The sequence below is a fragment of the Perognathus longimembris genome, chromosome 1 (assembly GCF_023159225.1).
Source record: "Perognathus longimembris pacificus isolate PPM17 chromosome 1, ASM2315922v1, whole genome shotgun sequence".
Classification (NCBI taxonomy): domain Eukaryota; kingdom Metazoa; phylum Chordata; class Mammalia; order Rodentia; family Heteromyidae; genus Perognathus; species Perognathus longimembris.
Genome location: NC_063161.1, coordinates 128924325 through 128995706, shown reverse-complemented (window position 1 = coordinate 128995706; position 71382 = coordinate 128924325). Strand labels below are relative to the sequence as shown.

Below are 71382 nucleotides of genomic sequence, written 5' to 3'. Positions count from 1 at the left end.
CCCAGCAGAGAGCCATGTGCCCCTCCACCACCGCTGGGAGGAGGGAGAAATGATTAGAGCAGGGTAAGCGCCTGAGAACAATCACTGGCTTATATGTTGTTAGAATATGAAATTAAAGCTGACAGAACGAAATTCTCTTTAGGGCCAGACTGTAACCTTAAGAGATGAAGCAGCTCCAGGGCTGGATGAGAATAGGTGCTTCTTGGCACAGCAGGTCCCAATACAATTGGGAAGGCTGAAAGCAATTTCCAAGCAGTATTTCCCCAATATCAAGATAGGCAGGTTATTGCATTTCAGATAAGATACTAGAAGTTGGATAACTTGCCATCAGTCACCCAATTATTGAATGGAAAGCCTCAGAAGCTGGGTTCTTTCTTTATTTATTTTTTGGCCAGTCCTGGGCCTTGAACTCAGGGCCTGAGCACTGTCCCTGGCTTCTTTTTGCTCAAGGCTAGCACTCTGCCACTTGAGCCACAGCGCCACTTCTGGCCGTTTTCTGTATATGTGGTGCTGAGGAATTGAACCCAGGGCCTCATGTATACAAGGCAAGCACTCTTGCCACTAGGCCATATCCCCAGCCCCAGAAGCTGGGTTCTTAATCAGTCTCTACTGTGTCTGTGTTGGCTAGAGACTTCTGGAGAGAGATGATGGCTTCAGGTATCAGCTTAAAAAAATAACAAGTAATTGGGCTGGGAATATGGCCTAGTGGCAAGAGTGCTTGCCTCGTATACATGAAGCCCTAGGTTCGATTCCCCAGCACCACATATATAGAAAATGGCCAGAAGTGGCGCTGTGGCTCAAGTGGTAGAGTGGTAGCCTTGAGCAAAAAAGAAGGTAGGGACGGTGCTCAGGCCCTGAGTCCAAGGCCCAGGACTGGCAAAAAAAATAAAAATAACAAGTAAAATGGGAAGTCTCCCTTTCTCTCTCTTTAGTATCAGCCTTGGGGTTTGAACTCGGTGCCTGGGCGCTGTCCCTGAGCTGCTTTTGTTCAAGGCTAGCACTCTACCAGCTGAACTTCCAGCTTTAATTGAAGGTAAGAGTCTCCCAGACTTTCCTGCCTGGGCTGGTTTCAAACTGTGATTCTCAGATCTCAGCCTCCTGAATGGTTAGGAGCACAGCAGAAGGAGAATTCTTAAAAGAGTGAGGTTTGGAATTTTGATGTCTTTAGGGTACAGTACTCAGACAGGCTTCCATTAAGGATTTAGGATGGGTAATCCTCCCAGCTTTCCAAGGTCGGGAAGGGTTCTTGGGATGTGGGACTTTCAGCTTTGTAAGTGGGATGGTCCTGGGCAAACCAACAAGTTGGTTACCTATCTACCTGTAGCATGAAGGATTAGGTGTGGAGAATTGCTTAAGACTTTAGCACTTACCTCAGTTGACCAAGGTTCACACTCCCAGTCTGGGAATTCAGAGGTTGGTGTCCTGTTTCAGAAGATGTGCTTAGCAAACCATCAGCTGAGAACAGCTATTCCCAGGTACTTAGGAAGCTAGACTATAAGAAACCTCGCTTGGCAGTAAAGTGGGGATCCTGAGGCACCCCAGGGCTTGATGAGAAGAAGATGCTTTTTGAAATGGCTGGTTCTAACCCAATCAAAAAGGCTGAAGGGAATTTCCAGGTGGGATTAAGGGTCAGCATGAACCTGATAACTTCAAAGGAGGCCCAGAGCAGAGTCCTCTCTGCCTATAGGCAGTTTCTTTTATGATGTCTGAAACTTCATTCATATCAGGAATGATCTACCTACTTGCTCACCTTAGGAGATGCATACTGACCTGTGTTCTTAGGCCTTTATTGTCTTTCTTAGACAATATTGTCTTTATTATCTTCTGTCTTGGAACTTTTAATAGATTTGTGTGTATGTGGTACTGAGGAATCGAACCCAGGGCATCATGCATGCTAGGAAAACACCCTACCACTAAGCCACATTCCCAGCCCCCAAGGTGACATTTCTTATCCTATGTCCTAAACCCCAATTAACCACCAAAAAGCTTAAAGTGGCACTGTGGCTCAGGTGGCAAAGAACTAGCCATGAGCAAAAGTCTCAAGGACTAGGCCTAGGCTATGATTTCAAGCCCTAGGACTGGCACACACACACAAAAGTCTCATGGACTTTTCTGCCTGGTCTGGCTTCAAATCTTGATTCTCAAATCTCAACCTCCTAAGCAGTGAGAAATTTTTTAAAAAATCTAGACTCCAAATATTTCCCCTCTTTTGGCTTATTTCACATACAATGATTTTTTTCTGCAATGACATTTTATTCTTTATTATTATTAATAAAACCCCATTGTGTGTACAGTATATATTTTTCTTTAGCCATTCATCATTGTTGCATTTTTAGGACTTTCTAGGGGCCTGGTGCTGATGATTCATGCCTGTAATCCTAGCTACTCAGGAGGCTGAGATCTGAAGATTGTAGTTTAAAGCTATCAGGGAACTCCATGAGACTCTTGTTTCCAAATAACCACCAGAAAACCTGAAGCTCAAAGTGGTGGAACATTAGCCTTGAGCAAAATAAACTCAGGGACAGCACCTAGGCTCTAAGTTCAAGCCCCACAACCAAACAAAAAGAACAAAACCCAAAACTTCCTAGGGGAGTCACATTAAAGTTTGGTAAGTGTTTAGAGTGGAAGTATTTCTTATTTATCTCACCAACATCACAGAAAATTCCGAGGGCAGTAACTTTAATCAGCAATTTTCTGTTGTACACTTTCTATGCTTTGTCTTTCCTGAAAGACACAGAACTTATCAAATGCAGTTATGAGAGGATTTCAAGCCTAGAATGGCTGAAGAGGAAGTCAGTTCTTATCCAAACATCTCCTAACTTCTTGTTTTGTTTTGTTTTTTGCCAGTCCTGGGGCTTGAACTCAGGGCCTGAGCACTGACCCTGGCTTCTTTTTGCTCAAGGCTAGCACTCTACCAGCTGAGCCACAGCACCACTTCAGGCTTTTTCTATATATATGGTGCTGAGGAATCGAACCCAGGGCTTCATGCATATGAGGCAAGCACTTTACCACTAGGCCATATTCCCAGCCCCATCTCCTACTTCTAATTCATCACTTTGCTATCTTCCTATTTGTTGCAATTCTTAGCTATACCTGCAGCAGCATCTTAATCTTAAACGTTGCACCTAAAGACCTGAGCAATGTCCCATCCACCTAAAAACTGCATTTGGCTCTTCACTGACTCTTCATTTAGATCTGCAAATGTTCTACCTCCATCTTGCACCAGTCTCCTTTGCTATGAGCTATTGTCGTCTGTCATCACTTTGAATGCCAGGAATGACAGGGCTGATGACATCATGTGACAAATATCAAATCTACTCCCAGGCACCAGTGACTTTCTTATGGTGACAATACCCTGCCTGACCAGTCCTGAAAAAATTACTGACATTGGCCACACTTTTTCTTAATTGTGCATACTTCTTAGCTTTTCACTTTTCCCTCTTAAAGCTCATGTTAGTAACCAGAGCTGTTCTAAAATGCTTGATCTCCCATTTATCCTGGTACCCCTTGTACGTTAATACATTTTCTTTTTTGTGACATTTAAAAGACCTAGCGGGGGCTAGGAATATGACCTATTGGTAGTGTGCTTGCCTCGGAAACATGAAGTCCTGGGTTCGATTCCTCAGCACCACATATATAGAAAAAGCCAGAAGAGGCACTGTGGCTCAAGTGACAGAGTGCTAGCCTTGAGCAAAAGGAAACCAGGGACAGTGCTCAGGCACTGAGTCCAAGCCCCAGGACTGTCAAAAAATAAAACAAAAAACATAATGGTTGGAGGGTAAACTAATTACATGGTATTAAAGCTTTGCTTTCAAATAATCCTGTAGGTGACTAGGTTTAGTGGTAAGAGCACTTGCCTTGTAAGCACAAGGCCCTGAGTTCAAACTCCAGTATAACCACCAAAACAAAAAAATGTTGTGAAAACCAGAAAAGTTTTAAGATTGTGTTAATAATTAAAAAATAATAATAGGCTTGTAGGACATGGATGGAAGTTGGGAATATAGATAAGACAAACTTGGCTTGATATGTTTTAAATGAGTTGATTCAAGCATGGAGAATTCTCTCTACTTTGCATATTCTTCAAATTTTCTATAATAAAAATTTAAGTAAAGGAATAGTGGAATAATAGCAGAGTGCTTACCTAGCAAGCATGAGGCCGTCTTCAAAACTCTAGCACCATAGAAAAAAAAAGAAAATAATGGCTAAAGACATTGTGAGAGATCCATCATTCAACTGCTCAAAATAAAATTATTTCCTAGCCAAATGAAGTAAATCTAAGGCACTGAGAAACCTTCCAAATGAAATTGCTTCAATCCCTGTTAAAGAATTTGGAGGATAAGTACACAATAGAGAGAAAATTGGAATGCTGGTCAGGTGCAAATGATTTCCCTCCTTTTTCAAAATGAGGATTGGTAATCAGTTTATTCCTGTGCATCAAATCCACTTAAGGAAAATAAAAGGGAGGATTCACTGACAGTTCTAACACTCATTACTGACCAATCAAGGGGAGTCAGATACAGCATAACAGGGAACATCCCTCTTTCTTCCTTGTGTTGGCTTCATTCTCAGGCAAGATCTTTCTACATGATGGATGTAGGGTTGGATAGCATATCTTCAAAACTCATGTCTACTCCAGACCTCAGATTTGAACTCATTTGGGAATACAGTCTTTGCAGATGCAATTCATTAGGCCAATATGAGGTCATAGACAGGTGTGGTGGTACACAACTATAATATCAGTCCTTGGGAGGCCAAGGAAAGGAATAGGAGTACAAATTTGAGGCCAACCTGTGCTACAGCAACCTACCCATGAAGACCAGGTGAAGACAGAAGTAGAGGTAGAGATTAGAGATTGAGTGCAGTACAGATGCAAATCAAGGAATGTCAAGGTTGGCTAAGAGCCACCAGAAACTAAAAGAGGCAGGAGGAATATTTTTCTTAGACATTGCAGAAGGCAACAGCTCTATGGACACCTTTATTTCTAACTAAAAGTCTGAAATAATCTTAAGACTCCCCAGAACTATGAAACAAAAAATCTGTTGGTTTAAACCAAATCAGCGCCATTTTGTGCCAGGAATCCTAGAAACCTGAACAATAATCACTCCAGGCTGGTGACTGCAATGGAAATAAAAAAAAGCCATTTTCTTGGGGTTGGAGACATGGCTCAGGTGGTAGGGCACCTGCCAAAGACTTCCAGTTCAAATCTTGTCTTGGACCAAAGAGAAAAAAAACTTGTTTTTCAACACTTGCAGAAGTTATCAGAAGAGAGTAACATTGCTCATTATCCCTTCTTGGGCCATGGATCGATCACCATAGCTAGACCTAAATAGTGCTCTGATACTCTGATGATGCCCTAATGATTCTCTCTCTCTCTCTCTCTCTCTCTCTCTCTCTCTCTCTCTCACACACACACACACACACACACCATGGTTAGCATATCCAAATGTATGGGGAATATTGTGAATCCAGCTGGACTTGGTGGTGTATGCTAGTCCAAGCATTTGTGAGGCAGAGACAAGAGGATGCCAAGTTTGATGCCAGCCTGAGCTACACAGCTTGGGCTTATATAATTGTCTCAACAAAACAAACAAAAAACAAAACCCCCAAACAGAGTAACTACAACAAAAAGACTAGACGTCTTCTCCTACAAGGAGTAATGAACTCAAGGCTGACAAAATCAATATATGTCCACCACAGAGAGCATGTAAGCCAGCTCTCCATCACTATAATAAATACCAGATATAATCAATATAAAGAAAAAAGGGTTCATCTCAATCCACAGATTTGGAGGCTTCAGTCCATGAATGGTTGAGTTCATGCCTTTGGGCCTGTGGCAAGGCAGCAAATCATAGCAGAAGTGTATGGGACAGGAGATGTGGGGCAGAAACCATTTACCTCCTAGCCAAGAATGAAAAAGAATAAATGGAGACCAGGGTCCTATAATCCGTTTGAAGGACGTCATGTCCCTAGTGACCTCTTCCTAAGGCCCTGCCTCCTAAAGGTTTTGCATACTTCCCGGTAACACCAAGTGAGGAGCCAAATCTTTATCACCTGGGCCTTTGAGTGGCACTCAACAAACTATAGTAGGAGAAAAAGTTGGTTGCGCAAGCTCGATTCTTATTGGAAAATAGGTTTTTGAAAGCTATAAAGGAAGCTGATTTCTCAGAACAAGCTAAGCAAGGATGCTCAAATTTTCTTTCCTGACAGGTCCCTATACTGACAGATCACAGAGCTGCATTTTGATAGTCTGTTGGCAAACTGGGCCTTCAGCAAAGCCTTTAACAACCTCTGATATATTCTTATGGATAAAATGAGAAATATAGGTTGGGCAATACTACAATTGGGAGGAAAAACAACCTGTTAAATGATTAAACCTTTGTTATTTTGCCTACTCAGCATGCATCCCCATCTAATTTTGAAAGATTTTTTTCGCCCAATGTATAGAGTATTGCGGGGCTGTAATGCTCTCACTTCTACCATGGAAGCAGAATGGGGAGGATTTCTTTTTGCTCAAGCATATGAATTGAGAGCCTTTAAAACTCCCAATTCCTAGGCTGGGAATATGGCTTAGAGGTAGAGTGATTGCCTTGTATGCATGAAGCCCTGGGTTCGATTCCTCCGCAGGACATAAACAGAAAAAGCTGGAAGTGGCACTGTGGCTCAAGAGGTAGAGTTCTAGCCTTGAGCAAAAAGAAGCCAGGGACAGTGCTCAGGACCAGGACTGGCAAAACAAAACAAAACCCAATTCCTGTATAGGAAGTAGGACATTTTTATCTTTTCCATTTCTGTAGTTTAACCTTGTGTACTAAAATGAATTAGTGCTAAAACGTACTCTTTTTTGGGGGGGGCAGGGCAAAGTAGTAGGGCTTGAATTCAGGGCCTGGGCACTGTCCATTAGCTTTTTCAATCAAGGCTGGCCATTCCATCACTTGAGCCACAGTTCTGTTTTTTTGTTTTTTTGTTTTTTGTTTTTGGTTGTTTTTGTTGTTGTTTGTGGTTCATTGGAGATAAGGGCTGGCTTCAAACTGCAACCCTCAGACCTCAGCCTCCTGAGTACCTAGATGTGACCACAAATTCCTAGTCCTTTGCTAAAACTTTAAAACAATAACACAAAGTGTGAATTGGGCTCAACCACACCCCTGAAGATTTTGAATTCGTTTTTTTCCCCACCCCACTCTGTAGCTCAGGTTGGCTTCAAACTGCCTCAGCCTTCTAAATTCTGAGATTATAAGTACATCACAACATCCAGTACTAGAGATTCCATTTCATTTCCTGGAATAAGTACAGTTGGGCATGCAGAATAAGGTATGGACAAATGGAGATAGCATCTCCCTCCATCCTGCTGGGATTGAATTCAGGGCCTTGCACTTGCTAACATGTGTTCTCCTACTTCAACAACATCCCCAGTCGTGTTGCTTTTAATTTCTATTTCAGATATGGTCTAACCCTGACTTTGCCTACGCTTACTCCTTCTATTTCTGCATCCTGAGTACAGTAGCCAGGACTATGGAACTGCTCTACAATGCCCAGTGAGGGGATAGTATTGTGACAGGCAGTTTGTATTGTGACAGATTACAGGTATTCACAAATTCTTAGCTAAATCTCATCAACTTGTGGTGTCTATGTTCTCTCCTCTTGAATCTGGACTGATCCTGTGATTTATGAGGGCCAACAGAATGTGATAGATGTATTACTCATAATTTCCAACACTTGGCCTTGAGTTATTTCCATCCTCACTATGCATTTAGAATGCTCCTTCTTAGTACTCAGTTGAGAAGGACCCAAGTAAATATGTGGAGGCCCACATGGTGAAGAACTGACACCTGTCAGCTGGACTCTTAGCTGACCACCAGTACCACTTTCCAGCTATCTGAATAAGGTGATTTGTACCTTACAGAAATTCCATTATGCCAGCCACTACTATGTAAAGCATAGAACTGTAAGAAATAATACAGTGTTATGTTTTAAATTTTTCCTTTTTTTTTTTTTGGAAGGCATAGTATATGGTAAATGGACTAAGCTAGGCTTTTCTTATCCTAGCGTCTGGAGGGCTTTGAGCCTGCACTTGCCAAGGACTGTGGTTCAGCTGATTTAGCATATTCATGGGACCTTGAGTCATGTGGGCATATGATACCTTAGGTAACCCTGCCTCTAGCCTTGAGACAATACATGGTGGTACATGCCTGTAATCCCAGGAAAGCTAAGGCAGGAGGAGCAAGAGTTTAAGACGAGTATGGGACACTCTTTCTCTCATGAAAAAATGACTTTTGGATATGATCCCCCTTCTCCTATAGCAATAAATCAGGGGTTAACATTTTTTTTTCTATAAAAGATCAACTAGTAAATGTTTTAGACTTTGCAGTCATATGGCCTCTACTACAACAAAACCAGCCTGGGCTACACAGCGAGACCTTGTCTAAAAACAAAACAAAACAAAACAAAAAGAAAAACTCACAAACATACCTCAGAAAGATTCAAGTTGTACCTCCCATCCTCATCTAGACAAAAGTGCTTCTAAGGATCTTAGGAAGAATGGCTCAGAGAAACAATTCTACCCTCTGAGCCCCATTCTCTTAGCCGAGTTCAGAGGGTAGAGAAAAGAGCCATAGAGAATCACACTTCCTGCTCTTGGAGCTGGGGCCTGGGGAATAGTCCACAGTATGTGATTGCTTTTCAGATTTACTAATGGTTGTACTATGCCTCTTAATAACCTCCTTTCTAAATGGGAGTGTCTACTGTGGTTTTCCTTTCTCTTATTTCCCATTATATATTGGATGTCAGAGAAACAGAACTTACAGAGAAGCTACAGTGTAGAACAAATAATTTTTTAAATAATTTTTGACTACTTGGGAGTAAGTTTGACGTGATCCCATATTACCCTCAGATCTCTCTTTTTTAGGTTAATCACTAGGTATTTTATTCTTTTTTTAGCTATGGCAAACCTCAGGTCTCTTAGTGACTATTTCTAATATAACTACAATACAACCATCAAAACCAGGAAATAAACATCCACAGATGATATCATCCTACCCTCAGTCCCAGTTCCTGTTCAACAATATGATCCCAACAATATTCCCAAGAAATTTATGTTGCACTTAGTTGTCATTTCTCTTTATTCTTTAGTTGGAATGGGAACAGGTTGCCAGTTTTTCCTTGACTACTATAATGCTAACATCTGGCAATTTGTATTTCTCTGATGTTTCCTATTGAAACATTAGTAAAACAGTATTTCATAAAGTGGTATAAAATTACTTATAATCCTGTACTCATTAAACTTCAATTATTTATGTCACTATGGACTCAAGATTTCCTTGTTTCAATGGATCATAAGCTTTTCCTATCTGTATTTTTCTCTTTTCTTCTTTCTTCTCTGCCTGTTCTTTCTTTCTTTCTTTTTCCTTTCTCTTCCTTCTTTCCTTCCTTCCCTCCCTCTTTCCTTCCTTCCTCCTTCCTTCCTTTTTTCCTTCATTGTCTGCTTTTCTTTTTTCTTTTTTTTTTTTTTTTTGGCCAGTCCTGGGGCTTGGACTCAGGGCCTGAGCACTGTCCCTGGCTTCTTCCCGCTCAAGGCTAGCACTCTGCCACTTGAGCCACAGCGCCGCTTCTGGCCGTTTTCTGTATATGTGGTGCTGGGGAATCGAACCTAGGGCCTCGTGTATCCGAGGCAGGCACTCTTGCCACTAGGCTATATCCCCAGCCCGTCTGCTTTTCTTTTTGTACTATGGCTTGAACTCATGACCTGGGTAGGGTCCCTGAGCTTCTTTGATCAAGGCTAGTGCTCTACCATTTGAGCCACTGCTCCAATTATGGCATTTTTGGTGCTTAATTGGAGGTAACAGTCTCATGGACTTCCTTGCCTGGGACAGCTTTGAACCTTGATCTTTAGATCTGAGCCTCCTTTATAGCTAGGTTACAGGCATGAGCCATTGGTACCCGGCCATATTTATTATCATGCTCAAATTGTTGCATATTTGACCAATAGGAGCCCTTCAAATTGGATTCTGTATCCTTTTTGTTTTTTGCCAGTCCTGGGCCTTGGACTCAGGGCCTGAGCACTGTCCCTGGCTTCTTTTTGCTCAAGGCTAGTATTCTGCCACTTGAGCCACAGCGCCACTTCTGGCTGTTTTCTATATATGTGGTGCTGGGGAATCGAACCCTGGGCTTCATGTATACGAGGCAAGCACTCTTGCCACTAGGCCATATTCCCAGCCCCATGGATTCTATATCCTTTTGACATGTCACCATCCTTTGAGCTCTACCTTACTTTCTGGTTAGTCCAGATTCATGTTGCACTACCCTAAAGTTGGGCTTTCTCCAAGAATTCTCAGATCCTTTTATTGTGAAATAGTCTTTAAAAACCAAGATTTGGGTGTTAAAGGTGCTCATTGCACTGGGAAATTTCTGCTCCCGGACATTCTCTTACATCTTTATTCATGTCACTCACTATCTATCTGTAAACTGAGCAGCTGGCTAATGTAGTTGTGTCAGAGTTCCTGACAAGCATGCATAAGTTTTTGGGTTCAATTACTAGCAATGCAAAAGTAAATAAATAAATGGGAAATAGCACTAAGTTAAAAATAAATTCAGGGCTGGGAATCTGGTCTAGTGGCAAGAGTGCTTGCCTCGTATACAGGAGGCCCTGGGTTCGATTCCTCAGCACCACATATACAGAAAATGGCCAGAAGTGGCGCTGTGGCTCTAGTGGCAAAGTGCTAGCCTTGAGCAAAAAAGCCAGGGACAGTGCTCAGGCCCTGAGTTCACGGCCCATGACTGGCCAAAAAAAAAAAAAAAATTAAAAATAAATTCAAGCTATTTCGCAAATTCAAATAAAGTACCAAATGATTCATTTTAGCTTTCTTTCTATATATATGTTTGTAACTCTGCCTGAAGTAAAGTCAGAGACATTTGGGTAATTCTCCTTATCCACATATATGTGGACATCCACACATGTAGTTCTTTATCTGTCTTGTGTTTAACAATCTCCTTATTCAACTGATTACTCCCTGGATACCCCGTGTGTGTGTGTGTGTGTGTGTGTGTGTGTGTGTGTGTGTGTGTGTTCTGATGCAGGGACTTGAACTCAGGGCCTCACACTTTAGCTTGGCATTTTTGCTCAAGGCTGGTGCTTTATCACTTGAGCCACACCTCCAATCCAGGATTTTTGCTATGTAGAGTCTTGAGACTTTTCTGTCCTGGCTGGCTTTGAACTGGGTTCCTCAAATCTTAGCCTCCTGAGCATCTAGGACTACAGATGTAAATCATTGGTACCTAGCATAGGTCTCCTTTTGATTGTGCTTAACTATTGTCTAGGTTGGGCTGCTATCTTTCCCGTCCCATGTCCACCCTTCCTTCTCACTCGTTTCCTTTCCTTTCCATAACATTTAGAGTATCTCCCTATTCAGCCCTATCTGATTTTGTCTTCAATTGCTCAGGAATAGGGAGAAGAGAAAAAGATTTGTTTTTATAATTTATAGCCTTAACTTGAGGATCCTACTTGGAGCTGATCAGATTCTAGTGCTGAAGTCTTTTTTTTTTTTTTTTTTTTGCCAGTCCTGGGCCTTGAACTCAGGGCCTGAGCACTGTTCCTGGCTTCCTTTTGCTCAAGGCTAGCACTCTGCCACTTGAGCCACAGCACCACTTCTGGCTTTTTCTTTTCTTTCCTTTTTTTTTGCCAGTCCTGGGCTTTGGACTCAGGGCCTGAGCACTGTCCTTGGCTTCTTTTTGCTCAAGGCTAGCATTCTGCTACTTGAGCCACAGCGCCACTTCTGGCCATTTTCTATATATGTGGTGCTGGGGAATTGAACTTCATGTATACAAGGCAAGCACTAGGCTATATTCCCAGCCCCCTGCTGTCTTAATAGGCTGAATCTTCAAGGTCTTGGGAGGAGAGGTGTGTGTGTGTGTGTGTGTGTGTGTGTGTGTGTGTGTGTGTGTACCAATTCTGGGGCTTGAACTCAGGACATGGCCTCCTAAGTAGCCTAGGATTACAGGCATGAGTCACCAGCACCTGGCATGAGAATTATGTATATAACATGTGGAAAAAAATGTGACTACTGGTCAAACTACTTTGGATTAAAGACACTTTGCCCCTTCTCTCATCAATTCTTTATCCCTCTTCTCATCAAGAGATGGAGTGTATCACTTGAATCTACACTGCTCTGTAACTTGATTTAATAAAAAAAAAAATTAATGCCCACACAGGGATTCTTAAGGTTGGGTCTTAAGAAATCTGCATCCTTTTTGCCTTGTTCTTCAAATGCTTTTTTTGGAACACATCCTCACTTTGGAGAAATTCAAGCAGTCACATGAAAAGGCCTTTGGGAAGAGGCCAAGATGGAGAATGGAGACCCATGACCCACAATCCATTCTAAGCTCTAAGCTCCCAGTACCCAGCCAGAAACAATGACCCTCCATGGGAAGCCATTTTGGAACTACCAACTGTACCAGTGCTTTGGCTGATACCATGTGAGGCAGAAGTGCCCAGTTAATTACATGACTGTGAAACACTGTTTCAAGATATCAAAATTTTGAGAGGTGTATTATGTTGCAATAGCTTTGTGAACTGTTCACCAAGTACCATGCTCTATCCTTTTCTCTTTTAATCTATGCAGGTAAAACAAATGTAAACTGACAGGTGTAGAAGAGGGCTTTGTAAGAGGGCAAAGGAAAAGGCCACCAGACAGTCAAAGGCAAGTTGCGATGAAACATAGCTTATAACTCTGAGCTCAGAGGAACAGAGCTCATAATCATGGATCATGATCATGGGCCAACAGACAAGCCAGACTAGACATTTTGGCCAAGCAACATTGTAACTTCTTCAGGTATCTCTCACTTGACAGAATGACTCTTTGGACCAAGTCTAGGTGGAAAGTCTAGAACTGAAAACAGTAGAGAAAATTGCCTGGGTCTTCCCCAATAACTAGGGAAGAGCAGAAGCAGTCCCTGAAGGAGGCAGAAGACTGGCCACTAAAATGGAGATCTGGAGGACCTGGTGTTCAGAAAGACAAGAAAGTAGATTCTATATGATCATAACTGTCAACTCCAGCCTCATTTCTACCATTACATACGCTGGCATGTAGTAAACTCTTAAAATATAGGAGCCAGTGTTAGTAACATGATTCGAAGTGGGCTGCCAGAGCCCTCAGCTTTCATATACACACACATAAATAACAGTATTTCTAGGACTTTTTCTTCGTGGTGATGTCATTCAAGTATTTGGTGGATCTGAGGCCTTCAGATCAACTCTAGTCCAGGGGCTTCAATGCTTGCTTCTCCTCTATCCAACTTCCAGCTTTTACCTGCCAATTAACAAAAGTGTGTGTGTGTGTAAATACGGATTCTGAAGCCAAAAGTCATCAGTTGTGTGATCTTGGGCAAGTTTCTTAACCTCTCTGGACCTGATACTTTTTTTTTTTTGAACCAGGGTCTCATTCTGTAGCCTCAGGCTGGCTAGTACCACCTCCCACGTGCTGGGATTACAGGTGTGTGCCACTTCATCAGCCTTCCTGAATTAAAAAAAAATCTGTAAATGGGGATAATTACCACTTCATGGGAGTGTTCTGCTGTGTAGTGCCCATAGTAAAGCAAGTAAATCTCCCGGCTCAGAGCATGTACCTCCACCACGTGGAATGCAGGCTCCCTCTTTCCTGAGAACCGAGCTACATTGACTGGCTTTTGACTTCCTAGCCTGGCATACTCCACAACGGGGCGTGAGAAGTAGCCACCCATCCACTTTCCTCATCGCAGGGGATCCCGTAAACCAGGTACACAGGCAGGCCTTCACCCTGGCCGCCAGACCCAGCCAGGTTCAGAGAGGAGTTCCAAACGTCCCAGACAGAGGAAGCCCTCTGCCACAGTTCCAGCTCTAGCCGGGCGTCTGAGCCAGTTTCCGGGACAGTGGTTCTCCACTCGGGCACCTCACCCGCCAGGCCTACTAGAAGCCCACCGGCTTGCCAGGCGCCCCAACTCCTTGCAAAGTCAAACTTCTCGGCTCACCGCCCTCGTCCCAGACCTGCATCCCGTACCCAGGAAGTGGAGGGGCCGGTCGAGGGCAGTTTGCTGGAGCAAGAGGCGGCGGCTTGGCCGAGCCCTAAACCTCACGGTGAGCGCACAAGAGGAAAAGTAACACCGGAGGCAGTTGGACGTGAGCCCCGGGGTTCCACTCGGATCAGTCTCGCGCCGCGCCCCCTCCGGGCGAGCGGTTCCGGTCCCTGCAGCCCATCCTCCCGAAGAGGCGCCGTCCACGCGGTGCTGCCCCATTAGACCTCGCCCATCGACGGCGCCGCACCAATGAGGCCCCGCCCTCCCGAGGCCCCACCCTCCCGTCCCTCTAGTCCAGAAAAGGGTCTCTCGCGGCCCCGCCCCTGCCGGCGCCCCTGCAGCCCAGCCTCCGGAGGAGGCGCCGTCTGTGCGGTCCCGCCCCAGGAGGCCCCGCCCTCCGGCAGCCCCGCGCCCAATAAGGCCCCGCCCCCTCAGGAGCCCCGCCCCTCCCGCGCCCACGCCTTCGGCGCCCTTCGGGTGGCGGCGGAGCCCAAGCCGAAAGCTGATCAGCTTTCGGCCGGCTCTCCGCTCCCTCCCTCCCCCCCGTCTGCCTCGGCCCCTCCCCCGGTCGCCGTGGTCGCCTTGCGCCTGGCGGGCGGCGGGCGGGCGGGCCGTCCCTCTCGGCCCGTAGCCCACCCCCCTCTTAAAGCCGCGGCGGGAAGATGAGGTTTCGGGAGCCGCTCCTGGGCGGCAGCGCGGCGATGCCCGGCGCGACGCTGCAGCGGGCCTGCCGCCTGCTCGTGGCCGTCTGCGCGCTGCACCTCGGCGTCACCCTCGTCTACTACCTGGCCGGCCGCGATCTGAGCCGCCTGCCCCAGCTGGTCGGGGTCTCCACGTCGCTGCCGGGCGGCTCGAACGGCGCTCCCGTCGGCGCGCAGCCCTCCGGGGAGCCGGGCTCCCGGGGGCCCCGGCCGCCGCCGCCGCTGGGCGTCTCCTTAGAGCCTCGGTCGAGCCGCGACTCCAGCCCCGGTGCGGAATCAGGCCCCCGCCCCGGGAGCAACTTGACTTCGGGGTCCCCCACCGCTGTGCGATCGCTGCCTGCTTGCCCGGAGGAGTCTCCGCTGCTCAGTAAGGACTCGGGGCGGCGCCGGTTCGGGGACTCCCCCGGATTTCCCGGCCGGGATCCGCCAGACTTTCCCCCATGCTTTCTCTTCCACGACTGCCCGTTTCCCCTGAGCGCTCCCTATTCAGAGGATCCGGGCCGGATCGAGAGTGGGGCCCGCTGGGGAAGCCAGCAGGCCGTGGCTCGGCAAGTTTGCGAGTTGGAGTTAGTTCAGTAAGGGTGAGAACAGTCTGGCCAGGCAAACTCTGGGTTGGAACCTTCAGGAACTCCAAGTAAGCCCGCTCAACTTTGGGGACCTTGGAGAAGAGAGTTCACTTTTCGTTATCTAAGAGTGGATTAACTTTTTCCTTCCCTGAGACTTTCGGAAATGACTTAACTTCTTTAAGGTTTTTTTTGGTTGGTTATGTGTAGCTAACAAATGGTAGATATTTGGGGGAGAGGGAGAGTGTTTTGGAAGAGTAAATGGAATAAATGTAAATAGGATTTAATTAGTGAGGAACAAACTCTCAGTTAAGTTTTCGCCCTCCGTGTTCATTTCCACCTCTGTGTAGATCCCTGACTTGAGGTCCTCATGTTCCCCCCCCCCCCCTCCAACTTCCTCTCTCAGGGGCACAAGGCTTGTGTACTCTGGAGGCTGGAGAACTAAAACGTAACTAGTTATCAAGGGACTGACTGATTTCCCCACCCGCCCTCCCTTTCTGACACTACTTGTCCAGATGATCTGAATGAACCCTGGTCCCCAACAAGTTTCAGCCCATGTTAGATGCTCCAGTGAGTGGATTTTGCATTCTTGTCTGGTCGAGGCTAAGCCCTTTCTGGACCTGTAACCCATGTCCAAAGTAGCCACAGGTTGCTCCCAGAGTTACCAAACAGGTGGCTGTTCATTTCTAGTGGCAGGTTTTAAAGAATGTTGTTCGTTTGAGTAAGGGGCCTTGGCTGGCTGGCAGGCATCCTGCCAATAGCTCTGTCACATTCCGAGAGAGCCCTGGCAGAACAGGCCTTCCTGAATGCTGTTGCTCAATTTCTTCAATAATTACTTCAATATTTTCATATCAAGTTTGGGAGGAACTTCTTGGAATTGGTCAAAGGAAACGTGAACTGTTGTTGTGAGGACGACTTTTTATAAAGCAGAAAGTTGAATTCCTTAGGATAGGGTGGTTAATCTGGAAAGCAGAGTAATCCTATACAACAATGAAGTTGAGTTTCTGTCCTGCTTAATGTCTGGTTTCAGTAATGTTATATAGTTTCTTCCACATGTAAAATGGGCTTGTTGATGATTACCTTTTAGAATTACTTTTAGAATTAAGTGAGATTGTGTATTTTAGATACAAGGCTCATAGTGGGTACCCGATATACAATCTGTATGATAGTAATACAATTTATTTGAGACCTTGAAGTTTGATTTTCTCAGAGTTCCATGGAAATGGCTTTGAACAATAGGGAGAAGGAAGACTTCAAGTCCATAGGCCATTGAGAGATCAGGGTTTTGCTTTTGATTGTTGCCTGTGCATTATGCACAAAGGAAGAAAAATCAGTTAAACAATTAAAGTAGACTAGCATTCATCAGATAAGTGTTTGAGGTATAGGGTCTTTTTGAAGAAATATGAAAGACATAATAGTGGTCACAGCTGTTTTGTTTTGTAAAATGGTGTCCCTAGTAACTTGTCACCAGTTAGTGGTGTTGCTAAATAGATTCTGAGAAACTGCTCAAAAGGACTTCCTGTAAGACAATGTTTTAGAGGGTGGGGAGAGAGGTCCTAGATATTTTCTCCGTGAACTGCAGTCATGTGACTTGCATGGGACTGTGACATTTAGGCTGCTTCTGAGATCCCAACCCCAGAAATGAGGGTAGAGGTCTTTTGATGATTTTGTAATTGAGCCCTTTGGTTTGAATGGTTGCGCATAGCTCCTGGAGTGGAAGTTCCTGGTTGGAGGGGGAGGGAGAGTCCGGGAGAAAGCTGCAAGTCTGTGTGGGAGTGTATGAGTAGGGGGAGCCAAATCTTGCTGTTCAACTGGGCAGGTGTCAGCCAGAGCCCTTGCCTGGTGGTTTTGAGGTTGGAAGGAGAAAGCGTCCGTTGGGTGTAGAGTTGTGGCCTTTTCACTACTTGCAGTTCCTTTCGCCAATTTGACTATTTTGTGGTGTCTAGGGATTGGAGATAGATGTTTTGATCCATCTCAGCTGATAGCTGGTGGTAAGCACCAGAGTGGGCTGCTCATGGGGCACTGGCTATTGTTGGGCTATCAGAACATTGGAAAAGACTTTGGATAAGCTTGGCTTAGAATCCTGGCTCTGTGTGTGCTATCTGTGACTTGGGGGCAGGTTGTAGTGTTGGGAGTCCTGGTGGTCTTCTCTGCTCTCTCCCATGTGCTAGTGTGAGTCCCACTTCCCCAAGAAATGTTTGCTGTAGTGGGGAGAGTAGGAGATGTGCCTTTCCTGACAAGTTGTACAACTTTCTCCAGAGTTCTCCCAGGGAGTTCCAACCTTTTCCTCTTGCCCTGTCTCAGGCCCTCTGGGGTCTATGGAGGATCATCTCAACTGACCCTGGCAATGAGACTCCCTTTTCTGGTCACCTGGTGTTTGCCGGAGAGGGGAGGATCAGCAGCTTTGTGTTTCTTTTCCGAGAATGTTTATCTGTACTCAGATTTGGCAACAGTACAACATGACTTGACTGGCTGTGGCACAGGCAGTCCAGAGAGGGATGGGGTGGAGTAGGTTGGGGGAGGCAAGACTGTTCTGGGGAACTCAACTAGGTCCAGTTAGTACAGTTCCCTCAAGGGAGTGGGGCATGAGTTGTAGACTTCTTCAACCTGAGAGGCCCCTCTTGCCCAGCGTGCTTTGAGGAGATTCTGCTTCATTTATTCTAAAGGGAAGACTGATCTAGAGGTGGATACCAGCAAACTGCAGCTACAGGTCGCCAGGGCCCTGGGACACTTGTTCATGAGCCAATTTCCCTGGCTTTTGGGGGACTGTTAGCTGAGCATCTACTATAAATTGTACCCACTTGCTAGGTCTCTTGTGGGTTCTTGGCTCTGAGGTATTTCTCCCCAGCATGCTGTCCCCTTCTCCCATATGCACACATAAGCTGGCTACTCTATAACTTGAGCCACATCTCTACTTCCAGTTCATTGGTGAGTAATTGGAGATGAGGAGATGAGTTTCACAGACTTTCTTTCTCAGGCTGGCTTCAAACCATTATCCTCAGCCTCCTGAGTAACTAGGATTACAGGTATGAGCTACCAGCTCCTGGCAAGTAATTGGATCTTTAAACCAGCTTTTTCCAATTGCTTTTGTTCTGAGGGAAATAATTTACTGACATACATACACACAGATATACTCCTTGTCTAACAATCTGAGATTCAGAAAGCCTTGACTATTTTATTTATTGTTTATTATTTATTGTTTTATTATTTTCATGGTGAAACTTGGTCCCATATGGCATAATGTAAGAAGAAGTGACTTCTGCTTGTAATTAACCCACATATTTATCCTGGGGATATAGCTCTGGTAGATCACTTGACTAGTAGGTACTAGGCCCTGGGTTCAAACCCTAGCACAGGGGAAAAAGTGTTTATTTCAGGGTCTGAGGTGAGAGCCTCTTTCTTTGTAGTACAACTTCTGATGAACCAAGTAGCTCCCTGGGACACAGGGAACAAGAACTAAAATGTCAGATTGGACTCATAAACAGCACCTTCTGGGAACCATTATATTCCAGGAGGTGACTCTTTAGTACTTTCCCCAAAGGTTATGGTCCAGTAGATATCTTGTACAGAGCCTTAGGTGTGGCCTGATACAGCCTAGAATCTGGAAAGATTCTTGCATAGTATGTCTGTTGAGTCTGTCTAAAAGGTCTTGATGTTTTTGATGGCTAAATCTGGAAACTTAATTCATTCAGTTATAGCAATGTATATATGTAGGTATGTGTATACAATGAGTATTAGGACTGCAAAGAAAGTACAATGTCTCCCCTGTACTAATTCAGAATTTAAGCAGGGAGAGATAATTAAACAGCATTGATGTCATTTAGGGAAACTGCAGTGTGTGTGTGTGTGTGTGTGTGTGTGTGTGTGTGTGTTTTCGTGTTTATCCTTTTTCTCCTTACACTCCCTTCTTCCTTTCGATCCAGGGTTAATAGGGAAGCTCTTCAGTCTGGTTTAATTTGATTGTGTAAAAATTTTCCTCTATTTCTGAAGCTACGTATTAGCTCTGCTGGATAATCTTAACTTGTTGCTTTATAATGATGATTATGAGACATTAACAGCCACATGCTTGAGTATTATGGTCTTTGGACAACAGCAGGGTTGAGATTTCCAGGCAGGGACTAGGTAAATTTATGGGTTGAGAATGATGGGGCAGTTACTGGCAAAGCAGTCCAAGCCCTTCCACAGATTTCACCCTGTGGGTGGTTCAGACTTTGGAAGCAAGGTCCTGCTGGCTTATCCCCTTGGGCTCAGCTGGCCTGTGGGTGTGAAAGAGTGTAGTTATTCTCAGGTCAAACCTAGTTCTCTGTACTCTAGGCTTACTCAATGCCTCCTGCACCTTGTTGCTACCGTGTTTCCTGCCTGCTCCTGCCAAGAGCATTCTGCTCCAGTCTACATCCACTTGGATATTCTAGTTTTTCTTATCCAGTGGAATGCCAATCCAATTTTAGGACAAATGCACCGCCCTTTTGGTTTAAATGTTTTAAGGGTCAGGTACTGCTGTGATTTTATATTTGGCTCAGGCACAGCCTAGTGTGGTCATGGGTCTGTGAGGTCACTGTAACAGTCAGCCAACCAGACTCTGACTTCTGGAGGAGTGAACAAGGCACAGGATTGGACTCTGTGACTTCCACAGAGTCGGCTTCTCTTGTCTCCAAACTTGATGAGGGCTCCTGGGAACCGACTGGTTGTTTCTGTAATCAGTTGTGGGCCTCTGTGGATATCTGGGTTTATGCCGAGGCTGTCACTGGCTTGAGGAGGGCTCTCCTGTTCCTATTCTGAAAGGGAAAGATCTCCAGTTTGGAAGGCTGTATGACTTTTGACAGGATTTGGGTGGGAACTGGTTCTGAGTGAAACGTGGCCTAAAGGGATTTGTCCTTAGAAGAGGAAGGGGTGAGTCACACTCTCAGTATTTCAGGTTCAGCATTTCAGCTTGGCCTCAGCCTGCCCCTTTAACACAAATGGAGGCCAGGGGCTATTTAACTGGCTGTGGCTGAATTCTTTGCCAATGATTTTTAATGCTGTTGTTGGTATGCCTTTAGCTAACTATTCTAGTGCCCCCTCCCCCTCCACTTATCCCAAGTCCCTCAGAGAGCCTAGAGAGAGAATGATTTCATAGAGATGTCAGGGTTAAGGCTGTGGTGGATCTTTGCTTTTGCGGGGATAGGATAGGTGAAAATTGGATACAGTAATCTCTTGTAAAAAGGAATGCACCAGATGAAAGTATAACTCAATGACAGAACACTTGATTCCAGTGTGGGTAAGACCCTGGGTTTGATCCCTAGCTCTGAAAACAAAAAGTAGTGCAGGTTCATTGAAAATAATTTGCAAGTTGAAAGAGATTAAAAACAACAACTGTGGGCTGAGAATGTGGCTTAGTGGTAGTGTGCTTGCCTAGCATGCATGAAGCCCTAGATTTGATTCCTCAGTACCACATAAACAGAAAAGGCCAGAAGTGATGTGGTGGCTTAAGTGGTAGAGTGCTAGCCTTGAGCAAAAAGCTCAGGGACAGTGCCCAGGCCCTGAGTTCAAGCCCCAGGACTGGCAAAGAAACAAAAACATGAAAAAAAAACCAACCTGTATTCCTATTCCTATCTTATTTTTTATTTGGCATATGTTAAAAATATGATTGATCTTGGTTTGTTTTTTGTTTAGTTTTTGAGATATGGTCACACCTTTTATTTTTTTGCCAGTCCTGGGGCTAGGACTCTGGGCTTGAGCACTGTCCCTGGCTTCTTTTTGTTTAAGACTAGCACTCCACCTCTTGAGCCACAGCACCACACCACTTCCAGCTTTTTCTGTTTATGTGGTGCTGAGGAATTGAAACCAGGGCTTCATGCACTTCAAGCACTCTACCACTAAGCCACATTCCCAGCCGCTGCCTTGTACTCTTGATCATCTTGTTTCAGCCTCCTGAGTGCTGAGATCACAGACATGTCCTTATTATGCCTGGCATGGCTTATATCCTTGTAGGTGGATAGGTAGATTGGTATAAACTCATATTGATAGCCTTTTCATTTGATTCTTTTGTGTATGTATATGTGGGTACTGTAAGAGTTGTTAAAATAGGCAGCCAGTGACCGAGAACACCATGCGGTATTCAGGAAGTAGAGATAACTTGATTTTGCTGAGCTGCTGGCCTGCGCCCAAGTTTACAGCGCACTTGGGTTAAGAGAGGGAATCCCCCCATCACAGCCTTATCCAGGACAGGGGTGGGGAGGTGTGGCTAGGTGAATGTGACCTCAGGGAAGGGGGGAGGTAACTGCCTCCACGTATGCCTCCAGGTAACTGGGTGGAGACTTAACCGGGCTGGGGGGGGGGGGCATCTGCTTGGAGCCCCCCTGGAGGAGGGCCTTACTGATACTAGAGCTTGAACTCAGGGGCTGGGTGCTGACTGTCCTTTAGCTTTTTATTTTATTTTATTTTTTTTTGCTCAAGGCTGATGTTCTATCACTGAGTCACAGCTCCACTTCTGTCTTTTCATTTGTTATGAATAAGTATCTCTTGGTGTTATTAGCTTTGAACCTTGATTCTGTGAAGTTGTCTTTGAATTTGATCCTTAGACCTCAGCCTCCTGAGTAACTAGGATTATAGGTATTAACCACCAGAAACTTCCCTTGATTTTCATAGGCTTTTTTTTTTTTTGCCTTAAAAAAGAAAATAACAAAAACTGGGTGCTGGTGGCAAATGCCTGTAAATCCTAGCTACTGAAGAGGCTGAGATCTGAGGATCACAGTTTGAAGCCAGTCTGGGTAGTAAAGTCTGAAAGTTTGTTTTTTTTGTTTGTTTGTTTGTTTGTTTTAAGCTGAAAGTGGGACTGGGAATGTGGCTTTGTGGTAGAATGCTTACCTAGCAGGCATGAAGCCCTGGGTTTGATTCCTCAGCACTACATAAACAGAAAGAGCCGGAAGTGGTGCTGTGGCTCAAGAGGTAGAGTGCTAGCCTTGAGCAAAAAGAAGCCAGGGACAGTGAGTGCTCAAGCCCTGAGTCTTAAGCCCCAGGACTGGCAAAAAAAGACAAAAGCTAAAAGTGGAGCTTTGACTCAAGTGGTAGAATACTGGCCATGGGTGAAAAAGCACAGGAACAGTGGCCTAGACCTAGTTCAACCCGAGGCCTGGTGCTCACATGTGCACACACATACCCACAATCACAAAGCCAGTATTGTCAAAGTCAAAACTGAGTATACGATAACCTTATCACTCAGCTGTTATTGAACACACATTCATATGTGATTAGTTCTTTCTTCTGGTGAGGCTTGTGCAAAAAATAGTGCAATTTTGGATTGCTTCTGTAGAAAAGTTTCTAAAAAAGTTTGGGGTGAATATTGTTTTGAGAAGTGGTAGGTTTTTGTGCCATCTTACAAAGAGATAGGCCCATTTGAAATTACACATTTGCTTAGTGCTGGCAGATGAGTGTGTTTAAAGCTGGTTGATATATCTAAAATTCTGATTAAAAAAGAAACTAGGCCCACGAAGTACCTAGGGTAGGGGCACAGGGACTGGCTGAACAGGGCAGATCTTAGGATCTGGCTGAATAGTCTGCTGTGAATAGAATCAATGGGGGTGGGGATATGCTTTCTCAGTAACTTCTCAATTTGTTTCCTTGGCTGTCTAGTCACTGGGTAGTTTTACGTGGCCCGCTGTGGTTCCAGGCCTGGGTAGTGAGCGAGTACCAGTAGGCTCTGTTGACATCATTGGGAGGTGGGAACAAGCTAGCAAATCAGATTAAAAAAAAACAAACAGCAAAGCATTTCCACTTCCACTTGTTTCTGAGTTCTGGGGAGGGGCCATGAAATAAGGTTCTGGGCTTCTGTCTTGGAGACCAACTGAGCCTGGCTCTCAGTAGGGACTTACCTGGTGGGGTGGATCAATAAAGCCTCAGGCTCCTGTACCTGGCTGTTCCCAAGGAGTATAATTTGAAGTTACTTACTCGGTAGAGCTAAATTGTCTTTTGAGGGACAGTTTGATGTTGAATCTGCTGAGGAAGAGTGAGACTGCACTAAGGGAAGGGGTAGAATTCCTTTTCATCGGAGCCCCACCTTACTTTTCTGTGAAGCCTCAATTCTACTAATTCTTGGCTGGGCAGAGCCTCTGCTCAACTGCCTGAAATGCTCATCTTACCAAATAACCCCTGCAGTGTGATGTCAGGCTCCTTCCTGTCCCCACCTTAAGGGTCTAGTTTTGGGGAGGGGCCCTAGCAGGACCTTCAGTAATTGTTTGGCCCTGTGACAGGGTGCAGTCTAAAAAATACCTTTAAGTTTTCTTTAAACATTTCTTCCTGGTTGGGTGCTGGTGACTAATTACTCAGGAGGCTGAGATTGGATCATGATTTGAAGTCAACCCCAGCAGGAAAGTCTGTGAGACTCTCATCTTCAATAAACTACCAAAAAAAGCCAGAAGTGGAGGTGTGGCTCAAGAATTAAAGTACTATCCTTGAGCAAAAGAAACTCAAAGACTGCATCCAGGCTCTGAGTTCAAGCCCTCGGACTGGCAAAAGAAAAAAAAATGTTTTTTCCTGTTTTTGCATCATGTCCTTTTACCTCTGACATCCTGAAACCACAGAACTGCTCTTGGTGTGGCAGGACACCACCAACTTGGGGGAAACAAACCAGGAAAGAACTCTTAAGTTAAGGGTGACTAGGAGAAGCTGATATTTGTGTTAGAGGAGCCTGGGGACTTGTTAGCAACATTCAGATACGCACTTCAGGCAGGTTGGGTCGGGGCTCTGCCTGGCCAAGAATGGGTAAAATTGAGCCTCCATATCAAAGTCAGGAGATGCTCCAAGGAAGAGAATGAGCAGGGTCTCTGTTGTTTGTTCACTCAGAAAACTTTTATAGGTAAACTACACTATAGGAAGCGTGAGGGACTGGCTCCTGTTCTCAAGGAGGCTCCTTAGCAGTGGACAGGCTCTGGATCAGTAAGAGGAAACCTACGTGTTCCAAAGAAAGGTACTAAGGAGGTGCATGGAGTCATGAGTGGTCTGGGCCAGCCCTAGAGTCAAAATGAGGAGCTTCCCTTCCAAACACTGCTTTTGGTGTCCCAGTCTGATCATGTTTGAACAATTTCACTTATTGGGAAGGGTAGCTAGGGAGGCTAGATGCTGAAAGGAGCCTGTTATTTCCTCTTGGGGCTGTCACATAGATAAAGTTTTAGCTGTTCCATATTAGTTACCAACAGGGTGTGAGAGGAAAGGAGAGGAAGACAGAGCAGAAGCTGATAAAAGAGAAAGATGCTATAAATGGGACTGTTCTGGACAGTGAAAAGAAAGCTAAAGGATCAGAGAGGCAGGTGAATGGAGAAAGAGCTGCAGAGAAGGGTTTCATGGCCTGTGGAGGACAGGGAGAGGCCTCAATGCATTGGATTCTGAGTTCTGGTCTGTGGACTTCTCTTAATACATTACATCATGTTAAGGCAAGTTTGGACACCTTTGGCTCATGTTGCCTTTCTGAAATATGAATGGTCTTTTGTTGGTCTTTTGCATCTTTGCTTTCTTTCTGTTGGATTCTAGTTTGGCTATGTGTGTGTGTGAGGCTGGTAATAACTGCAACATGAAAGGACTCTGAATTTCTTGAGAAATTGTGAATTGCTTATTTATGGAATTTTCCATTTAGTATTTTCAGACGTCAGTTGACAGTGGGTAACAAACTATGGAAGTGAAATTGAATAAGAGAGGACTACCATAGTTCTTGTGATGATTTTGGCTTTTGCTTTATAGTATTTTTCTTTAGATGAAAATGCATTGTTACCACATTAAAGGTTAAAAATTTTACCTGTTACTGTAACAAAACTTGCTAGTATATCTCAAATGCAAACATTGTATTTAGTTATTGTAAGGTTCACTAGAATGGAAACCTGCCACATTGTACAGGCAGAGAAGGGTTTATTGGGGGAGAGAGCAAGCTGCCAGACCACACAAGATGGAGGCATGGGGAGACAGGGGAAGGAAGAAGAGAAAAAGAGGGAAAGAGCAAGAGAGAAAAGGAAAGAGAGAAAGGGAGCAAGAGAGAAAGGGAAAGAGTGGGGACCGTGTTGGGCCGGACTATATAGGAAAAGGTGGGAGATATGGCCAGGTGGATTTGATGTGACCTCAGAGAAGGTGGAGGTAGCTGCCTCCAGGTGTGCCAGTTACCTATGTAACTCAGGTGCTGGGCACAGACTTAAACAGGTGGGAGGCATCTGCATGGAGCCCTCCTGGGCTGATATGATGATGCTTATATAATTATCTTTTGTTACAACTGTCTAGTATCTTTTTTTTTTTTTTTTGGTCAGTCCTGGCGCTTGAACTCAGATCCTGGGTGCTGTCCCTGAGTTTTTTTGCTCAAGGCTAGTGCTCTACAACTTTGAGCCACAGAGCCACTTCCAGCCTTTTCTGAGTGGCTTATTAGAGATAAGATTCTCATGGACTTTCTTGTCCTGGCTGGTGTTGAACTATGACCCTCAGATCTCAGCTTCTTGAGTAGTTGAGTAGTTAGTATTAATAGATGTGAGCCACTGGCACCTGTTTTGTTTGTTTGTTTTGAAGAGTCAGGGTTACTTATATAACCCAGGCTGGCCTTGAACTTGTGATGTGCCTTGTGAGTGCTGAGATTACAGGCCTGCAGCATTATTCTTGGCTTGTCTGGTATCCTTATAGCATTCTTCCCTTCCAGGTTTCCCTGCCATAGGTAATCTTGCTGATCATTTTTATGGAATATAGCTATTTACTTCAATTAAATTGCTTCCTTGGGATAAATTCTTGGAAAGGAATTTGTAGGCCAGACATGGTCATCTTGACAACACTGGTTTGTTCATACTACCACATTGCTTTCCAGGAGGTTTGGAATCATTCACAGCTCTAAATTGAAAATTCCTGGCTTAAGAAGAATGTGGATTCCTAGTGAGAGTTGAATGTATTTGGCTTACACATGGACATTTCCAGCCGCCCCCCCCAAGCGTGCACGTGTGTGTGTGTGTGTGTGTGTGTGTGTGTGTGTGTGTGTGTGATATTTGAGAGAGGGAGAAGGTAGAGGAGAGGGAGGAAGTTTCTTAAGCTTTTTTTCCTGTAGTTGCCTCTGGACAGTTCCAGAAGTACTCTGTATCCACCTCTATTCATGAAAAGAATATGATTCTCAACACCTCATAGGCCCTTGCAAGAGTTTATATGCCGTTAAGGACTTTATTCCCTTTTTCCTTTATCTATGTAAAGCCAAACACAGAATGGGATCCAGCACTGACTATATAAAAAGCTGACTTAAAAGTGGTGTTGATCAAATCCTTGTGAGTTGGTCTCTGAAAACCGCTACAGTCAGCCATTATAGAAACTGCGTTAAGTTCTGGTAGCCTATCTTAGGTGTCTGACCATTCAACCTATGCGGATGAGCTCTCATCTGTCAGGTCTGGTTTATGGAATTAAAAAAAAAAAAGCACAAATGAAAAAGACTTTTAAATTATCTTGGATAAAAATAAGTTGATCCAGTTGCCCTAAGCCTGCAAATGTGGGAGCCTGGTAATGACTCTGTAGCTACCTTTTTTTTTGGAAGTGCTGGGGATGGAACCTAGGGCCCTGCTGAATTGCATGAATAAGAGTGACTTTGGAGCCAATGATTTCTCTTTCTTTCTTCCTTTCTTTCTCCTTCCTTCCTTCCTTCCTTCCTTCCTTCCTTTCTCTCTCTCTCTCTTTCTTTCTCTCTCTCTCTTTCTCTCGCACTGTCCTGGTGCTCAAGGCTAGCACTGTACCACTTGAGCTACCGCGCCCCCTCTGGCCCTTTCTATATATGTGGTGCTGAGAAATCAAACCCAGGGCTTCATGTGTACGAGGCAGGCACTCTACCACTAGGCCATATTTCCAGCCCTAGAGCCAATGATTTCAATGAAAAGTTTACAGATCTAGCGGATTTGGCCACACTCAACTTGTGACAGCCACTCCCTTCATTTTATAGTCACTTTATATAGTCACTTTGTCACTTGTAAGGGTTATTAAAATAGGCTGCCATGCCACACGGTATTCAGGCAGGAGAGAAAACTTTATTTTGCTGAGTTGTTGTCTGCAGCCAAATCTAAGGCTCTTCTGGTAGGCTGGAGACTGAGTCACCCAGGGGCAATGCCTTATCTAGGGCAGGAGTGGGGAGGTGTGGCTATGTGGATTAGGATGTGACCTCTGGGAAGGGGGAGCTGACTGTCTGCAAGTATGCCAGTTACCCAACTAACTGGGTGGAGACTTAAACCCATGCAGGGCATCTGCCTGGATCCCTCCCAGGGGGAGGACATTACATTACTCAATGGAGCACTTGGGGTCCATTGAATAAGGTCAGAGTTGCTGTCCAAAATGTTGTTCCTGGGGACCCAGAGCAAGATTTTTTTTTTTTTTTTTTTTTTTTTTTTACTACAATGGAGAACTTTGGGTCCATTGAATAAGGTCAGAGTTGCTGTTCAATATATTGTTCCTGAGGACCCAGAGCAAGATTTTTTTTACTACCTAAAATAAGGTCAAAGAATACAATACTTGCCTTTTAGGAGTTATAAGGTTTCAATGTCATATTATAAGTACTCTTTTTTGATCCATGCCATTTCCTTGGGCACTGAGAGTATATGCAGTCCCCTAGTCTACACGTAAAATTGCTACCAAGGGCAGTTTTTTCATCTGTCTTGGGCAGAGTCAACAGGGAGAGGTGTGAGACTGTGATCAGAGCTTAGGGATAGGGTAGTCCAGAGCCAGTGTCTAGAGGAGATTGTGGTCTGGCTCATATGGGCAGACTACTTCAGCCACAGTAGGGCTTTATCTTGTTTCCACAACACTGGGAAGATGGAATTGAGTGTTGCCATGAGTCAGCTGTGGCAAACTTTACAAAGTTTACAAACTTTACAAAGCTGCTATACAGTCTTTTCTTCTCTTGGGGGAAACAATGGTCAGAGTTCAGAACACAAACAATTGTGTGGCTTGTGTGGATAGCAGGTGGAGCTGGAAGGGAACATTAGATATTTGGTAGAATGAGAAGATAATTAAAAATAAAAATTGAAAATGAAGGAGAGTAATGTTGAAATACATTGTTTCTCAGAAGATGACATAAGGATTCTCACTGAAAGCAATTGAATAAAAGTGGTTAGGTGTGGGGCACTGGCTTGCAGCTTTAGGAGGCGGTCCTAGCCAGCCCGCCTCTTCTCCAGCCCTAGGGCCTCCTGGCTGTTAGCCACCAGCCCCACCTCCCGCCTCAGACCGGGTGTGAGCCAAGATGGCCACTGGTGAATAACCCAGAGGTGGTCCGGTGAAGTAGATTTACACCGCCCTTAGGGGAAGTCCCATGATGCCCCACCTTTGGTGGACAGCCCAGGCACCCTATCACAGCGCCTAGCTAGCTACGCTACATCCCTCCCCTTCCTGGCGCCAATCAGCCTTTATAAATGTGGATTAAAAATCGGATGATTGGGCTGGGGATATAGCCTAGTGGCAAGAGTGCCTGCCTCGGATACACGAGGCCCTAGGTTCGATTCCCCAGCACCACATATACAGAAACGGCGCTGTGGCTCAAGTGGCAGAGTGCTAGCCTTGAGCGGGAAGAAGCCAGGGACAGTGCTCAGGCCCTGAGTCCAAGGCCCAGGACTGGCCAAAAAAAAAATGTAAAAATCGGATGATTGCTTGACTTCACCCCGAATCACCTTTGTGTCTTTTCTGGGCTGGAAGTGGGCGGTTCACGGCTCTGCCTCAAATCGGCTCGACTCCGCAGGGTACGCTCCCCCCGCTTCTCCCGCTGGCCAGGAGAAGCGCTGGGGGCCAAGGACCCCAACAGTTAGGGGTCACTAAATGAATGTCAAAAAAGTAAAGTAGATTCTGTTGAAAGTGGTATTAGTGAAAAGGGGGAAGGAATGAGGGTGAATATGGTGAAAGTATTTTATATGTATATGTCTGAAAGGAGAACAATGAGGAAGTAACATTGTGGCTCAAGTGGTATAGCATTAGCCTTGAGTACAAAGAGGCTCAAGGATAGCTCCCAGGCCCTGAGTTCAGGACCCATGACCAAAAACAAAACAAACAAAAAAATCCATGGGGGCTGGGAATATGGCCTAGTGGCAAGAGAGCTTGCCTCCTATACATGAAGCCCTGAGTTCGATTCCCCAGCACCACATATATAGAAAAATGGCCAGAAGTGGCGCTGTGGCTCAAGTGGCAGAGTGCTAGCCTTGAGCAAAAGGAAGCCAGGGACCGTGCTCAGGCCCTGAGACCAAGGCCCAGGACTGGCCAAAAAAAAAAAAAAAAAAAATCCATGAAAATAGAACAGTGAAACCTATTGTAAAGTATTGTTCTCTTTTACTTCAACCTACTGCATCATCTCTTTGAGCCTCAGTTTACCATGGAATGAGGTGAAGGGTTGGTTTGAGTATTCCTGGGAGCATTTTCCTACCTGAGAATGTTGTAGCTGTAGACTCCTGCCCAGTATGGCCAAGTAGTTTCTTAGGGCACTGGTGTGCAGCCTCCACCAGGGCCAGTATGTAGAGCTGGGGTAGTTTTCAGTGGGCCTTGAGAGCTAGGATTAAACCTTAACTGGACATCCACACTATAATGAGCCCCCCCCCCCACCAAGGGAGGGGACCACGATGTAATGGGGTCTGAAAGGAGGGGGATTCCCCCATCCCTCCAAGAGTTCACCACTCAGAGACAGTCTCAAGTAAAAAGATGGATTTATTGGGGAAGTAAAAAGTATACTGACCTGCCAGGGTCATGGCTCAGACTCAGGAGCTAGGACCACGCACCCCAGGCTACGTTTGGGGGCCAGGTTATAAAGGCAAATACCACATGGTCAAGCCTGCCACACACAGTTGGCCAATGAGGTTACAACATTTACAGAGCATGGCCAGGTCACTCGCAGGTGGCCAATGGAGTTAGAGTCTGCCTTATAGCAACTATTTGAAGTAACCTATCATTTTAGTTAGAATTGGCTCATGGATTTGGTGGGGCTCACATGATGCAGATGGATACGCCAACTTATGGGAGGGCACAGGTTTAACCTTGAATGTTCCACACAACTCTGGGTCAAGCAGTTTACACAGTTTTATCACAGGGAAGGGGAACTTCCCTGGATAAGGTGTGGGGGCGAATCTTAGTGAAGATGGAGTTGGCTTCTGCTCTCTTTTAACTAATCAGAGATGGAGTCAATCTGACACCCCTCAACAGCCAATGATGGTGCTGGCCAGAGCTGACCTCCATATTACACACACCTGCATAAATTTAGATTCTTCAGGCAGTTCCAGTGCCAAAGCAGGAAGTCAGAAGCTAGGAGATAAGAGGCTGGTCAGTATGAAAATTCAGTCAGTAGGAGCCACTGTAAATGCAGATTCTTAAGCTTCAGCAACCACGGCATCCACAACCCACACAGATCATGCTTGTTCAACACTTGCTATGACTGAGGCAAGGGAAAAGGGAAAACGCTTCAGAGCAGCTCCTTTTCTTGCCCAGTTGTCTGGCTAGACTCTTAACAGTGTGGAATAGGAATGGTTAAAGAAGACAGCCTTGTGTTCTTCATTTTTGAGGCTAATGTAAGCAGCGCTATTTTCTTAGATGTGAAAGGAAAATTATCCCAGAAAACCACAGACCGTAGATAAAGTCACGCAGAGCAAAAGAGTTTATTGCCAGCAGGGCCGGCAAAGCCAAGTTCCCAAAGAGGAGTAAAGGAAAATGGTGCCGGAACTCTCTCTCAGGGGGTCTTTATACCTTCATGCAACTGAGGTGGAAGGTGCTCCGCTTGCCCCTCAGGTATCATCAGCCAAGGGCAGAGAGTCACATTGCCAAAGGGCAGATCTTATGTCTGGGGCGGGGCGGGGGGGGGGGGAGGTGCATTCTATAAGCTTACATTCCAGCCAAGGGTGGAGCCACATTGCCAAGGGAAGATCTTATGTCTGGGGGCAGGGGGTGCATTCTGTAAGCTTACATGATACCCTTTATTAAGTCTATTTGATTTATTTAACAGACTTCCTAGTTTGTTGCACATTTTTATTAATGAGATGATGGACTTTGTCCAGTACTGTTCTCTCATCTGTTGAGAATGATTGTGTACTTTTGTTTTTTAATCTATTGATACGATGTTTTATACATGGATTTTTCAAATATTAAATTAGTCTTGCATGCATGAGATAAAATATTACTTGGACATGCTTTTTATTTTTCCTGGATCAACTTTGCTAGTATTTCAATGTATTTTTAATCATAAGAGATTAGACTATAGTCTTCTTTATTTATAGTATCTTTATTTATTTGGTGTTATCAGAGTAAATATTCCCTCAAAGGATGAGGAAGTGTTCTTTTTTCTTGTATATTTTGGGAGAGTTTGTGGTAGATTTGTACTAATTCTTTAAGTAACTTGTAGAATTTGCCAGTGGGGCTATCTGGGTCTGACCTTTCTTGGTGAATATGTAGAAGTTGTTAAAATTAAAAGACCTATCTGGTATCTTTGCTTTTGAAGAATTTTTATGTTTGTCTTTTCCTTTATGATATTAGGCTATTTTCACACTTAGAAGGTCTTCACCATACCAAGTTTATTATTTCTGCCTTTCTCTAAGTTGGTTCTTCAACATTTTAGTACTTGTCCTTGACAATGCATAAAGCATGAGCAGAAAACGTCAGTCTTCCTGTAGTATATCTTTTTATCCTATTCTTGGGCCCTTTAAGGTACTAGACTCTTCCAAATCTGTCATTTATGCTAGTAGATCAGAGTTGAAATTGTGTGAATATTCAGCCACTTACATTGCCAGAATGATAGTACATTTGTAAGCTTTGAAATTCTGGGGAGTCTAGGGAGACGATAAAACAATATTTATTGAACATCTATTAGTGCCAAACATTGTGTGATAAGTATGTATGTGTTATTTCACTTACCACTTGAAAGGAAGGCATAATTATCCCCAGTCCTTAAAGGAGGAAATTGGAGCTGGCTGCATTTAAAGTAGTTCTGATACCAAAGAGATACTGCCAGAAGTGCAAGGCTGGCTAGTTGCCCAGTTGGCCAATAGGGACATTAAGCTTTCTATAGCCTGAGGGCTGGTTCTAGATGGAGAGAGAAGGATGTACTTATAATTAGCATTGAAGATCCAGAAATTGCTTCAGAACTTCAGAACTGATCACAGGACCAGCTGACTCAGAAATGCAACTCCCCAGGTGATTTACGTACATTCTGGGATACTAAGTTGCTGCTTTACTGGCTTAGAATTCTATGACTGCAGGCATTACTACAAGGAAAACAATGTAATCAGGAAGTAGATGAGTCAAAACCCAGAGTAGATTAAGAAGTTTATTCTAATGTCAGATCTTGTCAGGCTGGCTTGGCTGACAAATTCATCCTCATCATGTAGCAGACCTGCTTTGGGGACCTTGATCTGACAAGGAATCAAGACTCCCTCCTCTCTACAGGCTTTGAAGGATATATCCAGCTTCAACTTCTTCCATCATTCCCTGTTTTGGTTTTGTTGTTGTTGTTGTTTTTGGTGTGTGTGTGTGTTAATTTCGTTTTCTTCCTCATTCAGTTATCAGATTTCATTTCATGCCCATTATCATTGGTCTGCTCGTGGATTCTTTTATTTATTGTATTTTATCCTCACCTGTACTTCCATTTCCCAAACCTATCATAGGTAGCCATTATGATATTTACAGTATACATTTATTTTTCATTTTGCCAAGTTGAAGATGTATGTGTGTGTTTAAAATGCCTATTTTTGTTGGCATCATGAAGTAAGATTGAATTTAGACATATTTGTATTTGTGTAAAACACTACTACAATCAGTATGTAAAACATTTTAATCACCCCCCCCCCAAATCCCTTTCATAGTCATATTCTCATCCCATCCTTAACCCCAGTGTTCTTGACTATTATTGTTACAACTTTTTTCCCCCAGAGCCTGGTACAGTACTGGGGAAGTACTCAACAGCTGAGCCATACCCTATCCCTTTTCAAAGAAAGGTGTAAATGGGGCAGCACTAGGACTTCAACTCAGGATCCTGTGTTCTGTTCAAGGCTAGTACTGTACCACTTGAGCCACACCTTCAGTCTGGTGTTTTACTGGTTAATTGGAGTTAGTCTCCTAAACTTTTCTGTCTGGCTTGGTTTTGAATTGCAGTCCTCCAAGTTTCAGCCTTCTGAGTAGCTGGGATTACAGGTGTGAATGAACTACTAGCACCCACCCAGCTTTTTTTTTTTTAAGTTTTTCAGTTATTAAGAAAGTTTGAGGGGCTGGGTATATGGCGAGAGAGCTTGCCTCGTATACATGAGGCCCTGGGTTCGATTCCCCAGCACCACATATACAGAAAACGGCCAGAAGTGGCGCTGTGGCTCAAGTGGCAGAGTGCTAGCCTTGAGCAAAAAGGAAGCCAGGGACAGTGCTCAGGCCCTGAGTCCAAGGCCCAGCACTGGCCAAAAAAAAAAAAAAAAGAAAGTTTGACATAACATGAAACACTAAAAATGGTTAGACTAGTTCAAAGAATTTTGGGGCATGCTCTTGATTCTTCAAGTGTTGATATTTTATAATAAATAAATAACCTTTTACTTGTAAATGTTCAGACTCTTGCTATATGAATGAATATAGTATAATTTGCAGTGAGGAAATTAACCCTGAAGCATTTCTGTTATCTACAGGCCTTTTGAGTATTTTGTCGGTTGTCAGAGTTATGTCATGTGTTATATATTCAGTTGACATGTCTCTTGATGAAACACAGGGATTCCTTATACATCCTAGATATTAATCCTTTGCTGGCCTTAGATATTGCAGGTACCTTGTCTAAACAGATTATTTGTTAGTGTTATATTTTATAAGACTATAGATTGCTTGTTTTATCTTTGTTTTGTATAATCTTTCAAGCCTACTCTTATTTTGCTGTAAGTATGTGAATCTTTGTTTTTACACATTTTAGGTATTCTGCTATAGTGAAACTGCTAACTCCTTGGCAAGTATATGACACTGTAGTTTTTCTTGAATTCTCTCCATTAAGAATGACTTATCTGCCTCTTGGAATATAAAGCCTGCCTGCAAGTGTTATTCATGTTTTGTTCAGCAAATACATGTTGTAGGGCTGTTGGGCATCAGAAAGTGCTATATCACTGACATGGTCACAGAAGTTCTAAAACTTACCTGTGACTTTTCAGAGATAAAACAGTGATTTGAACTTTGGTCTGTAAGGTCTTCCTACTGTGAAGCTTTCCAAGGAAATTGCACTTGGCTTCTACAGACTGTGTCAGATGTCTGCATTTCTTCTAATAAATGGGTCAGGGAGGTACAGAGCAAAACTTCCTACTATCCTTACTTAGAATTGAGAGGTAGTCTTCTGAAGGGATTCAAGGTACATGTGGCTTTTGACTTCTCAAGTGGCAGGCCCTGGGCCAGTAATAACTCCAGCCTGGGAAGAGGGCCAGAGAAGACAGGGGACCTTCACAGCTTGAAGTTGGAAGTCCTAAAACATTTTCCCTGACAAGTTGAAACTCTCCTTTCTGAATCTGTGCTTGTTTTAGGGGAAAGAGGTCAGTCTTCAGGGGCAGTGGGGGAGTTTCTAGGAGACTTTCCCAGGGGAGTGAATAGTTGTGGGCAGGTACCATTTATACCAGTTCTAGCTAAGGGAGTGAGAAGGAGGAATCTACCTTTGGGTCAGGACCAAAAAAAGTAGGAATTCCTCCTTGGACATTTTCCCCCAGACACCAAACACTGGAAAGCTTGTTAATTGACCCTGAGTCACTTGTTCTTCATTCCCAGGCCTAGGTCTCAGTGGCTTCACTGATGGTGTTGTATACCTTCTGCTTGAGTCAACCCAGGTCAGAGATAAACCATCATACCTCTGGTTCTGAAGTCACACCAATGTTTCCTTCCACTTTCTCCTTGCTCCTATTATCCTGTTAAATTTCAGAGCCAAAACCAAGAAATATATTTAAGAAAAGTTTGGGACTGGGATGTAGCTTACTGGCTGGCAAAGCACTTACCTATTAAGTGTAACATCCTACGTTCGATCCCCAGTACCAAAAAAGAAAAGACACACACACACACACACACACACACACACACACACACACTCTACAGTTGTTGTTTTTTTAAAGAAAAGTTTAGATCAGTGATATCAAATAAGGTTCATTTTTATGCTACCTTGCTTAGTTGGCTCCCTGGATCTCTAAATTGAGAAGGATTCTGAGATAGATTCCCTGTAAGTATAGCATAGGGATAGTAAAAACATGTATGTTATTATTTTCTATTGTGTAAATGCACTCAGAACATCAGAACCTTTAAGGGATTTATAAAGGAAAAAATAGGTAAATACAGTTATTCTCTTTGCAAATCTGAGATTATTTTTGAGGAATTCTGCCAGCCTTTTTGGCCTTTATTTTTGTTCATGTGAGGCAACCCTGGCTTTTCCTCTGGCTCTGGTCTGCAAGGATTCTTTAGGTTTGAGATGGGTCCCCATCCTTCATTGTGGTAGAATCTCATACTGACATTGTATCCTTAGATTTAGGCCTTGGTACCTTTGGTGGCAGCATCTTGGACTGAATGACCACCTGAGACTTTTCTGTTGATCTCAGAACCCACATTGCACTTTGAGGTTTCGACTTACTTTCTCTAAGAATGAATGGCATTTGGCAAAGAGCCAGTTTTGTGTGGTAATGTGGAGAGTTGATGAGGGAACATGAAACCATTCATTGCCACAGTTGTTGAATTATAGGTGTATAGTCCAAAGAAAATCTACCTTAAAATTGGGGTTGGGATGTAGTTGATGAGTCAGGTGCTGTACCTGGAAACAAAAAGCATAGTCCAGCAAACAGTTTCGCTCCTACTTTGTTTGCAGATGCATAATTAGCACAAAACCTTATGTTCTAAGACATCAAAGACAAGATGGCATCGTTCTCTGTTAGTTCTATAACTCTAAATTGAGCATGTGCTGTCTGTGCTGATCTTGTTCTGCCAGGAACCATCCAAAATGTAGAATGTGGTGGTACGGTGGTATATAAGCCCTAACCTCAAAGAAATGGAAGGAAGGGACAAATAGACGGATGCCCACCCCACTGAGCTCTCAAAGCAAGTCTGAACCAGTTAGGCTTGTGGAACGCAGGCTGATTAGCCCCAGGGACTTAGAGAACGTTTTGAAGAGGAAATAACATTTGACTTTAAAATATCATAATATGGAACCAAAAATTAAAAAAAAGAAAATATAAGACCGAGGAAGAGTTAAAATGTAGATACTGGGGTCATTGGTTGCAACATTATTATTATATCTGATCCTCTGCAAAAAGCCCAAGTGAATGACTGAAGGTAAAGGTATGGCTGAGTTGGTAGAGCACCAGCCATGAGCAAGAAAGCCAAATGAGAAATCAAAGCCCTGAGTTCAAGACCTGGCACCAAAAATAAATAAATAAATAAATAAGAAGAGAGGTGAGGGAGAGGGAGGGAGACAAAGATAATTATTCCAAATAGAAAAGCCAAAGTCGGGCTGGGGATATAGCCTAGTGGCAAGAGTGCCTGCCTCGGATACACGAGGCCCTAGGTTCAATTCCCCAGCATCACATATACAGAAAACGGCCAGAAGCGGCGCTGTGGCTCAAGTGGCAGAGTGCTAGCCTTGAGCGGGAAGAAGCCAGGGACAGTGCTCAGGCCCTGAGTCCAAGGCCCAGGACTGGCCAAAAAAAAAAAAAAGAAAAGAAAAGCCAAAGTGACACACGGGTACATCATATACATTATGGGGGGGGGGGGGGAATACATAGTAGTTCTGGGGTATAAATTGTCTTCCGCTAACTCCCTCCATGTCAGTCTTTCTCTTTTCAGTGCTAGGGATCAAAAGCAAGGCCTTGCAAATGATGAGCATGCCTTCTGCTATTAAGCTACATTCTACCTACAAGTTGGTATTCTTAGTATCATACATTTAAAGAACCTTGATGGGGTGGAAGGGAGGTTAGTGATTAATAAGTAAACCTGCAAACTAGCATTTCTCAAAATATAATCCAGGAGTTTATATTAAAATTACCTAGAGTGCTGAGGCTGCAGAGTGTAGCTCAGTTGGTAGAGCACATGTTTAGCATGCAGGAGGACCTGGGTTCAATCCCCAGCACAGATAAGTCAATAAACAAATGAGCAAACAAATTAAACTAGAATGCTTATTAAAATCCAACTTCTTGAAACCCAGCCCTAGGCTAATCAGAATCTCTGGTGAGGCTGGGCATTGAAAGCTCCATAATCTTATCTACTTCAGAGGCTGAGATCTGAGGATCAGAGGTACAAGTCAGCATGGGCAGAAATCTCTGTGAGACTTATCTCCAGTTAACCAGCAAGAAACTGGAAGTGTAGCTGTGGCTCAAGGGGTAGAGTGCTAACCTTGAGCATAAAAGCCAAGAGAGAGAATGAAGGGCCCTGAGTTCAATCTTCAGTACTGACATAAAAACAAAACAACAAAAAGCCCAAGAATTTGCATTTTTCACACTCTTTGCCACATGACTCTTCTGGCATTCCACACTTTGGGAACCATTGCAATAGTCCAAGCTCACCAGCATTTTGATAACAAACTGGAGTACTTGGCCTTTGAAGGTTACATAGGACTATAATTAGATAGATAGCAAGGCATGAGAAATGACAGTTCCACTGAGCCTGGAGGTTCACTGCCAGAGAGGCCACCTTCAGGTCATATTTTGGAGGACTGTAAAGTGGGGTAATTCTGCTCAGAACACAAAGATGGAGGGGGAACAACTGCTCCTACTATGATACAGCTTCCCACTTGGCTTGCTGTATAGATCTTCTCCGGTAGGCTTCTTTATTTTTTGAGCAAATACTTTTTTCTTCTCTGTGTCGCCAAATGTAGAATTCTAAGACCACAGATAAGTTCACTGAAAAAATGGTTTCTTTCTTTCAGGTCTGAGTGATGAGTTAGTGGAAAGAACAGTGGGTGTTTAATTTGTATTCCGTGTGTGTGTGCCCCAAAGGTATTAACATCAGCAATAGAAATAGATAATTCTTGGGCTGGGAATGTGACTTAGTGGTAGAGTGCTTGCCTAGCATGCATGGAACCCTGGGTTTGATTCTTCAGTACCATATAAAAAGAAAAAACCTGAAGTGGCACTGTGGACAAGTGGAAGTGGTAAAGTGATAGCCTTGAGAAAAAGAAGTGCAGGGGCAGTGTGCCCAGGCTCTGAGCTCAAGCCACAGGACTGACGAAAAAGAAAAGAAATGCATAAGGTAACCAAGTTCTAGGATTTGAAATATTTACTTTGGAAATAAATTACTTTAATCACTTAATTATTCAGAATGGAAATAAAGAGGGGAGTCAACCTTTCCCATGTTTGGATTATAGTTTAAATTATTGATAGTTCCTTTTTTTTGCCAGTCCTGGGGCTTGAACTCAGGGCTTGAGCACTGTCCCTGGCTTCTTTTTGCTCAAGGATAGCACTCTAACACTTGAGCCACAGCACCACTTCTGGCTTTTTCTATGTATGTGGTGCTGAGGAGTCGCACCAAGGGCTTCATGTATATGCGGCAAGTGCTTTTGCCACTAGGCCATATTCCCAGCCCTGATAGTTCCATTTTTAAGACCCTCAAAGGCATAATAAAATATGTATATGAACATCCCATTGAAGTAAATTGTTTGTAGAATCTTTGAACACTTCATGAGGTAGATTTAAATATGCAACAATAGCTCGGTGCGAGTCGCTCACACCTGTAATCCTAGCTACTCAGAAGGCTGAGATCTAAGAATCATTGAAGCCAGCCTGGGCAGGAAAATCCGTGAGGCTCTTATTTCCAATTAACTACCAGAAGTGAGGCTGTGTCTCAAAGTGGTAGAGCACTAGCCTTGAGCAAAAGAGCTCAGGGACAGCTCCCAGGTCAAGCCCCTGGACCAACAAAACAACAACAAAAAAAGCCAGGTGAGAAATGATTAACATGAAAATTAAGAATCCTTTCTGGTGTTCTCCATCACATGGTCTTTCATCAGACTTTCCAGTAGCTTACTGAAACTCCTTCCTTGGTTCAGTGATAGAGAGATAGGGAGTCTACTTGAGTAAGGTTATTTTGTTGAGAATAGCTGTGCATGTCTACCTGAATAAAGTTATTTTGTTGTACTTTGTGTGTGTAGCAGCCAAGAGAGCTCACTGGCAAGTGGACACAAATCTGCTGAGTCCTCCCACAGGCTGAGGGGCCCAGCTTGAGGTAGCTGTTCTCTGCAAAGCTTTCCTTGAATGTCTTCCCTGACTCTCTAGCTAGAGTTGTTTTCCCTTTGTAGCAGTTCAGCTTGTTCTTACCACTGTCAGATTCATCACCATTGCTTTGCTGGTCTCTCTGCCCACCTGAGAGCATTAACACTTAGCAACTAATTTTAAGAGCTTTTTAATCACATACTACCCAGCTACTCAGTAGGTGGAGATCTAATGATCAGTTTGAATCTAGCCCCTGGCATAAAAGTTTGTGATATTCTTATCTTCAGTTAACCAGCCAAAAATTTGATAAAACTACCTACGTGGGATACATGGTTTTTAGTAATTTCTTGTCAGTCTGGCAAAGATTTGCCAAAGGATTGCATGACACAGCCAAGGACTGAGTCCTGAAGCATATACTAGCTAATCAGTTGGAAAGTAGTCAACTAGATATTACAGCTCATTTTGCTGGGGACTGGCTAGTGGCCCAGCCAGCATGAAAGCTAGGTGGGAGCCTGTGCTGGGGTTGGCTTAGATTAGCACTGCTTTTGATAGAGGGGCAAGTGTGTGTTTGGGTTTACTGTGCTGGGCAAGAGAGTTGTGGAATTTGTCTTGAGTTGAACTCACACATTGAAGTTATTGAGCAACTTACATGCAAGGCCATGACCTAGACTCCCAGCTGAATGGCCCACGTGGCGGAGCTTGAGCTGGGGGAGCTGAGGACAGCTCACATCTGCTCATCTGCTTATATAACCCTGCTTCCCAGCTTCCAGAGCCAAGAAAACACATAAGCCAGCCCAGCAGGGCTGAAGGCCTGTGGTAGCACATGCCATGCGCCACACAGCAAGGGTGCTTTGGCTTGGTTTAAGGATTGACCCAAAGCGTTTAGCTATCAGTCCTATACCTGTGGTCCCAGGCAGTGACACTGAAATTGGCTGCTTGGCTGCATGATTCTGAGTAGTGTTAATTGTTGCCTTCTTGGAATCTGAGCCCTTTGGATGTTTGTTCTCAGTGGATGGAGCCCTGTAGCATGTCAGGAGAAGCCTCTAGCTGACACTGGATCCCAGAAGACATTTGACTCCAGATCTGGTGCTGCTGAAGCTCTTCAATCTCAATGGTATGGGCTCAGGACACTCAAGAGTTGTGGAGGTGTCAAGAGAGAGAAGGTACAGAAAGAATTGTCAAATTGGGCAAGGAGGGTGAATTGAGGCTCAGTGCTTTTGATGTTATGGAGGCGTGTGATGAGGGTTATGAGAGGGTCACAGATAGTAACAGCAGAATGAGAAGAGGCTGTCTGTGATAAAACTCTGCACAGAGCCAGTAGAGGAGTAAGTTGTGGTCAGATAAACCAGGGAAATTTTCACTTATATTCTGCTATATGTTCGTCAGGTTGCTTCTGGAAGACAGGAACTGTCTTGTCCATCCTCCTTCCTTCAGCCCACTCCTCTTGGCTGGCATGCAACTTGGCATTCACTTGGTACCTAAAAAGTATTGGTTGATCCAACTTGAAAGTAATCTCAACACATCCCAGGGAGAATTTGCTTTAAACAGACATGGCAGAATTATAGATTGGTTTTATGGTAGACTTTGGATTTTCAGCATGTCATTGAGTGTGTGTGTGTGTGTGTGTGTGTGTGTGTGTGTGTGTGTGTGTGTTGGGTTTTGGGAAAGAGGAGGGGGAATGAAAGATGCATCAGCTCCATTCTGGGTGGTGAGCATTATCAGTTGCTGAGGGAACCGTGGAAGGGAAGCAAGTTAGTTTGTAGGTGTTGATGAATAAGTTTGAATAAGAGTTAATTTGAGGAAGGTCTTGTTTAGGATTTCATGACAGCTAGCCATATCCTTTGGCTTGGGTTGGAAGAAAGATATCTTTACCTAAGTGAAAACAAGAAAGAATGTCTAGGGAGAGCATCAGTGAAGATTGATATCAAGAAAAGAGGCTGAGAAAGCATGGGTGGCAAGATAATGGGCACATGAGTGAGTGTGATGCTGGTAGTCAAGACTTCTTTCTAAGTCTCCCATCCATGGCACTCATTCTTCCTGCCTACATGGTTATTCATGCCCCCATAGGTAAGGGAAGATGAGAGCAGAAGATGAAATCTTCTGGAAGATTTCCACAAGGTCTGGGGTTGGGTCCCTATTGTCCTGGTTTCCGAGTGTCCCTGAGCATTCAGGTCTTTCTAAATACTCCAGTCCAATCCCTGCAAATAGGGTAAATTGTATCCTGAGAATGGATGGCACTTGTTCAAGGTACTTCTAGCAAGTCACTACAGGGCCCAGGAAACTTTCCCTTGCCTGAGGTACTTTACCTCAGGACCATCTTTCTGTAGTCCCTGCAAGTGCCATTCTAGGATACTTGTCAGTAAGTGATTTGTCTGGGCAGCCTGAAGTGTGAAATCTTGCCCTCTGTGTTGGTTTTAGAAGATGTGAACAAATTAGTAGTATGGCAGCCCAAATGCTTCTTGGTTCTCAAAAACGGGGGTTATGTTTAACAGTATCTTCAGAACCAAAGGCAAATGTAGGGCTGTGAAGTGAGACACGCCTTGTCTTCTTTTCATGTGCTTCATAAGCTGGGGATTGTCGGGGCCTCTGAGGACCCCTTCTCCTCACTTCTCCGGAGGAGATGCCCAAATGTTGGGGTCTCTAGGACCCCTTCTCCCCCTATCTCCCAGGGGAATGCCTGAACCTCAATTCTATGGCAGAAGCTCTGCCCTACCCCTCATACCGGCAGAAGGAGTAAGGCGTGTCCTTACTGGACTGCTCTAAGGTGAAGTGGGATGCCGAAATCCTTTCCTCGGCCCCCCATAATGTGTCAGGAGCCGCAGGACAAAGATATCGGGGAGACGGTTGGATGGTTGAATGGGTCTCCAAGGATTTAATTGGGAGGGGGGTTTATATAGCGGTAATGGCGGGAATGGAAAGGACTTGGGCCATTGGCTAAGCCGGGCTGCCCATCAGGTGATGTCATGAAACTTCCTTTGTGGGCTGGACAACCCCTATCATGGTGGCATGCGCGTGTCTGCCTCCCCCAGGGGCGGGGTCTTCTCTTCCAGTTGAGGCCGGAATGTGGGAGGGACTCCCTGTTACACTGTCCCAGGACTGGGGGAAAGGCAGCGTCTCACTCTTGGCGCCCTTCCCCCACGAAGGCCAAAACTGAGTCCCCAACAGGGGATTTCTGCAGGCCAGGCCTGGTATACCTGATGGGGAAGGGTAGAAGTAGAGGGAAGTCCTGAGGCCTTGCCTGAAAGCCTCAAGGTTTGTGAAGAGAGCCTCTCAGCTCCCTACTTATTGCCCAACTGATCCTGGTTAATTATCCCTTCCAGAATTTGCTGAGTTGCACTCTCTAGAGGAGGAGCTTGAGAGTCTATATTTGTACCAATTCCCTGAGGAAATTCTGATGACAGGATTTGGAAAAACTGATCCAGGGTAACCACTGACTTAGTCCTGGAACATGGTGCTTAGGGTAGCTGAGGCATCTGAAAAGTTGGAGCTAAGTCAGTGGAAGTCTTGTGAAAGACAGAGCTATGAGGTTCTTGGCCTCCAAGAAGGGAGGTCGTAGGCAGAAAGAAAGCAGAGCTTTTGAGATTTCCCCCTACCTAGTTCCTGAGCTCTGCAGTTGTCAGAGATTGAAAGGCTGCATCTCAATTGATGTCAGACACTCATTGCAAAAATTGCCAGTTTGAGGAGCTAGAGAAGAACATCTGGCAAAAGGGAAGGTGTGGACAGATATTGATAGTTTATAATTATGCAGTGGGGACAGACAGTTGACTGGAAGGCCTTGTTGCCTAAGTAAGGCCACAGCCTTAGCAGGCTCTTAGCAGGAAAGTGATAGGTCCACAGCTGTGGGTTTGGGGTGGTTAATTGGAGATAAGAGACTAGCTTTGAACTGAGATCCTCAGATCTCAGCTGTCTGAATAGCTGGGATTACAGGCCTGAGCCACCAGTGTCCAGCTCAAAGGCTATGTTTTCCACTGAGCATCTTGCTGGGTCTTCTGTCTCCTGGAACTATTTGGAGAAAATCTGAAGTTCAGGGAGTTCTGCAAGTGTAGGTTTAAGTTTTAGCTCTGTCCATGATCCCCTTGTGTGTGCCTGGACCCCTCCATGTGTGCCACATGCCTGTTTCTGGATCTTAACCATCTCATCAGTTTTTCTGTGAGCCAAATGTTCTTGCTGACTCACTGTCTGGACCCTGTTCTTTTAGGCCAGAAACATTGGAGCCATCCCTAATTAACTCCATCTTTATCCCTTTGGTTGTTTTACCCTCTATTTGTCTATTTTTTGTGCTGGTCCTGGTGCTTGAACTCAGGGCCTGGGCACTGTCCCTGAGTTTTTTTGCTCAAGGCTAGTAATAAACAATTTGAGCCACAGCTCCACTTCCAGCCTTTTGGTGGTTAATTGGAGTCTCATGGACTTCTCTATTCTAGCTGGTTTCAAACCTCCATCCTATATAGATCTCAGCCTCCTAAATAGCTAGGATTACAGGCATGAGCCACTAGCAGCTGGCACCCCCTACTTTCACTAAGCATTTTAAAAAACGTTCTTTCCAGAGAAAAGTCGGGCCTAGTATTCTGTGGCTGCCAGCGTTGGTGGCCCTGCGTTGTGTCTGGTGCCATGTTCGGTTCCAGCTGCGGCGGTGTACGCGGCGGGCAGGACCAGTTTAACTGGGAAGATGTGAAGACTGACAAGCAGAGGGAAAACTACTTGGGTAACTCGCTGATGGCCCCTGTGGGCTGCTGGCAAAAGGGCCGCGACCTCACCTGGTATGTGAAGGGCCGCGCACCGTGCGCGGGGCCGAGCCTCGAGGAGGAACTGGCGGCGGTGGCAGGAGGCCGAACACGAGGCTCTGCTGGCTGCGCTGGGCTACAAGAACATGAGGAAGCAGCCCACCGGCCTGAGCAAAGAGGACTTTGTGGAAATCTGCAAGCGAGAGGGAGGAGATTCGGAAGAGAAAGGTGTAGATCGGCTACTGGGGCTGGACAGCACGAGTGGCTCAGTGGGCCGTGTAGCCCTGTCACAGGAGGATAAGGAAGCTGCCAAGCTGGGGCTGTCGGTGTTCACCCACCACCGTGTGGACAGCAGCAGCCGAGGTTCTTCTCCAGCAGCTGCCAAAAGGAAGCCACACATTGAAGACAAGGTGGAACCTGGTGATGAGAGCCACAAGAAAAGCAAGAAAGAAAAAAGAAAAAGAAGAAGAAACATAAGAAGCATAAGAAGAAGAAAGACAAAGAACAGAGAAAGGAGGCTGAGTCTACCTCCTCATCTCCCTCTCCTGGCCCGGCCTAGATGCCAGCGGCATGATTCCGACTCTTCTTCCCCCTGCAGTAAAAGAAGGAAGTGACATAGCAGGGACTGTGGAAAGAGTCCATCCCACAGACAGCAAGCAGAAGGGAGGCTCTGATGACTGAGTGGGTGGCCTGATACCCACCAGAGCCCTGGGTGTTCTCCGCCTGGGAGCTTGCTCACTACTAGATTTCATGATTGGGCTTTGTGGCTGCTGTGTGGTTCCCACCCTGATTACCTACTGACCTGCCTGGGGGAATCCCTCCTGCCAGGTGAAGCAAGTGGCTACTTTCTGGAGTGACCCTGAGCCTTGCCTTCAAGGTCTTGGGAGTTGATGTCTGGCTGCTGGGGGACAAGAGGTGCTTCTTAGAGGAAAATTCTCCAGGTTTCTTTTGACCTGGGTGCCTGCAGAGTCCATGAGGGTGGTACTAAGATTCATCTGCCTAGAAGGGTCTCACAGAGATTAGACTTCTGCCTGCTCTGCAAAGGTTCAGGCCCAAGAGCTGTGACCAAGTGTGGTTACTTTTCACATTCACTTTGTACCTAAGTAAATGTATTTTAAAAGTAGAGCATTATCTCAGAGTGGCAGGATAGTGTGGAAGGGTAGTGACCTGGGGCCCATGGGTAAAGTCTCACATTTACAGGATAGTCTTAGCCTGAAAGTGATTGAGGGGGTGGGGGGTGTAATACTTAGGTTTGAACTTCTCTTTGTGCTTTCTAGACAGGTACTCTAGTTTGAGTTGAGCTCTGTTTTTTGTTTAACTATTTTATCTTTTCTTTTTTGGTACTGGGGATTGAACCCAGGATGTTGCCCTTGCTAGGCAAGCGCTTTGCCACTGAGCATGTTACATCCCAGCCTGAGCTCTGGTTATTTCTGAGATAGAATCAGTATTATGCTTCCTGCAGTAGCTGGGATGACAGGCACTTCCCTACACCTAGCTGTTTGAAGTCTTATGAACATTCTTGCCCAAGGCTAGCCTAGAACCACAGTCTTTCTGATAGCTACCTCCCCTTTAAGTTCTGATGTCTTGTAGTGATTCCTACTACATCTTGTGCAACCAGAGCAAGCCTCCGTCCAGTGCCCACCTGAAAATAAAAGCCTATCAATGGGGCTGCCTTTTACAAAAGGCCAGGTGGTCTAGGTTGAGCCTGTAAGGGCAACCATGGCTTGAAGCGCCTAGGGCCCCAGGTCCCCCTCCCACCCCCCTACCTAACCCAACCATCTCCTCCTGCCCGAGTGCTGGACTGGGCACTTAACAAAGTGTGTTCATGGACCTAGGCATAAAGAATAGAAAACAGGCTGTATTTCTAAAAAAAAAGGTTCTTTCCAGCTGTTTCTTATGCCCAGTCCCCCAGGGTCTTATTGCTTCTATCCCTTCCCCTCAAGTTTGATTCAGTTCTATATCAGTTCCCTTCTGTTTCCCACTTCCTGGTTTGAAGCCCTTTTCCTCCACACTGCTGACCTCTACTCTCCACCCTTTCTCACATCCCTTTCCTCAGTTACAATAAATTCAAAGAACTGTGGCCTTTTACATCTCTGCTGGTGGCAGAGCTAGATCTCAGCCTCAGAATTTATAAGAAAATGCTTTATCATCTGTGCTCACTGATCTTTTCAACAGTCATTTTATAGTGAGTTAGAAAGGGAGGGTTTGGGGCAGGGAGGGTTTCATCTGGGAACCAATTGTTTTAGTTGGCCCAGCACTGAGGGTCTAGGACTCAGGACTTTCAACACTGAGGTATTTCCTGAAATGGTCACTTTTGTGCTGGACATCGCACCCAGTGCTGGGCCCAAGTGCTTTTTGCACAGCTATATTACCCTCCTCCCCTTGTCCCTGAAGAGAAGATAGCTCCTCTGCAGCTGTGGTGGTCATCTTGTGCATTCAGAGTGTTGTATCCTGTGGCTTTCTAACTTCTCCTTCCCTCCTTTTCTCTAGTTGGCCCCATGCTGATTCAGTTTAATTTTCCTGTGGATCTGGATCTTTTGGCAAAACAGAACCCCGAAGTGAAGATGGGTGGCCGTCACAGCCCTGAAGACTGCATCTCTCCTCATAAGGTGGCTATCATTATTCCATTCCGCAATCGGCAGGAGCACCTCAAGTATTGGCTCTATTACTTGCACCCAATTCTACAGCGCCAGCAGTTGGACTATGGCATCTATGTTATCAACCAGGTGAGGTCTGGGAGGATGCAATGGGGAAAGGAGATTATACAAATGGTGTATAAGCAGAAGGAGAGGGGAGTGATTTCATACTTAGGTAGTTTTCAGTGAAAAGCCAACAGGGCCATTATCACCACCCATATTTAAACAGTACAGATGAACTAAATACCAACCAGTGGACTTGCCTGTTGCTATCTGCTATCAACCAAGGAAAACTGCTAAGGTGTGTTTTGATGTTTTTCTTTTTTGGAAGTAATCTTCTGGCAAAATTGAAAGGGGGAAAAAAAAGTTAATCTTAATTAGCCCACAGCAGAATATGGGTAATTTCCTGACTTTGAGTAGCTTTATGTTTTCCTTGTTCTTTCTGAAAAACAGAACTGCCTATTTAGATGTCAGACTTTTAGGTAAAAATTGGTTGGCTCATTGTCTTCTGAGGCACCATAGGAGACAGTTTGCTGGTGAAATGTCTGGGAAGTTTGATTCACACACAGGCCATCTGAGAGTTGTGTAGACAGAGCTGTGTCTGAGAAAAGTGTCTGATCCATGGTGTGTTGGGCTTTTACTCTGCTAAGGAAGCTCACGCCGAAGACTTGCCAGCCTTCATCACTACAATCTGCAGAACCAGACTGATTTCCAGAATTAACTTTGTTTATTCCAGTCTACTTGAGGAGCATTGTTACTTTTCTAAGAATATATAACTTTGGTATTTAAGTTTATCCCAAATGCTTAAATTTGTGATAAGCTTAGGTACAGTGACATGCCTGACCTTTGTTCCAAATTTCATTGAAACTCATTTGAAGAGACAAACTATGTTCTTTTGTGCATTGCCCCAGCATCTACTTCATTTCAAGGTCAATTCTGGGTCTGCTGGAAGTAGAAAGGTTATTTATTGCTTCCATCAGAATCTGGAGGCTCTTCTGTGTGCCCTTCCCTAGGTTCACAGGCAAGTCAGAAATAGCAGTCTGTCCATATAGCATTCTGAGTAGTGCTGGGACACAGTGCTGGTCTCAGTTACTGCTGGGAGGGCATAAAGAAGTACAAGGTCCCAGTCCTATCTATTTGGCTTTCAGCCAACTTTTTGCAGGTGCAACTTGCTTCCATCTGAGATCATTTTCTTTTCTTGTTTTTGGTCCCTAGTACTGAAGAATTGGGGATTGCACCCAAGGGCCTTGCTAGGCAAGCACTCTATTACTTAAGCTATACCCCATTCCTTTTGTTATTATTGCTATTAACTATTATCATTAATCAGATGGGATCTTGCTCTTTTTCTGGGGTCATCTTCAGATCTTGGTCTTTCTATCTTCACCTACTGAATATCTAGGATTACAGGTGTGTACCACCACACCCAACCATCTTTTTCTTCTCTTCCACCAGCTTCTTCCATCTTAGGAAGAACCTTTTTCTTCCTCTTTCCCAGCTTGTCTTCCATTCCAGTTTCACCCCAGTTAGCCTTTTAGAAAAATACATAGTCCAGATAAGTCAAGAAGCAGCTTATTATAGAACAGTAAGAAAGATTTTTGTGCCTGGTTTTGACTTTAGTGCATTATTTGTTGAGCAAGTAAACCTTAAGAGCTATTAGCCGCAATAGAGCTCTTTCGTCTTCCATATCTTGTGCGTCCCCCATTTGCAATGAGAAAGAATGCTTTAAATAAGAGTGACTTCTGGACATCTAGTCCAGAGGCTCCAAAACAGATTTTTTTTTTTTTTGGCTAATCCTGGGGATTGAACTCAGGGCCTTTGCACAGTCCCTGGCTTCTTTTTGCTCCAGGCTAGCACTTGAGCCACAGTGCCACTTCTAGCCTTTTCTATATATGTGGTACTGAGGAACCAAACCCAGGGCTTCATGTATGTGAGGCATGCACTCATTAGGCCATATTCCCAGCCCCTCAAAACAGATTTTTTTTTTAGTACAGAACTTATTTGTGTCTCATTGAAATGCTATACATAGCCCCCATTTATAGCAGGCCACAGTGATGCTACTCTACTTAAAATGGCGGCCATGCCTCATTTCCATATTATCAGTTTCCCTTCGGTGTTTGCTAGGACTTGCCCAGACCTCTAAAGGCCAGACTGAAATTTGCTACTGTATATAACAGGTCTGGAAACCGAGACTCAGAGAGAAAAAATAACCAGTAGAGAATTACATAATTGATAGCAGGTCTGTAGGTTCAGTCACCAGCTCCTGACTCCCAAGTTTAGTGTCTTTTCACTATATCATAGTAATTCTACTTGAGGCCATTTAGCTTCTGTCTGAGGTCCTCCACATAGTCTGATGTCCAAGTGAGCTCCATGCTCACCTGGCCTTGTTATTTCTTAGTGACCTTGGCCAGGCCAGTAAGCGCTTCAGACCTTATTCCTTTCCAAGGTAGAAGAAGTTTAATATCTCCCTTACTGGGCTTTCGAGCACGTGGTACGTGATAACCTTCAGTAAACATTATTTGTCTTTCCTCTCTACCCTCCATTTTTCCTGTCTATTGCTTCTGTTCAGTACTGTGATGATAAACTCTTTACTGTTCTTCTTCCCTCTTGTTTCTCCCTGACTCAATTTTCTCTTTATCTTACTGTGGGGAAGGGGTCCATGGGGTCAGATCATAATGAATTATGCTGTGAACCAGATAATAGAATCTCAGAGGACTCAAGGACCATGTGTTGACTTATGAACTTCTTCAGAAGGTTGTATCTTAAGTCTCCCCTCCCCCCAGGAGAAAACTCTCACAGGTCGTGTGTGTGTGTGTGTGTGTGTGTGTGTGTGTGTGTGTGTGTGTGTGTGTGTGTGTGTTTTGCCAGTTCTGTGGCTTGGAACTCAGGGCCTGGGCACTATCCCTGAGCTTCTTTTGTTCAAGGCTAGCACTCTACAACTTGAGCCACATCACCACTTCTGGCCTTTTCTGTTTATGTGGTATTGAGGAATTGGATCCAGGGCTTCATGCATGCTAGGTGAGCACTCTGCCACTAAGCCACATTTCCAGCCCCTCTCAGAGGTTTTTGTTGCTCATACTGTTCATAGGAAATTGTTAACCACACTATTCAGTGTAGGCCCCTGTAACAAATTATTTCTTAATACCTACCACAACAGCTTTTATCTCAAAATGTGTGTGCTGGAAAGGTGAGTGGAAGGGGCTTTACCAGTTAAGTAAGTGTGGCTTTTTGTCCTCTGGATCTACACCTTTCCTCCTACCTTGGCACACTGGTGTTTATGGATCTCATTAGGACTCCAGCTTATCCCACTCTTACAGCCAAGTGATCCCCTAAGAGATTCCAATACCTCGCCTTAAGTTGAGTTTGGACCTTGGTATAGAGGTGAATGTCAAGGTATCATAGCAAATGGGGAATGTACTCTGTATTTCCTCATACTTCAGTCTGTAAAGGAAGCCATAAAGTCACCTAGATGTCAGGAAGGCAGATAGCCAACTGTCAGCACTAGCCCTAAATAAGGAAATGCGGAATGCTTTGAGAATTATCATAAATACTGTAAAACAAGGAGGCATACAGACACAAATGTGGGTGTCTCATAACCATGGCACCTTTGGACCAGAGCCAGCAGCCAACAGTTATTTCTCCATTCCAGATTTTCTGGTGCTTCTGGTTTCCTCACTTAGCTGTGTGAGCTCTTTTTAGTTCTGATCACATTAGTACTTCTCTTTAAACCTTTTTTTCCAGTGCCCATAGGCAAGGACCTGAGATGCTAAGCCCTGACATTAGTGTCTGAGACCATCTCCAGACACCTATCCTTTCTGCCCGTGCTCTTGCTTATGCTATCATTTCTGTTTTCTCTGAGGCTTTCTTTCTAAGCATCGTTTAGTTCCACACTTCATTAATTCCATGGAGCTGAAGTTCTCCTGGAATAGAACTGACTTTTCCTTTCTTCTTGTTCCCAGATCACTTGGTGCTTTCCAACAAGGGATAATTTTCTGTATGCCTCATTCTGGTCCCTGAATTCCCAGCCTCTCAAGCCAGTTCCTTCCTACCTCCTGTCCTTGCAGTTCATCTATATAGTCTAATATAGACATGATTGAAATTTTGAACTTGAGGCCTCCCTCTGAGTCCTGTCTGTCTTATTTACACTCACTTTCAAGAGCCCTTGTTCCTGGTTCTCTGGATGGATCCATGCCTCTTGAAAGTAAAATCTTTTTTCCTGGCCTGTTCATATGACCTTTGGGAATCTGCATAGCAGCTCTCTGGGGTCTCTCTGTAAAACTCCCTGCTCAGTGCTGACCAAGGTATAGCCCACAGAATGACAACTTTTTCAGGAAAAAAAAAATGCTAACAACCAGTTTAGCCTTTTGGTTATTCATAGACATAAAACTCATTTGTGATCTTTGGATTTTGGCCAAGTCTTCCAGTGAAGACTTCTCATTGTTCTTGTTGAGGGACGGCTACAGGTAAGTGCACAATGGCCAGCAGCAGAGCCAGCACTTAGACAGGAGTCATCTTAGCTCTTAGGAATGCTCCATTTTGCCATGTTTATTCCTGGAATGACCCATATGCCCTTACCTACCCTGTGAGTCTTATTAGTTCACAAGAGGGGAACTTAGCTTTTGATTAATAGCCACAGAGCCTCTAGGAGGCTTGTCTGCTTGTTAGGCTTCCCTAAAGGGCTGTGAGGAAGCAGAAAGAGGAACCAAATCATTGTCCCAGGGGTATTTGTCTGATTTAAATATTTTTTCTCTCCTTTTCATCTGTGTAGTGTTTTAAGGATGATAATATGATAGTTTCGGGCTGCTTGTTAATAACTATTTGGATACAGTCCTTTGTATTCTCAGTGAACAGGAGTATCTGTTCTCAAACCTCAAGTACTCTCATTACTGACCCGGACAGCTGATTCCTACATGAGATCAGGATCATTTGGGATAAAGCAGACTAGTAGAACCACCTCATTAGTGAAGATGGCTACCTAGGCTTTGCCCCACTGGTTTGGTTTATATCTTATCATCTATGTGCTTCCCCCTCCAACACCTCTGCTATTCTTTCTTCCTTCAGCTGTGGATATGTATGAGGATGGCGTCAGAAGGGGTAGTGCTGGTCTGTCCTGCCCTCCCCTTCCTTTGACCATTTGGTCCTTTCAGAGCCTGTGGGGGGGTAGATGTGTTGAGTGGGGGAAAGGAAATGGGAGTGTTTGTGCCACCACTGTCTGAGTCCTGCTCCTATGCTCTCCCCTACCCTCAATGGCCCCACCTCTCCATTCTCCTGGGGAATGTATTGAAGCACTTACTGGTACTCGTCACTGGTGAATTGCCTCCCTGGACATTGTTCTGGGAAATGCCATTTGCTTTGCTCACCTTTGATTCCATGACAAGAAAATGATAACTTATCAGGACTTTGCCTTTGCCCTGGAATAAGGGTGATCAGAATGGGCCCTTTTCCTTTTGTAGTCTTGACATTTTCCTCTCTTTCCCTTAACACACTCCCTTGCATACATCCTTCTCTCTTTTTTCTTTTTTTTTTCTCTCCCTTTTAGCAGGGGCTTGTTGCCTTTACTTTTTTCCTGTTTATAACAAAAAGCAAACTGAAGGAAGAACTCCTCTCTGAGATCTGCTTCTTCCTCTTCACCTACCTTCTCCTCTGTACTCTCCGCCTCCTATAGAGAGAGGAAAACCGACTTACCTACTGCTGCCATCCTAACTACTGGTGCCACTGCTGCTGCCACTGCCGCCGCCACCACCACACTGGTAATGTTCTCACATCAAATGCAGAGTCAGGTCCTGCTGGACATGGGGAGCTGTGTGAATACTCAGGTGAATGTGGGGTCTCTTAGGCAAGTGCACAGGACTACTGGAAACACTGAAATGGTTGGAAGCCAGCCTTTTGTACAGAGGTCAGAGATTTTGCTTTCTTTAAATTAAGTCACAGTTGAGCTCATATTTAATGTATATATAAACATTTGTGTCTTGCTTTTTTTTCCCTTAAATTCCATATCATCTCCATCTTCCCATGTTACTTCATAGTCTTCATATTTATTACTTTCCATGCTTTGTAGTAGTTGAACATTGAGTTTCTACTATATTAACTTTTCCTCCCTCAGAAGACTGTAGATAATATAGTAGTAAATATCTTTAGGTCTGAAGTTTGTTCTGTGTTGACTTCTTCCATGTGTAGGAACATTTCTCCAGGCTAGATTTTCAGATGTGGGAGTATGGGTCTAGAAACAGTATGGGTCTGGCCAGGCAAGAGGCAGGCATTCACTCTAGCTTAGGTAGAGCTGAGATTTAAAACTTCTCTATGTACCACACCCAGAATCCCTGTTGGACCTCTCTATGAGCTCATTTCTTCTGATGTGTTCCTTTATAACAAGGGTCAAGGATGTACTCACTCCTCTGAATGATTTTGGCCAAAGAGAACTGCCTTTTGAACCTGGTTCATGATCCTGGTTGGTCAGTTTCTTCTACTCACTGGGTGAAAAACTTAAATCTCAGAGCCAAGTTTGGTTGAGTGCTTATGTTTAAGCCCAGAGTTAACTGTACTGTACTGTTGCAGTTAAAAACCAGCCCCAACTGTTGTGAATCCATGAGTGAGTAGGTATTAGCCATGTCCTTCTTTGGTGTTTGAGAGGTATAGAAAGCCACACAGGGAGTGTTCAGCCAACATTGCCCCTGTTAAGGGGTGGGGAGTGATTTTATGATGGGCTAGAGCATGTTAGTGGGGAACAACAGCCCATCCCATAAGAATTCTGACTCACAGAGTGTCTTGGAAGCAACCTCATTACTGCTATGCTACTGGCTTTTGGTGGAAGACAGGCTAATAAACCCATTATGGTGTGGGGATATATCTACTGATAATACATATGGATCTGCTATTCCAGGAAAGTCAAGATGGAAAGGTAGTTAGGATTTGGGCAAAAGTGGACCATGGTTTTTTGGAGGCAATCATTTATTTCCCTATTGATATAGGGAAGGCCTTCCTTAACTACACTAAGGATATTCCTGGTGGTTAGACCAGACCCTGCTACCTGTCCTGAACCATCCCCCACCCCAAGTGGGGTGCACCCCAAGTACGCCCTGGGCATGTGCGGCAGAAGAGGAATCTGTGCTTTGAGCCCTGAGAGAGGCATTCTTTTCTTGACTACCATTATTGCCTATGCTCCCATGTCTCATATGAATCATATAATAGCTTCCTAGCTGTTCTCTCTCCCTTCACTTGGATTGAAGCACAAATCCCTCCTTGACATGCAAAATCCAGTGTAAGGCTCCCTTTGACCTAAATAAAGACAAATCCTTTAAGCAAACCTGCAACCCTTCTCTCCCATGATTTCACCTGCTTCTGCTTTCAGATTTCCTTTAGGCTTTATCTATTCTGAATTTTTAAAAAATATTACCTTTAAGTAGTTGTACAAAGGAGTTGCCATTCAACAAAGCAGTATATGGGTACAATGCATCTTGATTAATGTTACCCCCTTTTAGCATTTTCACCCATCCCTCCCAACCCACTTTCTGAATTTCTCCCCCCGCCTTTCTTTTTTAAAGACATGGATTTATTTATTTATTTATTGCCAGTCCTGGGGCTGGGACTCAGTGCCTGAGCACTGTCCCTGTCTTCTTTTTGCTCTAGGCTAACTCTACCACTCTACCACTTGAGCCACAGTGCCACTTCTGGCTTTTTCTGTTTATATGGTGCTGAGGCTTCATGCATACAAGGCAAGCCTTCTACTGCTGAGCCGTATTCCCAGCCCCTTTTATAGTTTCTTGAATGTTCTTTTTTTCACAGCCTTTACAGATGCTCTCACCAGGCAGTATGTTCCTCTGCTCATAAAACTGTCTTCTCCTCACTTGTTTGGTCTTTCTGCTTGCAGCAGCCTCACTCAGTCATTTGGGGAATTTAGTTTTGGGTTTGTTTTTTTTTAACCTTCTTTCTGTCTGTCTTCTCCTGTTACTCTAGAAGGAAGAGATATTTGTAAGCCTTGTCTGCTAACATAAGGTGAAGCCCACCTTTAAAGCCTGGGTTGTCATCTGGGTGCCCGTGGCTCATGCCTATAATCCTAGCTACTCAGGAGGCTGAGATCTGAGAATTGTGGCTCAAAGCCACTGCCAAAAAACCAGAAGTAGAGCTGTGACTCAAGTTGTAGAGCACTAGCCATGAGCATAAAGGCTCAGGTACAGTCCCCTGGACCAGCACAAAACAAAAACAAACAACAACAACAAAAAAAAAACAGAAAAAGTAGGTTGTCTTTCAGAAGGACACCGTGGTATACTGGCTCCTTACTATACCATGTGACTTCCTGAAACACATTTCACAGATCTCAAAAGGTCTCTGACTTTGTTCTGCGGCTGGAGACTAAGCATGTGAGCTTTACAGACTTAAGTAACTTAAGTCTTAATCCTTTTTGAGAAATTCTCTAGCCATCAGAGAAACAAGATTTGGGAAAGAAATCTTGAAGCTGGGAAGGGCACAAACACTAAAGGAGGTGACTTCAGGTTGGATTCTTAAGGGACAGTCTGGAGGTCTTGATAGTTTAACATGGGTGGGAAAACCTGTTCTTGTAACTACTATAGTATCCAATTTATTGCCAGGCAGTGTGCTGAGGTGTTTTCATGCTCTGTCTCATTTAATAAGCCTACCTGGTGGTTACCTCCATGACACAAAAGAGGAAAGATCCTGGTCCAGAGAGGTGTGGTTCACTCAAAATTACTTAGCTAAGAAGTGAAGAAGCTGGCACTACTGGGACTTACAACATGCCTGAAGTGGAGTGATAGTGCATACCTATAATCTTAGCACTTAGATACAAAGCAAAAGGATGAAGGGTTCAAGGCTGTCCTGGATGCATAGCAAGACCTTGTTTCAAATAACTAAGAAAAAGAAGAGGGAAAAATCATCTCTCACGATTGTACATTTGACTTGGTGTGATAGTAAGTGCTTGATAAATGTTCACTTGAATGAAGTGCACTTGATGGATGTGCTGGTGGGAGAGAGTCTGGAGGTCTTCCCATCCCTTGTGGAGAATGAATTACCTTCAGTTCATGATTTTAAATTTCCAACTCCTAGGAGAGAAGCATTGATTAATTCAGTTGGGCAGAGGGGTAGAGCTTGTTAAGCTGTCTTTCTCATTTTTTTTTAAAAGGTGAGTCCTCAAGCATTTTAGTCAAAGAAACCTAGAAAATTTTTCACTTTTGTAGAATGCCAAAGGAAGAAGAGGAAGACACACTTTCTTCCTTCTGCCCATCTAGCATTCCTAGCTAACAGATGCCCTGTTCGTCCCCTCTCCTGATTCCCACTGATGAGACCAGACTAGAAAGCAGGTAAGAAGTAGTATATAGTGTAGGTTATTGGAGAATTGTCTAACTAGTTCTAAGTATGAGCCAGATTTTGGAGCTTTGGGCCACCAGTGGAGAAAGGGGCTGAAGCAGGTCTGCACAGGTCTCTCTTCCAGGCTATTATTCCTGAGCCTTGGCTCCAGAGTGCTCATTCATGATTTCAAATTTCCAGCTCCCAAGAGAGAAATATTGATGAATTCAGTCTGTCAGGCATCTGCTTAGATCAAACACTTGTGACCAGCAGGTCCTGTGAGAGCCCTTGCCCCATTTCTTGGGGAATGTGCTAAGAGAAAGGTTGTGAGCTGAGTAGCCATCCTTGGAATCTACTACAAAGGTATGCAAGACTTTGTGAGAATGTTTCCCGTTTAGTTGCTAGAAAAGTGGTCAATGGGTTTTCATGTTAGAAAATGTATGTCTATTTGAGGCAAGGGTTGTTACAAGATAATTGAGATGATCACATAATATAGGCCATACATGTAAGGACACTTAATCCATGCCTAGGACATAGTAACTCCCTCCATTTGGTATTAGCAATATATTGTTACAATAATAATTCCAATAACTTCATAATTTTCATAGTCATTTCTAAAGTTTGAATTTTTTGCCCCATGGCTTACATGGAATTAGCTGAACTCAGAATTCCAGATGGACTCTTTCAACTGGTGGGGCAGCCAAAGAACACAGTGTGCCTTTGGGTGTGGCCTTCTTGTTCTGTGCATTAGCTTTTGTCAGGGGCTAAAGAAAGAAGGTCTTGTGTGTAAGATGTTTTCTTAATTCTTCTACTATTCTCTTGGCTGTGTTTTCTGACTTCCTGATACCTATCTTTCTCTAAATATAATCGTTGTTTTTAAGTCGCCTGCCTGAGGCTGAGCAGCAGTGTGCTCTCTGTGCACTTTGGCAGCATTGTGGAATCAATTTCCAAGTCCTTTTTCAAGCACATGCAGAGAAGACTTAGATATCCCATTTCTGAGATCATGAATGGATTATAGGCCCAGCTCCTGTGAGACACTGTATACCCCAAGTAGAGCATCCTGATATATTGATCCTAAGAGCTATGGGGAAAAAAGAGCAGCAAGTGAGAATTCCAAAATGGTAGGCCTTCATCTCTTTGTGGCAGCGTTATGATATTGAGATGAGAGCATTTGTGTGGAAGGGTTTCATGAACTGCTTAAGTGACAGTTTTGGGACTATCTACTGATTTAGGGTATAGGCATTACTAAGAGCAGACACTCCCCCACCCCCACCCCCACATACACACACAGGGTGACTCCTGTAGTGGCTGTGTGGTTGCCATCTACCATTGTATTTTGAGGTTTATTGTTTTCTCATTCATTCACTCATCCAGTCAGCCAGCAACTATTGAGCTCTTATTGTATGACATGGGGCATGAAGGTGAGTATAACCCAAACAGTCTTTACTGAGTGTACATTTTGATGGTGATGCTGAAAATAAGATGATGAATCAATAGAGTATGAGATACCTTATCAACAGCCTTTGTGCTTTGACCCCTGTGGCTAGCACCCTGAAGCAGTTGTGTTTCTCAGACACCCTGATTCTGTGTGGTGTGGATCAGACTGCCCTATATTGTGAGTACCTTAAGGGCAAAGATTGACTTGTTTGCTGTTTTTCCAGCACCTAATTTACTGCCTGACACGAAACCATAGTCAACCTTATAAAGAGGGTAGAAATAGAAATGTACCCAACAGTCATCATTTCCTGTGTATATTTTCTAGAGTTTATCTCTTATATACACACACACACACACACACACACACACACATACACACACATACACACGTGACGTGTGTTTGAACACCTTTTCTTTTAGAACTACTTTTTAATGTAAGTAGTACTGGAGTTTGGACTCACTCATTTGTGCTCATTAGGCAGTTACTCTTCTACTTGAGCCACTTTCGTAGCCCAAACACTAATTATAATAATTTTTTCTAGGTGTAGGAGAGGATTGAACCTTGGATGTCTACATGCTACACAAGCACTTTATCATTAAGCTGCATCCCCAGCCCTCTTTTTACTTTTGAGCAAGAGTCTTGCTGTGTGACCCCGACTAGCTTCAAACTCAGCTCCTTCTACCCAAGCATTCCAAATGATCTTCCAAATGATCTGTTTATCTCCTTCCTCCTTCCCACCCCTACTCCTCCCTCCCCCCTCTTTCTTTTCTCCTTTCCCTTCCCCTTGCCTTTTCCTTCATTTCCGTCCCCTTCCATACTTCCTTCTTTTCTTCCTTCTTCCCTTTCCTCTAATCCATTGTATGGTTATGTATGACTTACTTAACTAGTTCCCCAGTGATGCTTCTGTTGTTCGTACATTTCTGCAGTGATGCTCATTCTACAGTGAATATTGTCTGTACTTATTCACATGTAAAACAAACTCCTAATGTGCAGTTGCTGATTCAGAGGGTTGACAGGATTGATTTGTGAAGTAAAAGTAGGAGAAATGAAGCCCAGCAGTTGACCAATGACTATGATCCCTGTGAGTTTTGGTCTAAGGCATTACAGCATCTAATCCCATTTTTTATTTTTACACCAGGCTGGAGAAACCATGTTCAATCGTGCTAAGCTCCTCAATATTGGCTTTAAAGAGGCCTTGAAGGACTATGACTACAACTGCTTTGTGTTTAGTGATGTGGACCTCATTCCTATGGATGATCATAACACTTACAGATGTTTTTCACAGCCACGGCACATTTCTGTAGCGATGGACAAATTTGGATTTAGGTAAGAGATATTTAGCTAGAGTTTGCAGTAAATGTGTTACTCTTTTATATGTGAACTAGGACATGTGCTTTTTCCACCCAGCAATGCCTCGATAGCAGTCTCTGCCAGAGAATGCCACTACTGAGAAATGGCTGCTTTTTAAGTCAAACCAGTTATTTTAGAAGAAAAGAGGAGTTGGGAATGCCTGACATCACTGCCTATCCAGATGAGAACCATTTTTAATGTTTGGGATGGCTCTTAACTTTAGGTTCCCATTATTTACTGTATGGGAGGTTAAGGTAGGAGGATCTCAGATTTAAGGGCAGTGTAGACTCCAAATCAAGACCCTCTTCCCTAGGAACCCTTCTCCATTGTTGGTGGGAGTGCAAATTAATACAACCACTTTGGAGAACAGTATGGAGGTTTCTCAAAAAGCTCAACATAGACCTACCCTATGACCCAGCCATACCACTCCTAGGCATCTATCCTGAACAACAGGTGCCAAGATATCAAAAAGACGTCTGCACTTCCATGTTTATTGCTGCACTATTCACAATAGCCAAAATATGGAAACAACCCAGATGCCCCTCCACAGATGATTGGATCCAAAAAATATGGTACCTATACACAATGGAATACTACATAGTGATTAGAAATGGTGAAATATTGGTATTCGCAGGGAAATGGTCAGAACTTGAACAAATGTTGAGCAAGACAAGCCTAGAACACAGAAAACAAAGGGACATGATCTCCTTGATATATGACTGTTTAAGGTAAGGGGAGGGAGAGAGAGACCAGGTCTGCAAAACCAAAAACTTCTTGTCAAATGGTATTTCCCACAGGTTTGGGTCAGCAACCCTACATTATGTAACTAAAACCAAACAACTACTCAACATATAAAGGCCAAAAATAGACCTCTCAGTGGATCACAGTAGCTCAAAAGCTATGTATATATGTTCATATAAGACAAGGATAAGCAAACTCTATTGTTGACGTTACATTTAAAGTCCTAGGTGAATTTCCTTTGGTGTAGGCCACGTGGCTACTGTATATGTTTTTTGGTACACTGTGTAATGTATATATGTCTACCTGATCTAGGGAAGGGAAAGAAAAACAGGGTGTAAGATATCACAAGAAATGTACACACTGCCCTATTATGTAACTGTACCCCTTTTGCACAACACCTTGTCAAAAAAATGTTTAATAATAAATAAAAGAAACAAACCTATATAAAAAAAAGACCCACTTCCCTCACCCTAGTATTCCCACAAACAAAATAAGTAGATGATGTCTTTAATTTCATATTTTTATCTGGTTTGGCTGACTTCCCCTTTCAAGCTTTGAGCTTGAGTTTTGCTTAATTTATGTGATAGGTTTTAGTCTCTTAAGAGCCTAAATGTGGCTTAGAGTTGCATTTAAGGTTGACGTAAAACTGAAGTCCTTGAAGGATCCACAGAAAGACCTTTGTGTGGCTCTTGGGGCATATCCTACTTCTTGACATTTCCCATCAATGCTTATTCTGTTCCTCAGGTGTCTGCCCTTCATAACCATTGAGATATTTGAAATACAAAAAGGTATGGAAGAACAAGATCTCAATACCTTTCTACTTGGAAATATGTAAAAACAGGTTCATCATTATGTATTTTGCTAAGTCAGGACAAAGTAGAAATTTCCAAGTAAGTTTTACAATAGCAAATTTCCAGAAATGCTACCTGAGCTGTTTTTATGTATGTCTTTTGTTAAAAAGGATAGGGAGGGAAAGGGAGCCTGAGTGGCACAAGGAAACCAAAACAAGCTCAGATGCAGAGCTGGCTGGAAGGAGTAGGCATATAAGAAACAGTCCTGAGCCACAGTGAAAAACTGGGTTTATGTTCCACTCTTGTCACTGCCTGGTTTTCTAGGTAATCATAGAAACAGCACTGTGTTCTTGGAAAGAGTGTCTACATTTTGATATCTGAATTTTCTCTAATATAATCTGAGTCTGGCAGGAAAGCAAACTAAACAAACAAACAAAAACTCTCAAAGTCCCCTCCCCCATTACAAAATGTCAGCGTATTCATGTATCAGCAAGCTTTATTTTGGGGGTGTCAAAACTTACTAACCATGTGTCCTCTGTGTTTTTTTTCCCCAGCCTACCTTATGTTCAGTATTTTGGCGGTGTCTCTGCTCTCAGCAAACAACAGTTTCTTACCATCAATGGATTTCCTAATAATTATTGGGGCTGGGGAGGAGAAGACGATGACATTTTTAACAGGTAATGCTCACAACTTAGGTATTTCTCTTCTGCCAACCTTCACTTTGAGTGTTTGAATTGGTGCTTAATGATTATTCAAGGATTGAAACAGCCCCCATTCAGCCAGATGCTTAGATGTGTGCTCTTGTAGGTCCTGTAAATGCTGACCAGGGTCTTCAGGAAATAAATTGATGAGATTTTTTTTCCCCACCATTTTTGTAGTCTGGTAGAATGGTAGGTTCATTTTGATCTGCCACATGCTAAAGGAGTAAACCTATATCCTTTGAAAAAAATGTCAGCATCTCATTGTGGTCCTCTTTCATTGTGAAACAGTTTTCCCTGGGCAGAATCTTAATTTTCTTCACAGAACCTTTGTGCTGTAGTTTTATTTTGGAATAGTTTTATCATACACAAAAGAAGAGAGAAGCCTGGTGCCAGTATCCCATGCCTGTAACCCTAGCTACACATGAGGCAGCATCTACAGGATCATAGTTTGAGCCCAGCCAGGATTTTAAAAAGTTCACTAGACTCCATCTCCAAAATTACCAATTAAAAGTAGGGCTTAGGCTGGGAATATGGTTTAGTGGTAGAATGCTTGTCTCATACACATGAAGCCCTGGGTTCGATTCCTCAGCACCACATATATAGAAAAAGCTAGAAGTGGCTCTGTGGCTCAAGAGGTAGAGTGCTAGCCTTGATAAAAAAAGAAGCCAGGCACAGTGCTCAGGCCCTGAGATCAAGCCCTAGGACTGGCAAAAAAAAAAAAGTAGGGCTGGAGTTGTAGCTCAGATGGTATAGAAACAACCTAGCAAATTTGAAGCCTTGAGTTCAAACCCTAGAACTGCACAAAACAAAACAAAAATGGAGGAGGAGGGGGAAGAAGCAACAGCTAGAGTAACTAAATGAACTCTTGGGATCCACCTGTCCCACAACTATCATGACAGAGCTGGTGAACCTGTCATGGTTGTAGATGGTTTCAAAACAAAACATCTATCAGTGGCTTTTGAAGTCACATTTTGTTCTGTCCTCCTTGGCAGTTGAGCCTTCTTTTCTCCCATTAGCTGCAGATCTGAAGTACATTCTCTCTCTAGGAGCCAGTCTGGATTCACCAGTTAGATTCCCAAAATGGGTACATTTATTTGACAATTAATAGAATGTGTCCCATCAGAGCAATATCCATGTCTATCACTCAAGATCACCATTGTGTGAGGTCTTTAATATTGGCCATGAAAGGAACTTCAGTTTTTGAGTATGCAAGATTGGTTATCAAGCATACAAATATTGCATATAAAACGCTGCCAGGCTGGCCAGCAGGGAGAACACTGAAGACCTAGAACTAAGGGTACTGACAAAAACAAACTCATTTTGAACTGCCTTCGGGGGAGCACCTTGGAGGTCTGAGGTACAGACCTGAGAAGATACCATAGACTTTCAATGGTCAGGACATTTGGGGAAGGAGGGAAATCAAGGATTGACACACTAAGGTGTAGGACTTGAAGAGTGGAGTGGGTAGTGTGTGGAGTAGCTTTTCTTAAAGATAGAGGTACTATGAGGCTCTCTATATGGCAGACAGGAGGATGAGCACCAGGAGGAAGGCAAGGCCAGAAACTTTAGGTCATCCAAGATCAGTAAGTCTTGCCTCTAACTTTCATATTCCTACTGTCAAAGGTATGAGTTTTGATCCTCATCCCATTGCCCTGGACCAACACAGAATCTCCCACTCTTCCTTGTAGTTTTGTTCTGTGCCCGCCATTTTAAAACTATTTACCAAAGAGACTTCACCATGGCCAAAACCATTTGGGAAAGCACTGCCCAGCATGTCTCCTACAGACACTGTTGCTGTCCAGAGGTTTGTCCTGAGAAGGCATCCATGATTTAGGCCTTGCCCTTCTTGCCAGCTTCATCACTTGCCACTTTTACCCCACCCCCTTTTCAGCAGTCCTCGGAAGTTGGCGTTCCCTATGGGCACCATGTTTGCTCTCCTTCCCATGCCTTTCTTTGCCTGTCCTTTGGGCTGTCCTGGCTGCCAAAACAGCTCTACCACAACTTATGTGCTCACAACTTATCTCTGCTCATTTTCCCTTACTCCACCTTAGTTAAATTCTTTGTCTCTCCTCCTACCCCTACCCGACTTTCCCTTCTTCTAGCCTACCACCAAAGACCCCACATTTTTTAGCTCTTAAAAAAAAAGAAATATAATTTTATTGTTATTACTAGCATGTTGTAGAGAGGGATTCTGTTTCATAAATCAGGTAATGACTATATTTCTTTTTAGATAATGTCACCCCTTCCTTTGTTTTCTCCCATTTTCCCCCTCCAAATCCTGCCTACAAGTTTGTTTACCCTCTTCTCCCTCCATTTCTGTGCCACCCCTCTTGCCAAAGAACCACACATTTTGAGCTCTCACATTGTAGGATCTGTGATTGCACACACCATAAACTGCATAATCAGGCATGAGAGGACATGGAAGAGTGTGAGTTTTATTACCAAGATTGCACTGGGCTGGGTCCTGGCATGATGCTGGGGTTTGGGTTGAGTGAGAACATCAGCAGGTGGATGGATGGAGTAGCAATTTTGCAACTGGAATTACTGAACCTTATGGCAGCTCTATGATAACTACTTGTCCCTTTACTCTTTGCAGATTAGTTTTTAAAGGTATGTCTATATCGCGCCCAAATGCTCTCGTTGGGAAGTGTCGTATGATCCGCCACTCAAGGGACAAGAAAAATGAACCCAATCCTCAGAGGTCTGTATGATGCTCATCCTTATTCCTCCTCCCACTTCTAGAGTGGGACAGTCTGCAGACAGAGAAGTTCTTCAGAGGGCTCAGTATCTCCAGGGAAATGGAGGCATAGAGGGTGTCCAAACAGAGGCAGGGGTCCACGTTGGAGGTGGAGTAGGGGAGAGAAATACAAACTTTGAATGATTGCTTCTTAATATTTCTATTTTGACACCCTTTGTCTCTTTTCTTCTTCTTTTCTTACAGGTTTGATCGAATTGCACACACAAAAGAAACCATGCGCACTGATGGTTTGAACTCACTCACCTACAAGGTGTTGGACATACAAAGATACCCATTGTATACCCAAATCACAGTGGACATCGGAACACCGAGCTAGCACTTGGATACACAGAAGAGACCTGAAAATGACCAGGAACCTCTGTAGTGTGTCTCTGCCAGTCTGCTGGGCTGGTCCCTCTCATTTGTACAATCTGAGTGATAGGTCCCCTCACTCATCAGCAGATGCTTTTCCAGATGACCAGGATGAGTGGAATTTTTTGCCCCCCACTTGGCTCGACACATGAATAAGTTCTACAATGGTGCAAAAGCTGTCCACCTTTGGAGGCTTCTTGGCATGTCACTGTATCACCCAAGGAGTCAGTACTTTACACGCCTCAAAATTTGGTGACTTGTGGGACTCATTCTCACTGTTAAATTGCTAAATTGTGAAATGGGTAAGAACCTGGCTTTTAATTATATTGTTTTTCGCTTCGTGAAAAATTGGATACTACTGCTGAATTTAGATTGGTATGCTGTTTTTGGTTGCCTTATTTTAAACAGGACCCCCCCCCAACACACACACACAATTTCAAGCAGTCTCCTGTTTCTCCTTACCTTTTTTCCCCAGTGGTATGCAACTGTTACAACCATTGTAATAGTGTGTCTCTTTAGCAAAAGAATATTTTAAAACTTGAGCCTTGAACCTTTAGTCCTGCTAATGTATGAATTCCAAGGCAATTTTTAGCCCTGGAGCAAAAACCTTGAGTGTTTTCACTTACTGTGCCTATCTCCAGATTGATTTCTGAATGTAAAGTTTTTTTTTTAAGAAGCAGTTTGTAGTATTTTAAAGAACAAATCAAGTTCTGATTATGATATAGCTTGATTTTGTGTTGATCCAAATTTTCATAGTTGTTTATCATTAAGTCACGACAATTTATTTTTCTGGGCATGCGATATAAACTTGAATTTCCTATGTATTTTATTGTGGTATTTTTAAATATGGGAAGGGGTTTGAGCTTTTTTTTTTTTTTAGGGGGGGAGATATAATGTATGCTGTAGTGGCCACAAGTGGCTTCTGATTTAGCTGGCAGGCCAGGTTTTATGAAGAGCAAAACCATCTTCGCATCCCCTGGCCAGGGCAAGGCTTTCCAGTCAGCATTATCCTGCCATGCCTTTGGGGCAGAGACTTGGAAGAGAGCCTGTGTCTATCAGACATAACTACCCACCTCCCTCCCCTCCCCAGGTGGGCAGGGCGGAGGGAACCTCAGCCTCCTGGGACTGATCCCTCAGGGCTCTAGGTGTTGGGGTTCTAAAAAAAACAAAACAGTAAAACAGTACAGCTGGTTATGTTTACCATCCCTTAGCACCTTCTGTTCTGGCAGGTATTGCCTGCCTCCCAAGAGCCTCTAAACCACCCTTCCCGGCCCACTCTGCTTTGCCCATTCTCCCATCTGTCTGCTCCCTTCTTTCCTCTCCAGTTTTGTTCTTTTGCCTCTTGCCTGTTTCCTAAAACTTGCATGTGACACTCAGGGTAAAACAGACTATCCATTCTCAGCCTTTTAACCAGAGATCCAAAGAGTTGGGCTAAATGCACACCCACCTCTTCCTGAGAACTCTGATGCCTAAAGCCTCCCATCCCCCTCAGGGTTTTTGCAGGTGCTTCACCTGGTGATGGTAACCACCAACCCCCAGGGCTTTCATTCACAAACCCACCTCTGCAGGGGGATGGGTAGCTGCCTGGGGTGAGATGGCAGGGGCACTTCTACCACAAAGGCTTTTGCCAGGTCCAGCCTGGGCTGAAGTCCTAAAATTCAGCTGCCTAATCTCAAGAGTTGAACCTTTTGCTTTTGGCAGCCAGGACCCCAACCACTGCCTGCATGGGCACCAGCCCTGAGTGTGCAGGCTGAACTGTTGCCTGGCCCTAATCCTACCTGTGCCTTTATTGCTTTCAGCATTTCCAATGCGAAGTTCATTCTGTTTGCAGAAGCCTTTGTATTGATTAGCAACTATCTTCCTCTGCAGAAACAGCTGGGTTCTGCAAGGAGTATTCCTATCAGTTACAGCCCTCCAACAATGCTGTTAAAACAGGCTGCACTTGAGAAGAGTTTGGGGAACTGCAAAGGCCTTTCTTCCTGTTCCTAGTCCCTGTCTGTTCCAAAGTGCCTTAAAGAAAGGAGGCAAATGCCCTGAGTGGTAACTTTTTGTTACCTCCTTTACTATTAAAATTCTCCTTTTTCTCCCCCCCACCCCCCATCCCCATCTTATTTTATGTTGTATGTGGTTCATTCTCGGGACCAAGGGAAATTCTGCTTTGCCTGTATCCCCAACTTTACTGACATCAAGTGCTCTCAGGGTTCCCTCTTCCCCCAGGCCCAAGGCACAACCAGGGCAGGGTTTGGTCCGGATGCTTGGCCTGTGAGATGCTTTGGTCTATTTCCTCACTGGGGATTTGAGGGCTGAGGATTCAGGGAGCATTTCCTTCACCTGGGAGTTTCAACCATGGTGTTGTCATATGCCGTGCCTTTCTCTTTCTGTCTTGTTAGTAACCTGTGTGAGGTGACCTTTTTGGAAGATCAGTGGGAGAGGTGACACAGGCAGGTAAAGAAAATGCTGTTCTCACTGTCAGCCTGGGAAGGGTGCTCCACACAGCCAGGATGATGAACTACTATTCTGGAGACCTGTTATGTTGTGTATTTTGGTTTTCCATGTATGCAAATATGTGTATTTACTGGGGATGGGGGGGAGGATTCTGACCCTGGTGTTCAGAACAAATAACTGTATTTTTGCTTTTGAAATCCAGTAATATAACGTGAATAAATGACCCTATCTTTGTAACAATGGATGGTCTCTCTTCTGATTTAAGTGGGTTTGGGTTCTTGGATGGGGGGCTGCCTGATGGGAGGATCCATTTAAGCAAAGATTTGCCTCTTCTGAGCCTGCCTTGTTCAAAGGTGGTGGATGTAGGACCTAAAATCAGAAGCCCTTTGATTTGAGTTGTATTTGCTCATTATAAATGTAAATAATTGGGCTGGACATATGGCCTAGTGGTAAAAAATAAATAATACCAAGGTGACCAGGAAGGTCACCTTACTAGGCATTGAACCTAGGGCCCATATACTAGGCAAGCATTCTACCAGTTGATCCATGCCCCAAACTCTAGTTTTTACTTTGTTTTTGAGACAGTGACTCTCCTGCCTCTGCCTTCCAAATAGCTGAGATTACAAGTATTCACCATTGTGCTTGGCCTTATGTAGACACTTTTAAGGCTTAAAAGAGATAATACAGGGCTAGGAATATGGCCTAGTGGTAAAGTGCTCACCTTGTATACACGAATCCCTGGGTTCGATTCCTCAGCACCACGTATATAGAAAAAGCCGGAAGAGGCTCTGTGGCTCAAGTGGTAAAGTGCTAACCTTGAGCAAAAAGAAGCCAGAAACAGTGCTCAGGCCCTGAGTTCAAGCTCCAGGACTGGCAAAAAAAAAAAAAAAGATAGTACATCTAAATTAATCTCTGACACCTCACAGATGTTATCACTGGTGCTAATGGCGCACACCTAATCCTAACTACTCAGGAGGCTGAGATCTGTTGATCACAGTTCAGAGCAGCCTGTCAGACAAGTCTGCAAGACTTACCTCGAATTAACTAGCAAACCATGGCAGCATGGCTTAAGGGGTAGACTGCCAACCATGATTGAAAAAGCCAACTGAGAGCTCAGAGCTCAAGACCCTGAGCACGAACCTCAGTGCTGGTACCAAAAAAAAAAAAAAAAAAGAAATCATAATTTCTAAATGTGATTTCAAAATAGATTTTTCTCTAGCAGGTTTGTCTATGGCCACCTTCTGCTGGTTTTTTTTGTTTTGTTTTGTTTCTACCAGCCCTGGGCTTGAACTCAGTGCCTGAGTGCTGTCCCTGAACTTTTTGGCTCATGACTAGTATTCTACCACTTGAGCCACAGCTCCACTCCCAACTTTTTTTTTTTTTTGCCAGTCCTGGGCCTTGGACTCAGGGCCTGAGCACTGTCCCTGGCTTCTCACTGTGCCACTTGAGCCATAGCACCACTTCTGGCCATTTTCTATATATGTGGTGCTGGGGAATTGAACCCAGGGCTTCATGTATATGAGGCAAGCACTCTTGCCACTAGGCCATATCCTCAGCCCCCACCTTTTTTTTTTTTTTTTTTTTTTTTTTGCCAGTCCTGGGCTTGGACTCAGGGCCTGAGCACTGTCCCTGGCTTGTTTTCTCAAGGCTAGCACTCTTCCACTCGAGCCACAGCACCACTTCTGGCCATTTTCTATATATGTGGTGCTGGGGAATTGAACCCAGGGCTTCATGTATATGAGGCAAGCACTCTTGCCACTAGGCCATATCCTCAGCCCCTAGCCCCCCAACTTTTTGATAATTAATTGGAGCTAAGAGTCTCATGGACTTTGCTGCCTATGCTGGCTTTGAACCACTATCCACAGATTTCAGCCTCCTGAGTAGCTAGGATTATAGCTGAGAGCCAAGGCTCCCAGAGGCTTTATGCTGTGGGTTTTTTGTTTGTTTGTTTTTAACAAATGCCAGAATAGCTCAGATCTCAATCTCAGGGCCATTTGCATAAGAAATTCACAGTGTAACATAAATAAGATTTCTTGTCAGCCTAGAAAACTAAATCAAAGACTTTACAAAAACAAAGCCAGGGACAGTGCTCAGGCCCTGAGTTCAAGCCCCAGGACTGACAAAGAAAAGACTCTAAAGGAACTTTATTCTTACCTAAGTACTTGAAACTAACCCTGGTGCCTTCTCTTAGGCCCTGGGTCAGACACCAGCAGCTTCCTGTACTGATCATATTGAACATGCACTCCTGAAGAAAGGAGGAAGCCAGTGTGTGGGAGAAGCTGTTTCTGCCATCCAGAACTAATTAGGGAGCTATGGACTCTGCTAGAATGAAGTAGTAAATGTAAGCTTCAGGCCTAAGCAGAGGTGTCCAGGGCAGCCTTCAAACAGGATGAGTCTGGGCCTTTGGACATAGTTCTACCTTTCAGGATCTGATGGAAAACCTGTTTTTCCTTATCTTCTTGGACACCACCCCTCCACTTCTGACATCAGAAGCATGGGGATTTTCCCCTAAAAACAAACAGTTCCAAGGACACTCAGAAATTGGATCCTACAAGCTAAAGGCTTCAATCAGTGACAGGCTGCTACATCTCACAGATCCAGTATCAAACACCAGATTGTGGCTTACACTTCTGACTACTTAACTATAGGTTGGGGTCTCCAGGAAGGGGAGGGGCTGAAAGTTCCTAGCTGCCATCAAGGCTTGGTCTTCCTGGTTATCAGCCCCCACCAAGAGTCTACTCACTAAAACAAAGGACATTCAAGTGGTGACGGAAATTCCAAGGGATTGGAAGCCCTGTATTTGAAAACCCAATGTAAATATTAGAACAAAAGGTTTTTCTCAGCACCCCTATTGCCCAGAAAATTAGAAGGATTTTAGGAATGTTGCAGTAGGAACCATAGGCAAAGACTATATGTGCACACACACAATTATACACACACACAACATATTATATACATATGTGTATATAGAATTTATAACATTAAATATATATTTAAATCTGTTGCCTGGCAATCTAAGGTGTTGGGGGCAGGGATGTGATTTTGAACAGTACTAAGGTTTAAATTCAGAGCTTCACACTTGTTAGGTTGGTACTCCAGTGTTTAAGCCATGCCTCCAGCCTTTTTTGCTTTAAATTTTTTTCTTTTATTTCAAAAGTTATGTACATACTTTTTTAACTTAAAATTTTTCTGAGGTAGGATCTTTTTGCTAGAGTAATCCTGTTAATGCTTCTGCTGTGTTTTGAGATAATAAGTGTGTACTACAACACTGAGGTATCAATTGAGATGAGAGTCTCATGAACTATTTTCCCCTGGGGTAGCCTCAAGCCTCAATCCTCCCAATCTTCACCTCCCAAGTAGTTAAGATTACAGGTATGAGCTACTGGCACATGGCCAAAACCTATAAGATCTTAAAACTGGAGTTTTAGGCTCCAGGCCCAAACCTGGAATTCTACATATCAGTTCAGGCTACTTGTTTCTGTAACACCAAATAAAGAGACACAATGGGAAGGGCAGAGAAAAATTTATTACCTGGTACAGGCACCCATGAAAAGAAGCAAAGTAAGCACTTAAATCCATCCACTTTCAGCCATCTTCTGAGTATAGACATGAGGCCTAGATTTAAATAGAACTAGGGCAGATGTATAAGTTAACATAATTAAAACGGTCTCAGCCACACATGGTTGGTTATTGTCTCAGTTCTGGTTCTTCAAAGGTTCTAGCAAAACCTATTGCTGTCCTCTTGTTGGTTTCATGAGATGATTACACCTGGTGCTAGCCTCACTGTAGGTAATTGTCCCAGTTTGTCCTACAAGAACTACCTTAGGAGGTATTCCATTCCTTCCATAAGCAATGTTATAAGGGGCTATGAAGGGGCTGGGGATATGGCCTAGTGGCAAGAGTGCTCGCCTCGTATACATGAAGCCCTGGGTTCAATTCCCCAGCACCACATATACAGAAAATGGCCAGAAGTGGTGCTGTGGCTCAAGTGGCAGAGTGCTAGCCTTGAGCAAAAAGAAGCCAGGGACAGTGCTCAGGCCCTGAGTCCAAGCCCCAGGACTGGCCAAAAAAAAAAAAAAGGGCTATGAATGTGGCTCAGTGGTAGAGTGCTTGCCTAGCATGCATGAAGCCCCTGGTTTGATTCCTCAGTACCACTTAAACAGAAAAGGCTGGAAGTGGTGCTGTGGCTCAAGTGGTAGAATGCTAGCCTTGAGCAAAAGAAGTTCAGGGACAGTGCCCAGGCCCTGAGTTCAAGTCCTGTGACTGACAAAAAAAGGGAAAAAAAAAGAAAAGATGTTATCAGTTCTGTCCTTCCAGTATTCCAAGGTGACTGCAAAATGAATGGCTTAGACAAAGACAAATACAAAATGGAGGCTGTGTGATTAGCCTCTTTTTGCTCAAGGCTAGCATTCTACCTCTTGAGCCACAGTGCCACTTTTGGCTTTTTCTATTTATGTGGTTCTGAGGAATCGAACCCAGTGCTTCATGTATGATAGGCAAGCACTCTACCACTAGGCCACATTCCCAGCCTTGTTCCATTTTTTTAAAGGCTTGTGAGTACTTACATTGACATGTACATGTATTCCCATGTATACAGTACACAGATACACATTTACACCAGCCCAAGTGCTCGTCACCGTCCTTTGCCTCTTTTAAGTGCATGTCTGAAACATATATGGCTGTTGGGTGGTGAACAGGGGTAAGTGACTGCTCTTCTGAAGATGCCCAGAGCATCTGCCACTGCCTCA

At 44.1% G+C, this 71382-nt stretch overlaps 1 protein-coding gene, 1 long non-coding RNA gene and 1 pseudogene across 2 annotated transcripts; all 3 read left to right on the top strand.

Moving 5' to 3' along the window:
- The first annotated feature begins 14573 nt into the window (after positions 1-14573).
- B4galt1 (beta-1,4-galactosyltransferase 1) lies at positions 14574-64597 on the top strand. Its single transcript, XM_048362420.1, has 6 exons — positions 14574-15105; positions 46620-46855; positions 58636-58823; positions 60934-61056; positions 63677-63781; positions 64022-64597. Exons 1-6 carry the CDS (start codon positions 14700-14702, stop codon positions 64152-64154), a joined length of 1191 nt encoding a protein of 396 aa, XP_048218377.1. The 5' UTR covers positions 14574-14699; the 3' UTR covers positions 64155-64597.
- LOC125363562 lies at positions 27415-29301 on the top strand. The gene is made up of 3 exons (XR_007213248.1): positions 27415-27582; positions 27692-28380; positions 29065-29301. It is a non-coding gene; the product is annotated as an uncharacterized LOC125363562 (long non-coding RNA).
- Positions 43988-45383, top strand: LOC125363342 (annotated as a pseudogene).
- Positions 64598-71382: the final 6785 nt, after the last annotated feature.

Coding starts and splice junctions, on each gene's coding strand:
- B4galt1 (XM_048362420.1), top strand. CDS start 14,700: ATGAGGTTTCGGGAGCCGCTCCTGGGCGGCAGCGCGGCGATGCCCGGC. Junction 58,824..60,933: donor ATGGACAAATTTGGATTTAG/GTAAGAGATATT, acceptor TTTTTTCCCCAG/CCTACCTTATGTTCAGTATT. Junction 61,057..63,676: donor GACGATGACATTTTTAACAG/GTAATGCTCACA, acceptor TACTCTTTGCAG/ATTAGTTTTTAAAGGTATGT.